The sequence below is a fragment of the Notamacropus eugenii genome, chromosome 7 (assembly GCF_028372415.1).
Source record: "Notamacropus eugenii isolate mMacEug1 chromosome 7, mMacEug1.pri_v2, whole genome shotgun sequence".
Lineage (NCBI taxonomy): Eukaryota > Metazoa > Chordata > Mammalia > Diprotodontia > Macropodidae > Notamacropus > Notamacropus eugenii.
This window is the reverse complement of record NC_092878.1, coordinates 51,217,547-51,289,635: the sequence shown is the minus strand read 5'-3', so window position 1 is coordinate 51,289,635 and position 72,089 is coordinate 51,217,547. Positions and strand designations below refer to the sequence as shown.

The window sequence follows — 72,089 nt, the reverse complement described above, 5'->3', positions numbered from 1 at the left end:
ATTAAAAATAAAAGAAAAAAATTAGGTATGAGTAAAAACCCTTGAAATTCATCCCTGTCATACAGCTCAAAATAGTTTCCTGTACTTTTACCCATACCCACGGCCCACATAGAGCTAAGACCTGCTGGCATCATAGCCCATCCTAGCTGTCAACCAGAAATCCAGAATACCCTGATTCCTATTTCAGATCCCAAACAGAAGCCTTCCCAGTCCAAGATCCATTCAGCTTTCCCTTACTTAACTGCCTACAGCCACCACAAAAGACAGCAAAGTGGCATGGTGGTGTGGGGAGAGGGAGCACAGGCTTTTATTTCCTTCTGATTCTTTCCTCTTAACTCTTCTCTCAGTGCAGTGATATAACACACACACACACACACACACACACACACACACACACAGATTCTATTAGAATATACAATGTGTGGCTAAGTTTACCTACAGATGATATTTCAAGTACATCATCCTCACCTTACTCAGTTTTCATAGAAAAACTTTAGGCATTAAACAGTCATTTCCAAGTAGTCGCTGTGTTCACTCTTCTTTTTTGACCATTTTCCTCCTACTTGTACTCCCAGAGCAGGGAGAGCAAACTCAGCTTGGTCTTGGGACCTGGGTTCTTTCTGCCTGGGGCCTCCCTGGCTCCAGGTCAAAACTGCATTCCTCACCTCCGCCCTCCTACCTCCTAACCCAGTGTCTCCTAAATTCTACCTCCAGAAATTCTTTTATTTCTCTGTCCCTTGACTCAGGGCACTGAGTGGCTTCCTCAGTTTCTTTGAGATGTGTCTCACTTTGATCAATATTTCCTGGGTTCACTCTTTGCTCTTAAAACTTCTCTAGCAAACTGATTGAATATAATTCTTTTGCTTCCAATGCACTCTTTTTGAGTTCTTTACTCTCTGACCCCATGTGACCACACACACACACACACACGCACACACTCCTCTATTTCTTCCCAGTTCTTTTGGTTTCCCCTATCTCTATTTCTCCAAGAGATAACTGGGGTTGAAGTTTGAAGCTTTGGGATTCAACATTTACTATCTGTGTGACTTTGATCAAGTCACTTATTCTCTCTTTCTTTTAGTTTACTTGTCTGTAAAATGGAGATTATACTGCTTATGTTGTGTCTGGGAAACTCAAACAAATTGGTAAGGTGATAGGATAGAATTTCTGAATAATCATTGTGGTGGAAAAATGTCCTGGGCTATATCTAGATGAGATGACCCCCAAGAGCTAGAAATTCAGCCTTGAGTTGCTGATAATTCCCAGCGTGGTCCTTCAATTCTAGACAAAGTTCTGATCAGCTAGACAGAGAGACTAATGTTAGAATCCAGACCACCTGTGGCCTTTGTGGGTCAGCAAGGACACCTGCCTCTAAAGGCCTGCAAACATGAAAACCTGATATACAATTCAACACAAGGTCACATTGAGTCTCCATGTTGCTTAACTATTGGAGGCCAGGAAACAAGACCAAGTAAAATACATCTTTGACTCAATGAGAAACAATACTGTGAACAAGTTGTGAGCATAGCACAACATCAATAGGAAGGCAGACAAAGAACTTTCCATAAAGGAGGAGGAGGAGGAAGAGACACGGTGACTTTGGAGGAGTTAAAGAAATGTACATTTTTAAAATGGTAGCTATCCAGGGTTCAGAGTGTCAGTTGTATTTACTGTTGATTTAGGATTGTGGTCTCTTTCAGAAACACTTAAATTCAAAAATTCCATTTTAGAAACATTTATGTTTAAGGTGCTATGCTAGATATTAGGACATACCACCCAATTCAACACACTCAATCTCTTCTGAAGCTAAGCAGGGTCAGATTTGACTAGTATTGGGATGGGAGACCCCCAGGAACACCAAGCATGGTAGTCTTTGAGTGACATTGTTGGGAGGGGATAGAATATTGGACTTCTAGTCAGAAAGACCTGGGTTTAAATCCTGCCTCAAATACCTCCTATCTATGGGCTATTATTATTCATTCATTTCAATTGTATCTGATCTTTTGTGACCCCATTTGGGGTTTTCTAGGCAAAGAGACTGGAGTGTTTTGCCATTTCCTTCTCTCCAGTTCATTTTACAGATAAGGAAACCGAGGTAAACAGGATGGAGTGATTTATCCAAGGTTGCAAAACTAGTAAGTATCAGAGGCCAGATTTAAAGTTGAGTCTTCCTATCCACTGTGCCACCTTGCTGCCTTCTTAGCTATGTAACTCTGGGCAAATTATTTAAACTCCCTGGATCTCAGTTTCCTCATCTTTAAAATGAGAGGGTAGTCTTGATGACTTTCTAATATCTCTTCCAGTTTTAAGTCTATGATCCTATGAAATGATTTTTAAAAGGAAAAAAGAAACAAGAAACTGTGCTGTTGGGGAGAGGTAGATTCAACATGTCTAGAGGTAAGTAGAATGAATACATGGTAACTTGAGGATGAACAAGTGAGAGCATAAGGAAAAGCTTCTGGGAGGAGATGACAGTAGAAGTGAATGTTGAAGGAAAAGAAATATTCTGAGAGGTAGAGTTGTGTATTCCACAGCTTATGCAAATTCAAGGGAGTGGAAAATGGACTGCAGAATTCCTGGACATCCAATTTGATTAGAATATAGAGTACATGAAGGGAATAATATGAAATAAGGCTAGAAAAGCAGACTGCCACTAGATTATGGAGGGCCTTCCAAGTTACACTGAAGAATTTGTATTTTATCCTAGTGACAACAGGGGGCTGTAACAGCAAGGACCCCGATATTCACAGGAGGGCCTGCTGCACAGCTTCTTAGAGCTGCTTTTCTAAAAGGAAAGCAACTTTTGAGGGGTCAATAATCTATTTTAATCAAGCACATATATCATTCACTTAGTTCGGGAGAAAAAATCAGCACCCTGAACTTCAGAGAAAACCCAGACAGAGAAATAAAGACCAACAGACAGGGCTTCCAACTGTCTGACCATAAGCAACAAATACATCACAGATCAACAGACAGATCCAACTGTCTGACCATTACATACATACATAATTACCAGAGAGAGGCATCAGCATCTGAGTTTTCAAAGCTGGGGGGCTCCTTAATGGTTTCCCAGATTCTCATCTGGCCAAACACTTCTAATGAGTAAGCCCCAAAGTAAAACCTCACCTCAGAGTATTTATACACTTTTCAGAGTTCTAACCTTTGAGAACCAGTGCCTCATTAGAAATTAACAAAAGGAATTGAGGTCTATTAATGGTCGGGAAAGATCTTTAACTCTTCCCCCCACACACCATTAACCTTCCATTAACATTACAGGGGCCACCATAGGTTCTCCAACGGAAGTGTCGAGCACTCAGACCTAATGCTTTAGGAAGATTATTTTGGTAATATATGAAGGATAGGTTGGAGAAGGCTAGAAACAAGGGGGTTTAATGAGGAACTTATTTCAATGGTCCAGTTGAGAGGAGAAAATAGTAAGGAACTGGGAGTCACAAAATCTGGGTTTTAATCCTGGCTCTGCCATTAACTTGATTTGTGACCTTGGGCAAGTCACATAACTGAATGCATCATGTCCCCTGACCTCGGTTTCCTCATCTGTAAAGAAGGGGGGGAGGGTGGTAGGACTAGGTGAAGTTTAAGGTCCTTCTCAACTATTATAACATCCCTCAATTTTTATAGATCAGACTGCCTCAGAAAGTAAGATTATTATTTATCACACACCATTTCATACTAGTTATTTTTATGAGTGTATCTGTACACAATTGTGTATTTTATATATAATATGCTTATGTGTATATATATACACAATTTTGTGTGTGTGTATATATAATATGTATTTTATATGTGTATGTATATGTGTGTATATGTATATTTGCATTGTATATATATTTACCTTCCCAATTAGCCCTCAAGTTGCTTGAAAACAAGAATGCGTAGGATATTTTTCTAAATTATCCTAGGGCCTAATATAGAACCAAGCAGCTAACTAGCCATAAATCAGTATCTGTTAGTCTTAACCAAAATCAATCATACAACAAACATTTATTAAGTGCCTACTATGTGCCAGACACTGTGCCTAGTGATTGGGATTCATGACAAAATCAATAAATAAAACATTCTTTGCTCTCATGAAGCTTACATACTACAATATGCAGTATATAACCTCTATATGTGTGTATATGTCTATGGTGTGTTTGTATATGTATGTATGTATGTGTATGTGTATCTATATCTATATCTATATCTATCTATCTATCTATCTACACAAAAAAACCCCACAATAAATATATGAATGATAGCCATATGATACTTATCACTATTTGTTTATTGCAGGGAGGAAACTAACAGTTGGGCAGGGAGATTGGGAAAAAGACTTTGTGCAGAAGCCTATGTTTAAGCTGAATCTTGAAGATGTGAAGGATTCTGAAAGGTAGAGGTAAATAGCAAGTGAATTTCAGGCATGAGGACTGGCTACTGCAAAGGCACACAGTAGGTGATGGAATAAAATGGAACATGTGAGGAACACTAAAAAGATGAATTTGACTGAATTGAAATATGTGGGAAGGGGATTAATGCATAATGAAGCTGGAAAGGTAGATTGAGACCAGGTTGAGCATGGTTTCAAAAGCTAAAAAGAAAAGTATATATTTTATCCCAGAGGAAACAGGGAGTCAGTGGAGTTTGTTGAATAAGGGAGTAATATGGTAAGATCTGAGCTTAAGGAAGATCACTTTGGTGGGAGTACAGTCAAGATGGTCAAGTAAAGGCAGGGTCTCACCTGAGCTTTTACAAATTCCTCCCCCCTAACAACTTTAAAATAACACCTCAAAATGAATTTTGGAGTTTGTAGAACTGACAAAATGATGGGGTGAAACAATTTTCCAGCCCACGACAACTTAGAGGGTCAGCAGGAAAGATTTGTCTCACTGGGATGAGAATGGAGTACAGTCCAGCATAGACAGCACCTTAGCAAGCCACCAGCAAGCCTTGGAAGCAACTTGAATTGGCAATAGTGGCTTCTGGAGCAGAGTTCTCAGCCCTCAGACCATAAGGAGATTGGGTAACTGATCAGAAGGAAATTACAGGGGACCCTTTGCTGGCACTGGGTGAAAGACTCTGTTGCATTGCCTGTACGTGATTCTAGGTAGAAGTCCCAGGGTGAGGTGGAGCACAAGCACACTACAGTGTTTGGCCACAGGGAAGTGGGGCTCTAGTCACAGTTCTAGGGCAGAAAAAAGTGTCTGTGGCCACTCATAGATCAAACTGTCACAGACCAGGAGAGCAGTGACCAAATCTCCTTAGATCATACCACCTTTGAAAAACTGAAAACTTAGAATCCCTAAGAGCTATCTCTGAAAGCAGCAGCACAAAAACCTTAAAGTTTGGAACTGTGCCCCCTTCACCTCAGTAGCAGAGCCAAACTTTAACATAAAATTAAAGGACAAGAAATAGTCTGGAAAAATGAACAAACAACAAAAAAAGAACATGACCTTTTATTATTATATTATTATGGTGACAGGGAAGATAAAAATACAAGCTGTGAAGACACCAAGTCAAAATAGATACATTATTCAAAGCCTCAAAAAAAAAAAAAATGTGAATTGGTCGCAGGCCCAAAAAGAATTCTTGAAAGAGCTCAAAAAGGAGCTTAAAAATCAAATAAGAGAGGTAGATGAAAAATTGGGAAAGTAATTGGGAGTAATGCAAGAAAATAATGAAAAATGAGTCAACAGCTTGGTTAAAGAGGCACAAAAACACACCAAAGAAAATAACACCTTAAAAACAGATAAGCTAAATGGTAAAAGAGGCACAAAAATCTATTTAAGAGAAGAACTCCTTAAAAAGTAAAATTGGCCAAATGAAAAAGGAGGTACAAAAACTCAGTGAAGAAAATAATTCCTTAAAATTTAGAATTGAGTAAGTAGAAGCGAATGACTTCATGAGACAAGATACAATAAAACAAAATCAAAAGAATGAAAAAATAGAAGAAAAGGTAAAATATCTCATTGAAAAATCAACTGACCTAGAAAATAGTTCAAGGAGAGATAATTTAAGAGTTATTGGACTACCTAAAAGTCTGGTCATCACATTTCAAGAAATTATCAAGGAAAACTGTCCTGATATCCTAGAGCCAGAAAGTAAAATAGAAATTGAAAAAAAAAGTCTACTGATCCTTTCCTGAAAGAGATCTCCAAAGGCAAAGTTCCAGGAATATTATAGCTAAATTTCAGAGTTCATAGGTCAAGGAGTAAATATTGGAAGCAGCTAGGAAGAAACAATTCAAATATCATGGAGGCACAGTCAAGATTACGCAGGATTTAGCAGCTTCTATAGAGCTTGGAATATGATATTCTTGAGGTCCAAGGAGCTAGAATAACAACCAAGAATCACTTACCCAGCAAAACTGAATATAATCCTTTTGGAGGAAAATGGATATTTAATGAAATAAAGAACTTTCAAGCACTCCTGATGGAAAGACCAGAGCTGAATAGAAAATTTGACTGCTAAATATAAGACTCAAGAGAAGCATAAAAATGTAAATAAGAAAGAGAAACCATAAGGGATTCAATAAAGATGAAACTGCTTACATTCCTAAATGGGAAAATGATATTTGTAACTCCTAAGAACTTTGTTATTATTATTATTATGGCAGTTAGAAGATGTATACATAGACAAAGCTCACAGAAGTAAGTTGACTATGAAGGGATGATTTCAAAAAAAATAAATAAATTAAGGGGTGAGAAAGAGCAATGCATTGGGAGAAAGGGGAAGTAAGAAGTAGAATAGGGGGAGGGTAAATTGTCTCACATAAAAGAGATGTGAAAGCATTTTTACAGTGTAGGAGATATTGAGGGGGTAGACAACACTTGAACCTTTCTCTCATCAGAATTGGCTCAAAGAGGGAAGAACATATGCATTCACTTGGCCATAGAAATCTATCTTACCATATAGGGAAATAGAAGGAGAAAAGAATGAGAAGGGGAGAGGGGGACTGTTAGAAGGAAAGACAGATTAGGGGAGGTGGTGGTCAAAAGCAAAACACTTTTGAGGAGGGACAGGGTGAAAGAAGAAAGAAGGATGAAGAGGTTGAAAATAAGATTGAGGGAAATACATAGTCAATAATCATAACTGAAAAAATTTATAATGAGTTTCTCAGACAAAGGCCTCATTTCTCAAATATGCAGATAACTGAGTCAAATTTATAAGAATACAAGTCATGTCACAATTAATAAATGGTCAAAGGATAAGAACAGGCAGTTTTCAGAGGAAGAAACCGAAATTATCTATATTCAAATGAAAAAATGTTCCAAATCACTATTGATTAGAGAAATGCAAAATAAAAAAATTCTGAGGTGCCACCTCACACCTGTCAGATTGGCTAACATGACAGAAAAGGCAAATAACAAACGTTGTAGGGGATGTGGGAAAATTGGGACACTAAAGCACTGTTGGTGGAGTTGTGAACTGACCCAACTGTACTGGAGAGCAATTTGGTACGATGCCCAAAGGGCATACGTAGTTCTAAAAAGATCCCAAAAATATTTTTAAAAGAAAAACTACAAGAAGAAAAGGATCTATATGTACAAAAACACTTATAGCAAGTGTGTGTGTATGTGTGTGTGTGTGTGTGTGTGTGTGTGTGTGTAAGCAAAGCATTTGAAATTGAGGAGATGTCCATCAGCTGGAAAATGACTGAACAAGCTGTGGTATATGATTGTAATGGAATAATTATTGTTCTATAAGAAATGACAAGCAGGATGTTTTCAGAAAAACCAGGTAAGACTTATACAAACAGAATGAGGTGAGCAGAACCAGGACAGTGTACACAGTAACAGTAATATGGAATGATGATCAACTGTGAACAGCTTAGCTACTCTTAGCAATACAATGGTCCGAGACAGTTCCAAATGACTTATAATGAAAAATGCTGTCCACAAGCAGAGAAAAAACTGATGGAGCATGAATGCCAATAGAAATATACTTTTTAAGAAAACTTCATTTTTCTTGGGACTTTTTTTGGTCTGTATTCTTTTACAACATGACTAGTACGGAAATACATTTTGCCTCTATCAAATTGCTTGCCTTCTCAATGAGGGAGAAGGAAGAGATGGAGAGAGAGAATTTGGAATTCAATTTTTAAAAAATTAAAATTAAAAATTGTTTTCACATGTAATTGAAAAATATATTAAATACCTCAAAAAAATCATTTCGACAATTGTGTGGAGAATGGATTAAGAAGAGAGAGACTTGAGGCAGGGAAATCAGTCAAGAGGAAATTGGAAACAATATTCTAGGAGAGAAATAAGAGAGCCTAAGCTAAGATGGTGGCTATATGAGTAGAGAGAAGGATTTAAGAGGCAATTGTTGGATATGTGTTGTAAGAAAGAGTGAGGAGTCAAGAATAACTCTGAGTTCATGAGCCTGTGTCTACCTGGTGGTACTTTTGCCAAAAAAAAAAAATTTGAAAGAGGTGTGGGTTTGCAGGAAAAGATAATGTTTTGGACACATACAGCTTGAAAAATCCAGGAGGTAGGTGGTGATGTTGGACTGCAGCCCAACAGAGAGAATAGGGATGCGTATGTAAGTCTGGTAATCATCTACAGAGATGACCTGATGACTGTGCTAAAAGAAGACCAGCAAAGAAAGCACACTAACCAATTTATTGCTGCTGTTGAGTTGTTTTAGTTGTATCTGACTCTCCGTGACCCCATTTGGGGTTTTCTTGGCAAAGATGCTGAAGTGGTTTACCATTTTCCTTCTTCATCTCATCTCACAGAGGAGGAAACTGAGGCAAGCAGGGTGAAGTAACTTGCCCAGGATCCTGTTTCTTTCTTCAAAATGTCAGTCAGTTGGTGAGACAATAGCATTTATTAAATACCCACTATGCATATGTCATTAATACATTATAACTGATCCCGAATATTCAAATAGTGTTATAGTCCAAATAGTCTCTTATTTTTAATCGAGAACTATAAAATGACAATATTCCTCCTTCCTTTACACATTTAATAACAGATGGTTGGTAGTTCATACTATTCCTCTACAACTCTTTACCTGAAACACAATGGAAGACTTTGCTCCTGAGCTGACCAGTAAGTAACCTGTTTTCTATCTCATCTTATCCTGCTCCTCCTCACTTTCTACCTTGATCCCATAGCCCTTGGGATCTTTAACAATGCTTACGTGACTTTTGCTACAATAGTGGTCCTAGAGGATAGGTTGTTTTCAAAAAAGGTGACTTCCTGGTCCAGCCTTTCCAAAAACTACTTGGAACTATGCCCCCATAGTCACTAGACTGTGTATGCTCTTTGACACAGATCTTCTATTGCTAAGCTTATACAAAGAAATCAAAGAAAGAGTAAAAGGGTTCAAATGCATAAAAATACTGATAACAACTCTTTTAATTTTGTCTATATGGTATCAAAGAGTTGGAAACTAAAGGGGTGCTCATTCATTTGGGGAATGTCTGAACAAATTATGGCATGTAAATGTGGTGGAAAATTATTGTGTAGTAAGACATGAAGAAGGTAGCAGTTTCGGAGAAACCTGGGAAAAATTGTATGAACTGATGCAAAGTGAAGCGATCAGAATCAGAATAATTTCTATCATAATAGCAACATTGTAAAGACAAATAATTTTGAAACTTTGAGAACTCTGATCAATGCTGTGATTCCAAAGGACTTATGATGAAATATCCTACGTTGGTAGCAACCTTGGTTAACCTTGGTGATAGGTTTAGAATGCAGATGTAAAAATACATATATAAATATCTACATTTATATATACATATATGTCACAAGATATTGTTATATCTTTCTATCTATAATCTATATGTCTATGTGTGATAGATATTTGTATAAATTTATATATCTATAGGTAGATCATATAGATGAAATATATAGTGGCATAGGGAGACAGGCAGATACAGATACATACACCTCACTTGTCCTGATTTATATCTTGCCACTGGACCCAGATGACTCTGGAAAAGAAAGTAAGGCTGATGACTTAGCACAGTCCTCCCTCACTTAAATCCAATTCACTTACATTTCATGGCATCACCTCCCTGATGTCCTGGTCCTTTTCAAGAAGGAAGTACAAGCAACAACCACATATGTAGATATAGCATATAGATATGGAGATATACAGTGTGATGTAAGATAGATATACATATAGAATGTGGGCAATGTGGTAATTCGTCTTGCTTAACTTTGCATATTTGTTACAAGGGTCTTTTTCCTTTTTTTCTCAGTATGGAGGTAGACTTTCATTCATTGAAAAATAAAATTTAATTTAAAAATAAATATTAGGATGTAGAGCTGAAAGATACCTTATCAATCTTTGTCCAACCTCCACGTATATGAATGTTACAGTTAAATACTGAATTCTGCTTAATGTGTTTTTAAAAAGTGACTTTCAAGCCTAGTTTTCATCTTTGTCCTCAAAATTTAAAACTTTCAGATTTAGTTAAAAAAATACAATGAAGATTTATATGAACTGATGCAGAGCCAAGAAGGCAGAACTAGGAGAAAAATTTATATTATAGCAAGAACGTTATAAAGTTAAGGAACTTTGAAAGACTTAAGAATTCTGATCAGTGCAATGAGCAGTCACAATTCCAGACTTGTGATTTGTCCCTCTTTTCTAAGAGGATCATGCCATGAGGAAGATGATGCCACGACTTACTTGCAAGTGAATTGGATTTAAGTAAGGCAGAGCTGTGCAGTCATCAGTCTCATTTTCTCTTCAGGAGCCATCTGGGGCCAGTGGCCAGATATAGATCAGGATGACTGCAGATGTCCTCTGCATACAGTGGGAGACCTTGGCCTTTTTAAGCTGAGGTCTTTCATAGTTCTCACTTTGACTGAGGCAACCCCCATTCACTGACGCAAACTCTTTTAAGAAGTGAGCTGGGGAATGTCCCCTTTTATCTAATCCAGAGGTTCCCAAACTTATTTGGTCTATCGTCCCCTTCTAAAAAAAAATTCTCAGTGCCCCCCCCAAAATCTACTTTCTTTAACCCTTTAGCTTTTTTAAAATTTGTATAATTTCAAAAAAATGTAATTTTTTAAATGATACATCTTAAATTTAATAATTGGTAAATTTGAGGATTTTTTCCTACTTTATCATTTTGATGATGTAATATTGTGTCATGTAACTGTATAGTATCTCTTTGTAAACAAGTCATTACAGGCACATATTCCTGCGATGGATGCTGGACCAACCCTAAATGCAGCACACTCACTCACCATTCCTTGCTTGTTAAGACTTATGGGGGCGCTTGACCACTGATACATTATAACTTGCATTTTGTGTGTTTATTTGGAAAATATTGTAATCACTATGACTTTAACTCTTACCCAACAGATGAAACATGTAGGAAATTTTTTTTTAAGATTTTCTCATCTTCTTTTCTTATGCTTCTACTGCCTGCTTATTTTTATTCAACACCCCGCAATTGCACCTGAGCATACTACTGAACCCCATCCCCCCACCATCATTCCAGCGTTCCCCAGGGGCTGTTTGTGCCCACTTTGGCAACTTATGAATCTAATGAAAAAAAATCAATCTGGGAGGGGAAGACCCTGAGGGTTTCTGACCAGAACAGAAACAATTACCATTTACATTCACTGTTAAAGCTGTAGGGACCCCAGAGGCCATCTTGTCCAAGGCCCTTGTTTGATAGATAAGGACATTGAGGACTAGGAAGTTTAAAGAACATGCTCAGGATCAGTCATTCATTGTACCTCTTAAATAATAATAAAAATTATTAAACTGAAATAACTTTCAACATACAAAGAATACTCTTTTTAAATTCAATATTTAATAACATATCCGTGTGTTTTCATAAGTTGTGATGTGTTTTCCTTGGAGGCAAAACAGGTAAACCTAATTTGTTGAATTGGAAATGACCAACTATATATGCCTGCTACTTACATGTACCAGCATTACCACACAGAATTCAGAAAGAGAAAATCTGAGGGAATTGAAATTATTTATTTTCTGGAACAAAAACAATTGGAACTGATTTTGAAAGTCTGGTTTTCTTTGCCCACCCTACTAGAAGTGGCAACAGGGAAGGTGGTTTTACTCCAAGAAGAAATATCACCAAATGCCATTCTCTCTCCCTCTTTTCCTTCCTTCCTTTCTTTCTTCTTTTTCTTTCTCTTCTGTCTCCTTCCCTTTCTTCTTTCCTTCCCCTGTTTTTTCGTCCTTCATTTCCTTCCTTTTCTCCTCCTTTTCTTCCTTCCCTCCTTCTTTCCTTACCTCCCTCCTTCCTTATTTCTTCTTTCCTTCCCCCTCGTCTCTTTTTCTTTCCCTCTCTTACTCACGCTAGTAAGCACCCACGCACAGATTCATTTTAGGCACTTTCTCGTCACCAGTTCCATATAATTAATGGCAGTCTCTGTTTCCTGAGGGAAGAGTTTTGCAACATAGTAGACTGAGGTTTGAACTCGTTACAAAGTTATTCTCTACAGACCTGTACATCATTGGTGGGGTAGTTAGGTGGTGCAGTGGATAAAGCATCAATGCTGGTGTCAGGAGGACCTGAGCTCAAATCTGTCCTCAGATACTTGACACTCACTAGCTGTGTGACCTTGGGCAAGTCACTTAACCCCAATTGCCTCATCCTGGGTCATCTCCAGTCATCCTGATGAATATCTGGTCACTGGATTCAGATGGCTCAGGAGGAGAAGTGAGGCTGGTGACCTGCACAGTCCTCCCGCACTCAAAGCAAAGTCAAGTGAAAGTCATGTCATCATTTCTCCAATGGCATGGTCTTCTTCAGCAACAAAGGACGAACACACACATCATTGGGATTTACTCTTGGATTCCTAGAAAGACTAGGAAATCCCTAGGGTAGGAAAGGCAGACATCCTTATTTGTAGTTTGAAAAGCCTCTTACTGTAGTCAAAATAATGATTTATGGTAAGTTTCCACTTATCTCTTTATTTTTAAATTTTTCTTTTTCAAAATAATGAGCATAACAGTCAGAAACAAACATTTCAATATGTGAAAACTGAAAAACAAAATTGTATATGAAACAGCAAATTGTATTTCTTTGATGCAGCAATACCTACTACACCTACTCCTCCCAGAAATCAAAGAAAGAAGAAAAGGTTTTGTATGGATAAAGAAAACTTATGACAGTTTTGCTTTGCTTGTGACAAAGAAGGAGAAGCAAAGGTATATCAATGTGCTAGGATACTATTGTGTTATAAGAAATGAAGAAAAAGACAGTTTCAGCAAAATCTGGAATTGTTTGTATGAATTAACACAGAGTGAAGTGAGGAGGATCAGAAAAACAATTTGTACTGTGACCTCAATGTTGAAAAAAAGAGTAATTCTGAAAGACTTAAGAATTCTAATCAATGTAATGATTATCCACAATTTCAGGAAGAATTAACCAATGATGAAGCTGCTTACCTACCTTAGGACAGACAGGTAATGAGCTAATATTCAGAATGAGACACATATTTTTGGATGTGACCCATGTAGTCATGTTTTAGCTAACAATGGTTATTTGTTACAAATGGGGTTTTTTGGAGTAGTATTCCTTTTTTGCTTTTTTTTTCTCCCAGAGGGGAGGTGGCAAGTCAGAGGAAGAAAACAAATACTTGACTAAAAAAATAAAGAGAGAGAGAGACTCAAAACCTTTAAATGGATGACTAAAAAAATAGGCACATAAAAAAGTTGCCTCCTTTTGCGCAAAGACATCACACAAAGGTTTCAGAGATTTTGCTTTGTTTGGTTTTATCAAAAAGATCAATGTATTTGTACAGAAAAGGGAAATAAGTTTTATGGCACTTGGTTTTGGCAAGCATACTTAGCACTCTGAGTCACTGGCATTCTCTTTGAAAGATGCCAAAAAAGAAAGAAAGAGCAAAAATTAAGAAAATTTAAATATAAATAAGAGAGCCAAAAAAAAAAAAATTCAGAAGGAGGCACAAGTGGTCGATTTTGTTACTATTCTTAAATTTAATATATGCTTATCTCCTTCAAAAAATTAAATAGTATGGAAGAAACCAACTATCTCAGTTATCTCTGTGACAAAATTAAGTCAAAAGAACTAAGAATGATGAGTCATTTACGCAATACTTTGCGGTTTATAATGTGCTTTCTCCCACAATTTCATGAGTTAGGTAGCACAAATGTTAGTATCCCCATTTTACAAACAAGGAAGCTGAGGTTTAGTAAAGTGATTTATTCATGGTCAGTGTTTGTTAAGTATACTCCCACATCCAATGAGTCACCAAACCTTGCTGATTGTCCTCCTACAACATCTTCAGTATCTATTCCCCTTCTTTCTGTTCATATGATCAACACTGTAGTTCAGAAATTTTTCTCCTATTAATGCAATAGCCGCCTTCAGCTCTTTCCCTTCTATAAACCATCCTCCACACAGCTTCCAGAGTGATATTTCTAATACACATGTCCCCTGATCAAAAATCTCCAGTGGTTTCCTACTAGCTCGGAGGTGTATGAGGTGTTCAGGGAGAGCTAGTGCTTCTGGTGTGAGCCCTTTTCAGGACTGTTCATCCACCTTTGGTGTCCATCTTTCACCCCACTCTCACCTGTGGCTTCAAGAAGCTGTATCATGCACAATGGCCACATCCCAGTAAAATTGTCTAGGCAGATGGGCTAAAACTAGGTTTGAGGGTAATCAATATGCTCGAATTTTATCATTCCTGCATGAAAGAATATATGGGGAAAGAATTGGGCATCACTCTTTTTGTTAGTTATTTACATATGGGAAAAGTATTACATGTTCAAAGACATAATTCTGTCACTTGTTATTAATCTGGGAAAGTCGGGTCAGGAGACTTGGGTCCAAATTCCCATGTGACACTTGGCAATTCACTTAACTTTGTCCCTCATCTATAAGAGAGGCCTAGTGGTACTCCTACTCTCTACTTTTCATCGTTGTTGTGAAGGAAGCATTTTGTAACCTTAAAATATTTTACAAATGGGAGCTGTTCTTATGATATTATTACAATAACTAAAATGAACAAGTTAATAACTAAAACGAATGTATTCTAAAAGTTAGTAGCTCCATTGCTGTGACCGTTGGAACCACTCAGAACAAGTACCAGGCTCCAGCCTGTCTGAGCTTTGTTGTAAACAGACTGATTTTTTGCCAGCCGTGGCATCCCTTGTCTCCTCTGCCAAATGAAGTACTGGCATCTCAGACTTGGTTTAGAATCATAGAATATCAACACTGGAAGGGACCTCAGATTTAATTTGGATAAGCTTGCCCAAGTCTCTCCTTTTGTCCTGTGAACTGGGGTGAATGGTATTGAATGAATAATCTTAAATGTCTTGAAGAACCACAGACAAATCATTTGGGGGGGGTGCATCTAACACAGTTTTCTGATATTAATGGTGGTGTCTGTTGTGTCCATGCATTTATGTCTGCCCCCCAAAGCTCTTTATTCTGGAAAGTTATTTTGGCTTCAAAACTCACAAACTCACACCTTGTAAATCCTCTCTGCTCTTGCAAAGTGATCAGAGACAAAAAAGCTGCCAAAACTTCCATTTAAGGAGGGTACCCAAGCCAGCCATCTCTTCATTTTGCATCAGACTTCATTCTTGTGTACTTTCCAATCCCAGTTCTGCAGTAGGTATCTTCTCCTACCCCTTTCAGTTTCTTTTTCATGCATAATCATCTCCATTAGAATGGCAGTTCCTTGAGGGCAGGGACTTTGGTTGGACTTGTACTCCTGGTTTTTAGAAGAGAATATTTAATTAATTCTTGTTACCTGAATGATTTCACTGTTAATAGACAGATATACAATCTTCTAGAGAAATATAAAATCTTCCAAATGCTGTCCCTGGAGTCAGAGGACCTGAGTTCAAATTCTGTCTCTGTCTCCTATTACTTGTGTCACTTTGAGAATTATCTCTCCGGGCCTCACTTTTCTCATCTGTAAGTTAAACAGGATAGATTAGATGTTCTTAGAGGTCCATTCCAGCTCTAAATCTTTGGTCTTATAAAGTACAGTAATTAGGCCCTTAGTGGTTTAAAAATAAAAACAAAGTTCTTATCTGAGGGAAGGGGAATGAATGAATGAATGAATGAAAAAAGAATGAAAAAGCATTAACTATGCACTGATTTTGTCCCAGGCATTGTACTGTGAGCTGGGGGTATAAATAGAAAGATCAAGACAGGTCTTTCCCTCAAGAAGCTTACATTCAAATAGGGGAAGATTTTATGTATATATGTATGTATATATGTATATATATAAACACATGCACACACATAAACATACATGTATACATATATACACATATCCATATACATACGGTATTGCTAATGAGATTAAAGATCTTCCCCATACATCAATGGGCCTGCACATTAAGGGAAGCTTGATTAGGGGAGGCCTATACCTTTTGTTAATTTCCAATACACTAGTTCTCAAAGGTTGTGATACCCTCTGGCCCTGAAAAGTGTAAAAATACTCTGAGGTGAGGTTTTACTTTGGGGCTTAGTTTTTGGAAGAAGGTTTGTTTGTCAGATGAGACTCTAGGAAGCCTTTGGCAGCAGCCCCAGCTTCGAAAACCCAGATATTGGTGCTTCTCTCTGGTAACTATGTATAGCCACACAGTTATCGGTCTGTTGATCTGTGATGTATGTATTGCTTACTTTCAGACAGTTGGAAGCCCTGTCTGTTGATTTTGATTTCTCTGTATTTTCTCTGAAGTTCAGGGTGTTGACTTTTCCCCCTGAACTAAGTGAATGATACATGTGTTTGATTAAAGTGATTGTTGACCCCTCAAAAGTTACTTTCCTTTTATAAAAGCAGATCTATGAACCTGTACAACAGGCTATCCTGAATGTGTCAGAGTGCTTGCTTTTAGTAATAGATTTCCTAGTCCTCACTGATCTTTTTATGGCAGTATCAAGTCACTATTCTAGGCAGGAAGTGTGTTTTCTAGGTATCTTGCTCTCTGGCAAACTTTGGAATCAATTGTGTGACATGGGAGACACTGGCAAAGTGCTGCCCAGCATGGAGTGCCCGAATCAAAGATGATGCTGTACTCTAGGAGAAAAGCAAAATTGGAGCAGCTCAGAAGAAACGTGAGATGAGCAAATTTCAAGACACCTCTATTCCAAATGTTCACATGAACTATTTTTGTCCAACCTGTGGTATAGACTTCTGAGGTCATATTGACCTGATCAGTCACAGGTGGACACACTGTACCTTGACTTCAATATGTCATTCTGGTCCTTCTTGAGTTAAAGGACGACAACCAACCAATTCTCTGGCCCTATTTATATTCTTCCTTAAGTTTTGTTTTCAGTGAATCTATTTAGAAATCATCTAATTCAAGGGTTCTTGACCTTTTCTGTTACCTAAACACACCCCAGGATGTGTTAGAGCCAACAGACCAACCACCACTGTGAAACTTTTAGTGTGAGCATTTATACTTCAAAAATCAGCAATGACTAAAAGTTAGGGCTCAATTTATTGTTTTGTTGATTAGGAAATGTTAATAATGCAGCTTATACAAAATTGTCAGATAGTTGCTAAACATGTACCAGCACATCACTATATAGACTCCTCTGACAGTCTGTGCCTGGGGACCCTTTCTTAGAAGAATGCTTATAAATACATAAAATACATAGGGTTGCAAAGGAAACCAAGTGCATTGAAATGCAGTTATTTATATCTATATAAAGAAACACAAGTCCACAGACTCTAGGTTAAAAACTCCCAATCTAGTCCCACCCCTTTGTTTTAAAAGATGAGGAAACCCAGGCTTAGAGAGATCACATGACTTACTTAAATCACACCATTAATTAATGGTTAAAAACAGGACTCAGTCCCACCGAATATCACAGTTGAAGGGGCCCTCAAAAGACATCTAACTCAACTCTTGCCGGAACAAGAGTTACAATTACAATACTATCTCACCTCCCCTACCCCACCCCCACTTCCACACAATTAATTCGGCAGCCCTAGGTCCCTGGAGCTCCCTATTCAGTAATTCTTCCATTGTAGAGGGCAAAAATAGGTAAGTAGTTGGTTCTTGAAAACTGATTCCCACCTCCCCTTCCAATCCCAGCTCAACTTATAAATCACAGAAGGGAGAGAGTAACAGAGATGAGTCTATGTTCTTCTATCCGTTTATAAAATGTGAAGTTGTCCTGATGGAATTGGAAGGTCATTTGACCACTGTCTAGCATGAGATTAGCCACACCTCTGACGACTTTTAAAAACCTAAACCTGCCAGCCCTGGAAGCTGGAAAGATACAGCTAAGGCTAAGAAGCAGTTTTGTGGAATGTGCCTTTATCAGAGGACACCAGTAGGGTGGGGGGCACTTTACCTCTTAATAAGTCAAAAGAGCTATTTTCCCTAAAGAAGGAGAAGGGGGGCAGGGAGAGAAAGAGAAAGAAAGAGAGAGAGAGAGAGAGAGATGGAAGAAATAGTTTTAGGGAGTGTGGCTTATGGCAGCAGAGAAGAGTCAAGTATAGATTCAAGAGACAACTATCTCTGGCAGTTTGACAGTTGAGACTTAGGAAGTGGTTCACCCAAAAGAGGCATTTCACCTAAGGGAGGGTAGCATGAGGACACCAAGAGAAGAGAAAGCATCTGAGGCATTGTACTGGAAGCATGAATTTCTTTGGCCATATTTCATTTCTTCATATATGCCCCAGTATTAGCATACTCTAATATGATGCTCACTTCTCCTGCTGTATACTGGTGGAAGTATATACCACAGGTTTATGGTGAAGGGTATGTTGTACAGATGTTGTTACTGTTGCCATCTTAGTAAATGCCTCTACTTTGGGCTAATTGTGTCTATCTATTCATTATTAAAGTAAGCACACTGGTTGGTGCTAGTGAGCTACGTTTTTAGGAGTCCAAACTCAAAGTATGTTAGAAGATATGAGAGTAGACTCCCTCAGGGGCCAGAATCTGTAAACTTTTAATGGCTGGGAGCTTTTCTATTAGAAACAATCTTGGCCAATCAGGGCTAATTCTTAAAACTGATTGATTTCCTTTGTAATCTACCAAATTCAGGAAGTGGAGGGAATAGGATTGTATATCTTAGATTTTAGAGTAGGAAGGGCATCCCCAAGTCCAACCATCTCATTTAATAAATGGGAAAACTGGGGCACTGAGAGATTAAATAATTTGTCCAAGGTCATATAGCTAGCATATGTTGGAGGTAAGATTCAGATTCAGAACTTCGTTACTGAAGTCCAGCACTCTGTCTTGGAAGAAGTATGCTTTGGACATTGATCTTGGATGTAAAAGGAATTCGAAGACGCCTCCTTTGTGTTAATACCTTACCTTTGTACCACCATTTTCTCTTTGTTCTCTCTCAGATGCAACATTTTGGGCGTATATTATCTTGCTCTTTAATCATTTATGAAACTAATCTCATAAACTAGAGCTGGGCAGGAAAAGCTAGGAAGATTACAAACAACTTGTTAGTTAACAAGTACAGAGCTCCCATGCAGAGTAATAACTAGGCAACTTAAAAGCTTTAAAATTGCACAATTCCATGTTGGAAAGACTGGCTTATGCTTCTGATGAGAAAGAAGAACTTTTGAGGTTAGCTCCCCCTTTGTACTTCAGAGTTTTGCTTGGAGCTTATTTCTTTAATTAGAGCAACATAGTCTAGGCTTTCTGAAATATTTTTAAAGTTTGGAACTAGGGACTTGCTGGGAAACCTTCGTTAGCTGTTTCAGTGAACTCATGGGTGACATCTAACACTCCCATGTAGGCTAGAAACAGATTAAAATGTAATTGGGAAATATTTAACAAGGTAAGTAACACTACAATAAAACATAGATAATGTTACACTTTAAAACTAATTCAATATGCAGCTTGCAGGAATCCTTATGTATGGATTAGTGGCTGCACTTTTGTTTGAGAATGACATAAGGGCCTAGACCACTAAGAATTTCAGCAACTTGCTCAAAGTCACGAGGCTGGTATATGACAGAGACAAGACTTGTACCCACATCTTCCTGACTCATGGGCCAGCTCTCTATCCCTGGATGCCTCCTCTAGGCTATTTATGTAATGTAAATTTAATATATTTTATTTTAATATAATTTTATTTTATATTTTGAATATTTTATTTTTATTTTAATATAAAATTTGATTCTTACAACTCTGAAAACAGTGATATAGATTTTTATCAACCCCAGTTTACAAATGAGGAAACTGAGGACTAGAGATTCAATGACATTATATTCTATATTCTGGGATCAATTCAAAGTCGGGTCTTCCCAACTCCATAGTATCCTTAATAGCTGGCATTTACGTAATGTTTTAAGGTTTGCAGAGCATTTTACAAGTATTTCCATCATAACCACCTCAGAGTTAGGTGCTATCATTATTATTATTTCCTTTTTACAAATAAATAAACTGAGACAGACAGAGGTTAAGTGACTTGCCCTGGGCCATATAGCTCCTAAGTATATGAGTCCTGATTTTAACTCAGGTCCTACAGACTCCACCGTCCAGCCTTCTATCTTCTCAGTGTACCTTTCAAGACAACATTTTTTCTTGTTAGATTCAAATAGGAAAGAAAACATCACCGATGCCTATTTTATATAGATATTATTGGAAAACAATTATGCAAGTTAGGTGTGTTTTCCCCCCTTTCAATTCTAGTCAGCAACGTAAAGAAGGAAAAAGAATGTACAATCCATTGAACTGAACTGTTTAATCTATAGATAACTGAAATTTTACTTGTTTGGTTAAGCCCATCCCTAGGGTATAGTTCACCTGGCTATTAAGATACAACCATAATAACAACAAAGCAGGAGCTGGGGCATAATTACACTGACACATATCATGCCAAGGCAAACATTTTTCTAGCTCAAACTCTCCTGCCTCGCAGCACGTCTTGCAAGTAATGGGCAGTCGATAAATATTTGCTGATTAACTCATTATGGAAGAGTTTTCTTTTCATTTTCTATCTCTCTTTCTGTCTTTCCTTTCTTCTTTGCCTTTCTTGCTTTATTTTTAAAATTTTATTTTTAAATTATCTAGCATTTATTTTGTCTCTTTTCCATCCCCCCCCCCCCCAACCAACGAAAGACAAAAAGTAACAAGTAAAACAAAAACCCTAACCAAATGCCCCAAAATATGTTTCCATCTGCACCCGGAGTACAACACCCCTGTCTGGGTAACTTGCCTGGGAAATCTTGGTTGGTCAATGAATTAATGAATCTGTGTTTTCTAAGAGAAAATATGATTTAATAATAGTTCCTATTTGTACGGTGCTCTAAGGTTTGCAAAGCACCTTCCACATATTATCTCATCTGATCCTTATAAAAACCCTGACAGGTGGGTGCTATTATTGTCCTCAACTGGACAGTTGTTGAGGACAGTTTAAGTGACTTGCCCAGGGCTACTAAGTATTTAAGGCTGATTTGGGAACAGGTCAAGCCCCTGGGTCCACCGGGTCATCTACTTGATTCGGTTTTTGAAATCCTGGTAGGCATTACGCCGGGATTTAATATAGATGGAGAACTTGGTAGAAGAGCTTTCAGATTAAACTGCTCAAGCTTATGAAAATTTATGGAAAAACAAACAAAAGAGCGAATCAGTAGCATGCAGACTTGACATCCCCCTGTCAAACAGTACAGACATGCAATCGGTCAGCCCTACTCCTAAACCTGAAAAAAAGAAAATAATAAAGGAACAAAAGAGAAAATGAAAACAACGCCAGCAAGTTCTAAGAGAACCCATCTGTCCCGCCCGTTTATAAAGGCGCGAGGGGGGCGGTGTCCTCTAGCACGCTGACCTCTGGGCATTTGCAGCCAGGGGCGGGCCTCCTGATGTCCGGGGGTGTGAGTGTTGCCCAGTTAGGGGCGGGACCTGGTGACGTCCTGCGGAGTTTGGGTGGCCCGGTAAGGGGCGGGGCGGGGCGGGGACGGATACTCTGCCCCGGAGTCCTTGTCTAGTCCGCAGTCACTTTGGCTGGCGCTCCAAAAAGGGGTTCCCTCTAAGTCTCCACGCTGGGCCAGTCCAGTCCTGGGTCGATGAGCCCCGCGCAAACTCCTGCGGAGCTCGGACGGTGCTTTTGTTAAGTGGACTCCACTCAAAGAGTGGTGCGCTGGGTGCCCCCCGGAGCTGCCGGTGCGGCGCCGTCTCCCCCACCCCCGATCTCGAGGGGCAGGAGCCCTGGCACCCCGGGGGCCTCAAGCTGGGTGTCTGTCTCCCAAAGTCGCTCACACGCCTCCTCCAGTCACCCAGGCTGGGGCCCCCTCGGCTCCCCTCCGCTCGGAAGTCACGATGCCCCTGGGACACATCATGCACCTGGATCTGGAGAAGATCGCCCTAGAATACATCGTGCCCTGCCTGCATGACATCGGCTTCTGCTACCTGGACAATTTCCTGGGCGAAGTGGTAGGTGACTGCGTCCTGGAGCGCGTGAAGCAGCTGCACTGTAACGGGGACCTGCAGGACGGCCAGCTGGCTGGACCCCGCTCCGGGATCTCCAAGAGGCACTTGCGGGGAGACCAGATAACCTGGATCGGGGGCAACGAAGAAGGCTGCGAAGCCATCAGCTTCCTCCTGTCCCTGATCGACCGGCTGGTTTTGTACTGTGGAAGCCGCCTGGGCAAATACTATGTCAAAGAAAGGTCCAAGGTAAGGGCGCTGTTACTTTCAATTGGGGACTGGGAAGAGCGGCGCCCTGACCGATCGCTAAGTTAAGCACACCACTCACGTTGGCAAGAAACTTTCCCCCAAAATGTTTATACAGAGAAGACTAGTTTGGGTTAAAACAAAAATAATACAAAAAAAATAGTGGTTTGGGTTAAAGACTTGGACCGAGGCTACTTTAGCGGACACTTAATTTTAAATGAATTAGCCCCACGGATAGTGTGGTACAGTGGAGTGAACGTTGGATTTAGGAACCTAATTCCGGCTTCTGCCACTTAGCATTTGTGCGTTCTTGGACAAGTCATTTTCCCTCCTCCGAGCCTCAATTTCCTTAACGTGTAAAATGAAGGTGTTTTTCCTAGATGTCCTCTGAGGTCTTTTCCTGTTCTAAAGTTGTGATCAGCAGCACTGTCTTTGAAGGAACTTCTTTCATTGCTGGTAAAAAACTAATCAACCTTGGTTTCTGTATAGTTTGGTGATAATTTGATACTGAGAACCAGTGGACTAGACAGATGAAGTTAGCATTGGACACGTCTTAAAGATTTCGGAATAGGTGTAGCTTTGTTCTTGTTTAGTCATCCCGTAGTCCCCCCCATACCTGTTGCTCTGGTGTGTCTCCAAATACACTGTCTTTGGGGACCCATAGTTGTGGACGGCAGCTTGTGCAAGGTGTAAGCTCTTTCCCTCTCTCTGTTTCGGTCGGTGCGTTTGGCCCTTTGGCCCCAGGTAGGGTTGATCTAATTTGTTGCTTGTGAAGATCTTTCCTTGCTACCTTCAGCCAGGCCCTTCTGTAGCAGTAAATAGTTGGTGAGAGAGTAGTCTAGGACTTTTGGAAGGAAAAGAGGTTTCAGTTCACCTATCCCTCAAGAGACTCTTCTTGAGGGTAATTTCTTAGATGTGCTTACGTTGTATATTGGCAGCATCTCTGCAAAGGTGGGAAAGTTACCTTAACTGTAGTATCTGTGCTATTTGTCTACAGACTTGGAGGGACTTGCAGACAATCTGTCTTCAGGTGTTTATTGGTTCAGCCCAGGTTGTTTCCGGTAACAGCTCCAAGTGACTCTACATTTTCTTTTATCCTAAGGGAGGCTGAGGGGTAGATGAGCATAAGTACCTTTTAAAAACCTGAGGGGCACAGAGGAAAGCAAGCTGGCCATCAGGTACCAGAAGAGTCATCTATGTATTATTTGAGGGGGAAATAAAGTATTTTTCACAGTTCAAGACTGATTCTGTGATAAAACAAACCACTGCCATCCCTTGGCCCATGATCTGAGATGAGTTCTGTTAAGACAAAAAATAAAGGACAAATAGCTAAGATGTAGAATTGAGTCCTCGGAGAAGTGAAGGAGGGAGGAAGAAAGAGACAAGTATTAATTAATTAATGAAGTGTCCTGTGCTTTATAAATATTTGGTTGTGAGGAGGTTTGGAATAGAAAATTTGGAGGAAATTAGAAGATTTCTCTAAGAGGAGTTCAAATTATTTAAAGACAAAACCAAACCCCTAAACATCTGCTTTTAACTTGGGGAAAATTGCATTACCTTCACAGAATTCTTGAAGTCTGCCAAGAGGCATTTATTAAACGCTCAGGAAGTCATTTTAATTAATTAAGATACTAGACTTTCTGGTCCAATTTTGAAGGACACTCAAGATGCCTAAAGTTCTTTCAAAGCAAGATTATACAAAGTTTGAAATAAATGCTTCTTGTGGACACTGAAAAAAATAGCTTTGAGGTAGTAAAGAGTAAGTAATCACTAAGGAGATCCATCATTCCATTTAAACCTCTCCAAGTTTTAGCTTCTTTATGAGCAGCAGCCTGACCCACCTATAGGGGATTGTGGATCATCCCTACTCAGTCCTTCCTTTTACAGAGAGGATAAAGTGACTTGCCTGAGTTCTCATAGTTACCATTTAAGTCAACAAGCATTAATTGTGTCTGCTATGTACCAGGCGCTATGCTAAGGGAGGAGGGGGTGGTGTATGTATACTAATCCCCCCCACCCCCCACCTCCCTCAAAAAAGGAACCCAACCCAGGTCCTGAATCAAATCAAGTATCCTTTCCACTGGACCACTCTGTTTTTGCAAGGCCTGTCTTTCAACCCTAAAAGTTTAAGGGTAAAATTTTAATGGAAAGAATCTGAAACCCATCCAGGGCAAGAAAATTTGGTCCCATCAGGATTTGATGGTTTTATCCCATATTGGTGTGATATCCTTCCACGATCGGAATAACTTAATTAAATGTAACTCATCCAAAATGTAAGTGGATTTTAAAGTTTTTACTGGGTGGATCCCTCAAATACTTGTCTTATTTGTCTTTTCACCCTCTCCTAGGGCCCTCCCTCCATGCTTTCACACTCACCCACTCCACCCCACTCAATGTTTCACAACTTAGTGTTGGTAGATTTTTGTTGAATGAATGCTTTTTGAAATTGAAGCAAGGAAATTTGATACTGATGTCCATTCTAACAAGTGGAATTTAGGAGGTTTCTCACAAGGCAGCCTACCTTTGTCCAGAATATAGATTCTCATCTGCTGTCCTAATATGTAGCTCTTCATTCTCCAAATGTATGATTAATAGAAAAAGTAAGGCAAAATATTCTCGAACCAATTAGAATGTGTGTATATTCACATCTCTAGTGAAAAAAGCTCTATCAGAAGAAGAGAAGACATAGGGTCATATAAAGAAACCTCTTTAGCGCTCTTGGATTAGAGAGACAGAGGTGGTATCCAGTTCCTCATTTAGTAAATTTTGGTAGAAAGGAAACCATTTTCTTTCGAGGAATTTTCTTAACTTTGCCTGTTTGTCTTCCTTTCCTGTCCTTTACTTATTTCCCTCCATCTCCAGTATGGAGAGTACTCTATCCTAGGCATGGAAACCTAATCAAACATAAGGCAGAATCTGCTAAATCTATTTTAGGTTTCCTACTGTTCTTAAAGCTGAGGTATGTATTTATTTGTTTGAACATATGAATAATACTTTTCTTACTTTTAATGAGTCTTGCGAAGGAGCAAAAGCCATCAAATTGTAAGTTTGTCTAAACGCCAGGCTGAAAAGGAGAAATATTGGTCAGAGTTCAGTTGCTGAAGAAATGAGGGGCTGCTGAGATTTTAAGAGAACCCTTCATTAAGTTACCTGGGCTGAATTGACCTTGGCAGTTGAACTTGTTGGAAACATATCTTCAGGTTCTTAATTAAGGAGTCTTTGGGGAAGTCTCTTGGTTGTAATTTCTTTGCCATGTGCAGCAGCATGGCGCCCCCTAACTTCAAGTGTGGTCCTTGCTTAGAGACCCTCCCTGTATTCGTTTACAAGACTGCTCCCTCCTTTTTCAGGAATGTAGGAAATCTCCAAGACAAATATTGGTCACTACTTTCTCCTTTTACTTGACTGCATAAATCTTACGGAACAGGGATTTATTTTCCACTGGGATTGTAATTTATAGAACCAGGAGTTCTCTTGCTCAGCAATAGTCAACAGCTAGTTAGATTTTTTACAGTAACTCACCAGGTAAAAATGTCACTAACTCACAAGAATGGATATATACATATACATATACATATATATTTATACACACAGACACACACGTATACATACATGTGTGTATACATACAAACATTCATATATATGTTCTTATGTATATGTGTTATGTATTTTCATATATATTTTTGAACCGTAAGCCCAATTCTAATTCACATTTCACTGATTGCCAAGCCTTTCCCTTAAATGACTGTAGAAGCTGATTCTGAGTTCTTGGAAAACTCAAAGGCTTTAGTGTTTCCCATTACTATTTTTAGAAAATCCACTTATTAACTGAGTTGATCACAAATAGCCTTAACTGGAGTAGCCTCAGACCGTCATGTGTTTGAGGACATCAAGGAAGTAGCTTCCCTACCCCAAAGGGATTCTTGTGTGACCCAGCCAAACAATCCATGGGCAAACCTCACCATTTAGCCTTGAATTATTCTTGGAGAACAATTAAATGGATAAGAAGTTTATATAAAATTAAAAAATAACACCACCACCCACCAACCCGGGTGTAGATTTTTGTGGGTTTTGTTTCTGTGCTGATGGATGGTTTTTCCTATCTAGCCTTGACTTCTTACTTCTTCACTGGCCACAGAGAAATAGATGAAATAGAGAAATAGAAATAGATAGAATGGGATAGGGGCAAGGGAGATAGCTGCTTGCTTTCATTCTTTGGATCTGTAAATGTAAGCTCTCCTCGATGTTGATAAGACCATCTTGTCACCTAAACCTCTGTTTCTTAACCTGGATAAACAATCCAGTTCACACATAAAATGCCATTAATATAGAGGCTTTAAAGAAAAAGGTTTTGGTTAAAAACTTTTGTACTTTTTTCAGATAGTATGTGTTACATTCTTATGCAAATACATCTGTGGGGCTTCCAGTTCATATTAAATTTTCTCAAGAAAGTGCTTTGATCCATCCGAACTCTGAAAAAGTCATGGGATTGGCTTCATATTTGGGACCTCTCAGTTCCAGTTGTAATGGACAGAGTAGCTGGGACAGAAGTAATTTTGAAAAAACACTTCCTTTAGAGAAAACCTAGAGGTTATTTTATTATTTTTTACTTATGCGAACTTGATCAAGTCTCTGTTTTCTGTAAATTGGGTTGAACTGTACTAGATGAATAATCTTAGATTACCTTAAATGCCATAGATAAAAGACTTTTATAAGGTAATGCTCTGATATTAATGGCTACATCTTGTGGTTAAATATTGAGATCTTTTAATTAATAGATATAAACCTTCCACGGTTAGCATCTTGATAGCTTAAAACAAAACAAAACAAATTCTTGGCTTTTGGTTGGAACACACCCAATTTGGAAGTTTCCAGATTTTCTAGGGAAGCAAAGCACTCCAGAAAACAATTTCACAATCCTCTTTGCTTTATCCATTTGCAGTAGTGAATTGCCTTCCTAGGCTAGAAGTGCACGTATATTACTTATTTCACTCTCTTGCCTAGTTTATACCCATTTCCCTACATTCTGTGTTCAGTGAAGCTGGACCAGACGGCAGCAGTTTGTTTATAGCTGCCAACCCTTGTCTTTTCCCTAGACTTAAAGAAATCTAATTTTATTAATTTTTCATATAGTCTTTAATCTTCTTTCCCCTCTGGACCTGCTGAAGTTTTAGGAAGAGAAAACCTGTAGGCTTAGAAAAAGGATCTTAGAAATCTTGCGTTCTACCCATCTAGACTTAACTAAGCTTCTTTTGTTTAGAGAAAAAATAAATTTTAAGCAAGGTATTTGAGTAGCTGAAGGACATGAGGTTGATAAGAGGTCATTCCTTTTGGAAGTAAGCTGTATTCAGAGAAATCTTAGAAATGGGGAGGAACCCAAAATTGTCCAAATAGGTCAAAAAGGATATAGAAAATGAATTAGCTGGGGTGGAGTAGTCTGTTTGGAATGTTTGAGTACTGTTTTAAAATTGTATTTATGTATATTCATTTATAAATTAATTTATTTTGAGTGAATGAAACTTTTGTTATTCACTTTATTTTTTATTAAGCACAGTGTTGAGTGTCACAAATAGAAAAATAAGACAGTTCTTGATTTAAAAAGGAGTTCATATTCTAATGGAAGAGACAATACAAATGGAAGGTTTTAGCTACAACTCCCTCGGGAAAGTCCCTTATGGTACAGTGTCAAAACAGATGGCTAATGCCTCTTCTTTAATATCATTTTTGTTTGAAATATTTGAAATAAAATTCTCATCCTTTAGTTCATATGCATCCTAAAAATGGGCTCATAGATTTAGAGATCTTAAAGGCTATTCTATTGAGTCCAACTCCCTCATTTTGCAGATGAGGAAACTGAGGCAGAGAGGTTGTGACTTGCTAGAGCCAAACAGAGTCAGTAAAGTCTCTAAGAGAGGACTCTTTCTGGCTCTAAGGCCAGCCTTTTAACCCTTTCATTACCTAGGTACTTTTAGCTATCTGGTCCCTCTAATCACCTATACATTGAACTTATCTTATTTTTCACTCCTCCCATCTTCTTCACCTTTCTTCTGGTGAAGCAAAGTTTTTCAACTCTGAGTTAGAATTTTTTAGAATTTGCAGTGGCCATTTCAAATCTGCTCCGCACCCTTCTGTATTTTCCTCAGTTGAAGACTATATCTTACACTGTCGACACAGAATGGTATTTGTATAAATATGAATCCGTAAGTATCTTTTAGTCAGTCAACAAGTCTTTATTTAGGATACCAACAACATGGCACCCTTTAATCTTTTAACTTTTAAAAGTTTACTCAAGTCTCTGTCCTATGGTGGATTGGGGTGAATGGTACTGTGTGATAATCTTAAATTGTACACTTTTAAAGTGGGGGTGTCTGTGGGTGGGCTAGGGAGTTGGTGGGGGTTAGGGGTGGGCTAGGGCTTGATACTGACTACTGGGAAAACAATTATGAGACCACTGCTGAATTCAAGAAGCCTACTTTTTAATAATGGGGGAAGAGTACATGCACATGCCTTAAAACTTTTGGGATGTCCTGGACTTTGAGAAGTGCATTTCAGTATATTTGGTTTCCTTTGTATTCTGTATTTTGTTTTGTGTATTTAAAAACATTCAGAGAGAAGAGGTCTAACTGATGGTCAAAAGGGTCCATGACAAAAAAAAAAAGACAAGAATCCCTGATGTTGTTAGAAGGTGGAACTTGAGGTGCCTGGAAAGCAGTCTGGGTTTCCAAGGGATACCAAGCCCTGGAGGATTGAACCCTTTTCCTTGAGAAACTCCTGCTTTGGGGCCCCACATCTGATTATGGAATTGCCTCCTCCGTTTGGCTGCTACACCTAGACTGGTCCCAAGCATTTATTACCCAACTATCTACTCACCATTGACCTCGTACTTGTACCCCTCTCCAGTTCTGGAGCCATAATCAAATCAATACTATGTTCAATCCTAGAAAGGTTTGCTAATCTCCTCTATGGGCCACCATCTCCATAAGTTTCCAACCAAAAGACCTCTCTGTCCTTGACATCTATTCCCACTTAAGTGATGTATGTGTTTTCTTCCCATATAGCTCTTGAGGAAAAAGGATTTTTTTTTTCCCTTTTGCTTTTGTTTCTCTAGTACTTGGCTTCTGTGCTTGGCTCGCTTCTTGTTTACTGTTCATTCATGTCTGACTTCGTTGACCCCCCAAACCATAGCAGGCCAGGCCCTTCTACTATCTCTAAGTCTTTCCAAATTCTTGTTCTATTTCACTATTTCATCCAAGTACTAACCAAATGCTTTTTCATTTGTTCAAAGTAAGAGTGAGTGGAGGAATTACCTGTAAATAGGCAGTGATTTGGAAGAGAGGTAGAGTATCTCCTTAGCCTCCATCTACATATAAATAGATCTCAGAGTCAAAGGAAGGGAATAATATAGGAAGATTTGAGGACATTTAAGTGCCAAAGAGTTTATATTTCATTCTAGTGGTAACAGGGGGCCACTGAAGTTTATTGGGGGAGGGAGGTAATATCTTAGAAACTTGTAGTAAAAATAGTATTTTAGAAGTGATGGGTTGGTTTGGAGGCCACTTAGCTATGCTGCTCAGTACTAACTTTGCCTCTGACTCACCTTTGTGGCTCTAGGTAAATCAATTAACTTTCTGATTTCAGCTACTGAAGATTAAAAAGTAACTTGTACAGGTAAATTGTCTGCAAAGGTGGCTTTTGTTTCAATAGGCTTATGAATTCTTCCACAGCAGCATGCCTTGCAATTAGCTGACAATGAGATCTGTTACATATTTCATTTTTTCTTCTCTAAGTCTAATCACGTGGTATATTCTGGCATAATAGGGAATTCAGATCTGTTCCCCTGGGCAACTGCCAGGGTGCCCAGTGTGGAGTTGAGTCTACAGCCACTGGAACTGTAAATACTGAAGACAAGTCATTTTTATGATATCCAGCTAAGGAATTCAGTTTTGGCGGAGATCCAAAGAGCCAGTGATTTGGCATAGATTCAGAGTTGATGTTTTATATCTGCGTTAGTCAAGCAAGATTAGTTAGCTTGGTTAATTATACATAGAATTTGTTGGATTTTTTTTTTTACCTTGTCTTATCTTGTTATTTACATGGTTGAGAGTTTTTGGTTGTTATTTTTGTAAATGTATGATCTCATATAAATGTGTACTCACACTTTTCTCCCCAACTTTTTTTTGCAAGGTATAGACTATAATAAGCTATGCTTTTCTTGAATAAATATTCATCGAATATATATTGAGCATACTTTAGGTGTGAAGGAATGTGAATACAACTTTAATATCTTGTCCTGGAATGGAACTATTTAAAAACTGCGATGTTTTATTATTATTTTGGTCATGACGTATGATTTTATCTATATGGAGACCTTCCAGGGTGGAACTTAACAGTTGTAGTGACTTTCCTGTTATGCGTCAGAAATTGGACTTGGACCCTGGTGCTTCTAGCCCTCTATCTGAAGTGCTTTTTGGAATGTTATAGATTATAAAAAATTCAAATTTAGCAATTAATATATTTCAAGATCTAGATAGGTGTTTCATCTGCACAACCTTTCATACTTAATCAGAATGAGATTAAATAGCATCCTGAACATGATTATAATGCAATAAATATGGCCATTTGCTATAAGTTTATTATGCATAAAATTCAATATAAGCAATTTTGAAAGTCCCTAGAATTAAAGGAACTTATCTTTTACCTCCCATGGAGGATTTAGAGCTTGATATCTATCTATCATCTATCTATCTATCTATCTATCTATCTATCTATCTATCTATCCATCTATCTATCTATCTATCTATCTATCTATCTATCTATCTATCTATCTATCTATATCTATCCATCTATCTACCTATTTATCATCTATCTATCTATCTATCCATCTATCTATCCATCTATCCATCTATCCATCCATCTATCTATCTATCTATCATCTATCTATCTATCTATCATCTATTTATATCTATCATCTATCTATCTATCTATCTATCTATCTATCTATCTATCTATCTATCTATCTATCTATCTATCTATCTATCTAAAAGAATATAAATTCCTTGAGGGAAAGAACTGTTTTTACTGCTTTTCAAATGAGGTAATATTTCTAAAGTGCTTAGCACTGTGTTTGGCAAATAGTAGGTGCTTAATAAATGCTTGTTCCCTTTCCTTCTTTGTGTACACAGCCTTTGGGTGAAACATCCATTCTAATAGTAATCCTGTTTGTCTCAGTTTCCTCATCTGTAAAATGAGCTGGAGAAGGAAATGGCAAACTGCTCCAGTATCTTTTGCCAAAAAAAACCCAGATGGGATCACACAGAGTTGGACACAACTGAACAATAACAAATTGCAAAAGAAAGGAAGAAAACAAGCATTTATTGAGCAGGTATGTGTGTGCCAGGACAGGGGCCAGGTACTTACTATGCACTAGGCGCAGTACTAAGCTTTGGGGATATAAATACAAATAGTACCTTCCTGTCTAGGTGTTTACATTTTAAAGGTGGGGAGACATCATATGAAAAGGAGCCGGATACTTGTGGAAAGGAAGTGGGGGTGTGCATCCAGGGTGGAGATTCACCATGGTAGCCGATGAACAGTTGGAGAAGTGATCTGGAGTGGAGAATTCTTGGTAATACATTGGTATTAGGTGCTATTTTGAATGAACCTTTTTCTGAATTACCATGCAGAGAATAACCATGTAGAGAATTTTAATGTCCTGATGAACAGTCTACAGGAGAATCTGGTGTTTTAATTGAATAAACAAAGATTATGATGCTGGGACTCTCAATTTCCTCTTCCTGTGACAAACATGATGTACCTAATTGTACCTAGTATGATCAATATCTAGAAAATTGAATAATCATATGATTAAATTCCAGTTCATCTGTATTTTGATAGCTGTCTTCCCTTTTTTTTTTTTTTTTTGACAATTGTACTAACATTCTTCCTTTGCAATTCTTTAGGAAATAGGGATTCGTTGTAGGAATAGGGGTGGGAAAAGACTGCATATTATCTACTCATCAAATTGTCAATCAATGAAAAGCCTTTACTGAGTAAGAATAAATAGCATTTATATAATAGTGTTTTAAAGTTTGCAAAGCACTTTACAACTATTATTTCATTTTGACCTCAATAACCCTGATAGGTAAGTGCTGTTTTGCACTAAGTCCCCATTTTGCACATAATGAAACTGAGGTAACAGAGTTAAATTCTTCCCCAATGTCACACTGCTAGTAAGTATCTAAAACAGAATTTAGATTTAAATCTTCCTGATTCAAGATCCACTGGCTCAATCTACTTTATCCCCCACCTCCCAATACCGTTTAACTCTATATGGGGAACTTTGGGGAGGGATGTACAGAAAAATAGCTAAAGGTTTGAGATATTCAGGAAGCTTAGAATTTTGGTAATAATTGTCTCTGTGGCAGATAAAACTAGCACTTTAATCATTTTATGTGTATATGTTTTAATCATAAAATGGTCCTTGGTGTATGTTGAGTGAAAGAGACCTTTTCACAAGCCTCTTTCGTAACAAATAATCTCAAGTACATTTTTTTAATGTGTAAAGGTATCAGAGATCCCTCTGTTTGGGATTACAGTTGCCATCGTTGTTTTAGCATGTAACTGACAGTTCTCTAAGGTTGATGGAGTTTTACAGGATCTGATTGGAGTCTCCCAACAACCTTGTGGATTGAAGGCATGTAGGTATTATCTCCATTTTATAGATAGGAAAACTGAAACTCAGAGTAAGTGAAGTGACGTGTTTATGGTCTCCGAGCTAGTGTGGGGATTCAAACTCAAGTTTCTCCTATCTTCAGATCCAGAGGTCTTTTTGTTACCTGTATCCAAACAGGTACCTAGTAGAGAGCTGTGGTATTAGAGGGCCTTAGAGACCTTGGTGAGTCAGCCAAGGGTAAGATAGTGGAGATAGGTTATATATAATTAATAAATTATATATCAGCCTCAGGATCTGGAAGAACTGGGCTCAAGTCCTGCCTATCAAATATATTGACTGTGTGACCCCGGGCACAACACAACCATTCTGTGAGCTCAGGGCCACTCTGTAAAGACTCAATATCGCAGAGCGCTTGCTAGTTTGCATTGGTGGAGGAAGTGTCCTCCTAGGAAATTCCTCACATCTGTAAAATCACAGGTCTGGTTTAAAAAACAAAGAAGAACAAAACTCAGTTACTTTAGATTTGTATTTTTAAAAAAAATTAAATGTGCCAATTAAGTGACTAAAATGTCCGTGCCCTTTTGAAATAGAGATTTTATTACTCAACTTATACCCTAAGGGAAGCCATTTAGAACCAAGTCCCCAGAAACTCCACAATTTTGCAGCAGCACTTTTTGTGGTAGCAAAGAATTGGAAACAAAGCAGATGCCCATCAATTGGGGAATGGCTATACAAATTGTGGTACATGAATGTAATAGAATATCATTTTGTTATAAGAAATGATGTGTGATGAATAGAGAAGCATGGAAAAATCTATATGAACTGATGCAAAGTGAAGTAAGCAGAGCCAAGAAAATAATCTGTGCAATAGCTACAACGATATAAATGGAAAGAAAAATCACTCCAAAAAAAAACACCCCAAAAAATCAAAAGTGAATAATAAAATTATAAAGGATTTGAATGAAGACATGCGAGAAGACACCCCCTTCTTTCATGGAGGTGGGAAGTCCAAGGTGTTATACATTGCATGTTTTCAGACTTTTTCAATATATCCATCAGTTGTGCTGACTTTTTTTTTCTCTCTAATAAAAAATGCTGTTTTTCATATGGGATGGCTCTCTGGAAGGGATAGAAGAAAAGGAACTTTATACTATGATAATGTAAGAAACAGAAGATCAATCTCTATTTTTCAAGTTGGCAAATTTTAGATTATCTTCTAAATCAAAGATTACAGAATTCTCTCCTGTTTTAAGTATGTAAGTTAATCCTTTTGACTCCAGCTCATGCAGATCTGTTAAGGACAATCAATACAGCTGGAGTACTAACAAGTTAAATTCAGTTAGATTGTTCAGTTAGAACAAATGTCTTCCAGAGTTTCAGACTACATTAACCTAGACATACATGACAGTAATCCTCAGAGGTAAAACCCAAGATTTAAAACAATACTAGAAAAGTTACACTTGAAAAGTTGCTGCCAGGTTTATGAGGAAAACAAAGAAGCTATTTTATTATAGTAATTCTCTAACTTTTTGCTCTTAGAACCCCTTTATACTTTTAAAAATAATTGAGTACCCCAAAGAACTATAGCCTATTAATATTTACCGGATCTGGAATTAAAAGTCTTAGTATTATTATGAAAGTAATTTTGACTTCACAGAGCCCACTTTGAGAACCTGCTACATTCAGAACCCTCTTTAATTACACCCCCCCCCCCATATTTAACTAACTCATTTGGATAATCATCCTTTCTCCTTAGTGTTGTGAGATGACATATTTAGACGAATGAATGCTTTTGTAATTAAAATTGACGCATTTGTTTAATGGTGAAAAAGATGCTGAGAAATCGGAGTCTGAAGAACAATTTTGGTCAATTCTAAGAGTCCATTAGCTAGCAGGACAAACCGTTCAAACCTCGTTAATCTCCTTGATCATACCCTGTTTAAAAATCTGTCATGATTAAGGTGTTAATATTCTTTTGAGTGGAAATTGTCAGCATTAAACATACAGCTGGTCCTTGAACTTAATATTAGCTGTACTGATAAAACTGAATTAATCAGAAGAATGATGCTACCAAGGCCAGAAGGCTAGGATTGATTTCTCCATGTTTTTCCGTAGAAAAAACCAGTTTTACTACACAGCCTTAGCTAACCCTGACCAACAACCTTGATCCGAGCCTCACTCCGGACTACTGTTGATACCGCTACTGTTCAGTCATATCAATCATGTCCAACCCTTTGTGACCCCATTTTGGAGTTTTCTTGGCAGAGATACTGGAGTGGTTTGTCATTTCCTTCTCCAACTTATTTTTACAGATATAAGGAACTGAGGTAAACAGGGCTAAGTGGCTTGCCCAGGGTCAGACAGCTAGTAAGTGTTTGACACCAGATTTGAACCCAGGAAGATGAGTCTTCCTGATGATTCCAAGCCCAGTGCGCTACCCACTGTGCCCTATAATCCTGGCTAACAACTTTGCAATTATATATTGATAGTCACAAGGGAGAATGGTTGAAAGGGAAGGCTTAGTTCAGTTCCTGTCAGCAGATATTTATTTTGTGCCAATATGTTCAAAACATTGTGTTATGCACTTTGGATATGACATACATGGTGAGAAAACAACATTGCTCCTGCCTTACTAAACCATTTATGGTCTACTAAGGTGTTACCTTTAATACACTGGTCAGTATAATTCCAAGCTAGAGACTATGATGGGACTAATGAGAGATCCTGACATAAATGTTCTTGGAAAGTTTTGGAGAGAACCTTAAGTTAAGAGGAGGGATGGCAGGTGGAAAAGAGATCAAGAAAGCCCTTGTGGAACAGGAGGCACTTGGACTGACACTAGAGAAAAGTCAAATAGTTTATTAGGTAAAGAGAAATGAGTGCATTCCAGGCATGGGGTTGTTGGTCCAGAACAAATATGAAACCTTAAAAATGTTTTCAGAAAGAATTTCTTTAAGTTGGTTTGGCAGGGGAGAGAATCAGAATAAGTTATGGCTGACTTCCTTGCCCCTCCTCCTCCCCCAAATCTTTGTAAGTTTTATATTATATAGAGCTCAAACAAAGGGTGTACGGAATGACCTTTATGTGGGTAGTGTCTGAAAAGGGGTAAGAGCACATAAATTGCTACACAAGATAGGGACTTTCCAGATAAGTCACTATTTGAAATGTATACCAACAGGTAAGTATTAACCTTCAATAAAATCTGGCCTACCTCAAAACACAAGCTTTGGGTGGGGTTGTAACCATTCTTTGTAGTAATCTTATGTTTCCCCTGGAATGTCTCTGGTGTCAGCATAATCCTCATGTCCTGGGTTAAATAATATCTCACTACATTAGACTAGATTCAAACAATATAATAAATACTGTTTCCCAAACAATATTATAAAGGTTTTTATAATATTATGAACACTTATAATATTATAAACACTTAATAAAGTTTTTTTATTATATTAGAATTATTTGTTATAATAAAAACTTAATATAACACATTAATAACTTAATAGATTATATATGTATATATAATACTGTGCTAATAATATAATTTATTATAATAAAGACTTAAAATTTTATTGTTGTATTATAATTATTTGTTAAAGTTTTATTTATTATAAATATTGTAAAGTTTTCCCCACAGGGTACAGCCTGTGCAAATGTGGAGAGGTGGGAGATGGCATTTTTGAGTTCAAGGAACAGTTAAACTACATTTGGTTGCAATACAGAGTAGAGGAAGGGAAACGATGTACAATAAAGCTAATAAGGCAGATTGGAGCTGACTTAAGGAGGATGCTGAACGCCAGGCTAAGGAATTTGGATCTTTTCAGGCTTTAGGATAAAATACACTGAAAGTTCTTAAGCAGGGGGTTATCATGGCTAGATTTTTATATTAGGAAGATTATTCTTGCTCATTATGTGAAAACTGGACTGTAGAGAGAAGGGAGTGAAGGCTGAGAGACTAAAACATTCTTAACAGCAATATTCTTACTTGCAATTATACTTAAAATATTAATATTATACTTAAAATAAAAAAAAAAAGAGTTGTTTGAGGACCTGTACAGGGGTGCTGGTGTTATAAAAAACTGGTTATGGAAATGGAATGCATAGAACTGGTCCTTGGGACATATGTGTGTGTAATGGGGAAAAGGACAGGGAGGAAAGGTAAGAGAAAAGTTAAGCTCTCTGTACATAAATAATTCACTTAACAATCATTTGAGTAGCTAATATTATATATGTACTAAGGTCTGAAGAGTTTTCTGGTGTAGAGGAAAGTACTTTTGCTTTTATTTGCAAACTGTATGGCTTTAGGAACCTCTCTAATGAGGACATTATGTTATCTACCACTTCCTTTGGTATCAACTCACACTTGAATACCTGTGCTGATAGCTTTCTTTTTTTAAATATCCTTATCATTCCCTAAGTTCTTTAAAAAGTTCTTCACTCATGGTACAATGGATGTACTTGCTGGAAAGAAGCCTCAGGTTCATACTCTGCTTTTCTTAGTTGCTGTGAAACCTTAGGCAAGCTACCTAACCTATCTGTGTCTCAGTTTCCTCATCTACAAAATGATGACTTGATAAGGTCCTTTCCAGCTCTATAACTGTGACACTTTGATCTCCTATTTCCTCCGTCTCCACTCTAAGGCAACTGGCTGGTGGTTCGACGTTAGCTGTCAACATTGTCACTATCGATGAAAACTGTCCTATTTTAAAGATCCTAAACTTTGGTCCTACTGGTTCTACCTTAGTTCTCCCACATGCCTGTCTTTTACTGTCAGCAGTTTGTCAACTCACTTTTGGTCTTATTTCCTTCTCAGCTATAAGTAAGGTCAGTGCTTTCCTATAATCTCTGTCTTTGAAACCTTGGCTGCCCTGTCCTTCTTCTACCCTCTAGCTTCAGGACATACTAAAGGTGATTTGGATGCCAGGTGTCTAATCTCAACTGTACTTTCATGAAAGGTTTTTTATTCATGTTCTTAGAACTCGTCACATTCTATGTTCCAAAAATTCTTTTCTCTAATTGCTAAGTCTCTCTTCCTTTGCACTCTGACATATAACCTTCTTGTAACCTGATTTTACATATATACACATGTATATACACACATACATGTATGCACACGTATGTATATATATGCACATACATATATACGTTTATACACACATATATCCTCTTCTACATTATTGAGGGGGCAGTTGGTTTGGACACAGTGGGCTTGGAATAAGGAAGACTCATCATTCAAATCTGACCTCAGACACTTACTAGCTCTGTGACCCTGGGCAAATCACATCACCCCTGCTTGCCTCAGTTTCCCTATCTATAAAATGAGCTGGAGAAGGAAATGGCAAAGCATTCCAGTATCTCTGCCAAGAAGACCCCATTTGGAGTCATCAAGAAAAGTAAAGCCAACCACAAAAGAGGCCTTGAAGATCATCTAGTACAACCTAAGCATTTTACAGATAAGAAAAATTGAGGTCTAGGAAGTAGTAACTTGTCCCAGGTCATATAGTAGCCAGGATTTGAACCTATTTTCTCTAAATCTAAGGCTCTTTCTATATCCATACTGTTTCCTTTCTGTCTTCCTGCTCCTTAAACAGTTCCTGTCCCCCAACAATTCTGTCCTTAGGTCTTTTCTCTCCCTTTTTTTGATCCCCAATTCTCATGCCTTCTGGTGCCATTCCTATGGAGATTGAGGACTCCCAAATCAATAGTTCTGCTCTGAATCTTTCCCCAGGGCTTCCAGTATCTTATTTTCAATTGCCTTCTTTTCCACATTTGCAAACCAAAGCCATTATCATCTCCCCAAACCGTCTCAGCCTCCCATCTTCTTTACCATGATGGCGTCACTTTCCCAGCTCCTAAACTCATAGTTTCAATGTTGTGACTCATCGGTTGCTGATTTTCACCGTAAGCAAAAGTACTTAATGAAATAGAATATTGGGGAAAACAGATCATTGGTTTTGAAGGCTGAGTACCTAGATTCATATCCTTCCTTTGATGCTTGGTACTACTTCTGTCACCTTAGACAAGTAACATCTCTGGACCTCAGTTCCCTTATCTTCAGTGAAAGGGTTGGACTAGGATCCTTCCTGCTCCGCATCAATAATCTCAACATTCAGACACTTTGTGCATGCCCTCTCATAAATACACGGCGCACCAATGGAGGGAGCCAGGACACACAGAAAGGCAACAACACCGATGCACCTTTGCGGCTGGTCTCTATTGGCTCGACTTTGACTTTCGGTCTAATTGAGTTTCCTTTCTCTTCTCTCAAATCCAATGAATTGCCAAGATCTGCCTATTCTAATGTGGTAATATTTCATCCACTGAGTCCCTTCTACTTAAAATACCCTCTTTGGGTTTTTCCTGTTTGGTTTCACTTAGGTTTTCATTTCAACTATTGTAATAAATAGCTGCCTAATCTTCCTATCTTTTGGCCTAATCTTTGTTTCCCTTTCTGCATACTACTTTCCAGTCAAAGTTATCCTATATTCCTGCCTCGCCTCACCACCTCCCAGGCTTGGAATGTCTCTTTCCTGCCTTGTTCCCCCTCCCTGACATCTTTTTCTGTTAAAATCCCTCATTGTAAGACCCATTTCAGCTACTGTTTCCTCCATGAATCCTCAGACTTCAGGGTTTCAGTTTAAATTGTCTTTTATTCCAGGTAATTCAGGTACATGTCCTTCCCCCTTGCCTCTCAACATAATACCTTATTTTGATACATATCCAACAGGTAGAGCTTGAACTCTCTATATAAGTCACAAGTGTCTTTTCCTTGAAGTACTACATCAGCCCAGGAAAAAGTGAAATTACTAGGAAGATTTTTCTTTTCAAGCTGTTTTTATGTTTCATCCTTAGACTGGTTTAAGTGTTATGTATGTCCTGTCTCAAATTAGACATGTACCATACTAGGTGTCTAATTTCTTACCCTAAATGCTCTAAGGGAAAGAATACTAACTTTTCTTTTTGAATTCATGAATGAGACTAGTTTATTAGATGTTTCTATCAGTGGCCCCTTATTTTAAATTCCCAGAGTAATTTATCTTTGATCCAAAATTTTACTGACCTTGCCCCAAAATCAGAATCAGTTTTTTACCCGGGTCAACAGGAGAAGTCATTGAGGGGTTGAAAGTTTTATAGACTTCTTTCCCACTGGACAAGGAATATGAAAGAGCTGAATATAGCAACCAGCTCTCCTGAGGAGAGTCAGCAGAACCAGAGAAAAGAGCCCTAGGTTTGCAGGGAAAGGAGCTGGGTTTAAGTCCCATTTCTTCCAATTTACCACCTGTATGACCTTAGGCACATCCCTTAACAATTGCTCTAGCTTCAGTTTTCTTCTCTATTGTTATTTTTCATCCTTCATTCTCAAAGAGGACCCCGGACATTTGTAAATGAGGACATGGACCAGTTGATCTCCAAATTTGTGAAATCAATCAATTAGGCAGCTTCAGTTTACTTTCAGGACTTGGTCACTGTGCACACACAGGTACAAGGTCAATTTTAAGAAAATTGGATAGTGGAAATGCCAGGAAGTTGGTTGTAATAATAACAATAATTCATACTTGAAGGTTTGCAAAGGGCTTTCCTCACCACCACACTGAGAAATACAACCATTCTTTCCACTTTACAAATGATGAAAATTAAGACTCCGAGAGTCACTTACAGTGTTGACACAGTTACTTAGAGAAAGCTATTTTCCCAAATGACAAAGTCACTATTTATTCTAAAATGCCATTTTGAGAATTTTACTCTGTCGTTTAGGAAGATGATATTAGTGAAAGGCCTAGATCAGATCATTTATGCCTTGTAACAAGAGTTAAACTGCTTAATGTTAGGTTCTTTTGGTGTAGTAAAGAGACTGAGAAACCCAGATACTGGACTTGATAAAACTAATTAGAAACTACTCCTTCATGGGTTAAGAATTAGAGTTACAGTTCTTTCTCTGCTCTAGACTTGGCATATGTCATCAAGAAATATCCTTTTTAATCTCAGTTTTTTAAATATGTACAGTGAAATGAGACACTTTTGGACAGGAAAAGGGACAACTGGGAGAGGGATGATAGGCATTTAACACTGGGGACACAATGTAAACATAGCATTTTTTAAAATATTCAAGGTCCCTGTTTGACTTAAATTTATTTTATGGTGATAAATTTGGATAGAAGCCACCAATTAGTGAACATTATTTTGAAGCATTTACTATCTAGTCTCAGTTATCCCATTTGAAAAGTAAGGTGGATTTCGAAACCTATTCCATTTTTAAATCTGAGAAGCTATGAAAGTGATAAGAAGTTGTAATTAATTAGCAAGACCTGGGAATCACCAATAAATGGAGCTATCTATCCATTAATTGGTGATTCCCAAGACTTGTTAATTACATTGCTGTCCAAGTACACTTCCAGAAGTTAAAGGATTAATTTCAGAGGGAAATTCAGCATGCACTAGTCCTATTTTTAAAAAAAACCTTTAGTTTCAAAAAAAAAGTGCCTTTTTGGTTTCGTTTTGTTCTTTGGTATCTGAGATCGACAATAATATGCATTAGTTTATTATTTTTAAGGTATTTTTCACTCTTTCTTTCAGTAACAAATTTGGTATTGGCTTAAGTTTCACTTGTGAAATTGTTTTAAATAAGTTGACCTGAAGAAAGGCAGAGTGGCATAAGGAGAGAGACATCCTCAGAGTTCCAAAGACTATGGGTTCAAGTCGAATCTGTGACCACGTGGTGGCTTCATTTCTCAGTACCCTGACATAATTCTCTGGAATGGCAAGTTTCTGAACGGTTGTTGATCTGCATTAGCAAAGTCAACTAAGAATCAGCTACGTCCAGACCAAAAAAATGGTAACTTGAAAGGCAGCCTGAGAGGGAATGAGAAAATAGTCTTGTGCTGGGTCAATTTCTTGGTTTTTCTGTTTTTTTTTTTTTTGGTAACTAAGGAAGTTATTCAGAAGGATATGGTGAAATCCCTAATTTCAGTGTAACTCAAAGCTGGGGAACTCCAGAGTTGACAGACCTTCAAGAATATAAGGAATCCTAGATCAAGTGAATGACAGTGTTAATGGACTGTTGACTGTGGGAGAGGGGCAGGTGAAAACCGAACCGAGGATATGTGGAGGCTGCCTCAGTCCTCCCCATCCCCCATCAGTTTCTCTCTGCTGTGTTCTCTGGAACGAAGTTGGGTGTTTGATTGCTGATACCCTCACGCACTGCACGTAGCCCTGTCATTAAGCCATCATCCAGCTGGCGGGGAGCCAGGCCTCCGCGGCGAAGGGGCTGACTTCCTAAACCAAAACAGCTTTTATTGATAAATCGATATTACAGTGGCTGTTTACAGTTGCTAATTGGTGGGCTGTAGCTGAAACTCCTCCTAGGAAAGTAATTAACCAGAATCTGAAAGTAATGACAATGGTCTCTTAAATTCCTGGTCTCCCGGGGTTTCTTTGAAGAGGTTTGGGGGTGGGGTAGAGTGAGGAAGAGTTAAGGGGTGGGGGGGGAGTTGGAGGTCAAAAGGAAAGGAATCCCCCAGAGCCTCATCTTAAACTTGGAAAAACTCAATGCAAAGTTCTGTAGCCCTGAGGCTTGCCATGCTACTGAACCCCAGACCAAAGTTCATCGCAGAGTCAAGGTCCTGAAAAATGTCAGCTCCCAGACTTGAGTGTTAGAATAAATTGGGTGGAGGTCACGGGAGCAGTGGTGGCTTAGCCAAAACATTCCTCTGCCTTCCCAACACATTCGACTCTAAATGCCAAGAAGAGGCAGGCATACCTTCAGAGCACTTGGAAGTCCCAGTTGTCTAGTGACTGGCTGATTTTCAGTTTGATTTTTTCACTTTCCTTTATACTTTTACTGAAACTCCAATTATTTCTCTTACTGCTTTTTAAGGGGGATATTGTTGATCTGGTTTAGGGAGGGAAGAGCAGGGACCCCTCCCTCATTTTGCCATCTGGGTATACTGGAAGAAAATGAATGAACTTTTTTGGGAGGGAGTGTCTGGATAAGGACAAATAAAAGAGGGAGGTGGAAATGGAGTTGGATTTGGTTCAATGTCTATTTATCAGAAATTTTCATGGACTCGCTCGTAGAAAGTTTTACCTTAGAGATTTGAAAGAAAAATTTAAAGTTGATTTGAATGCTCAGTTGAGGAGTGGAGAAAGAAGGGTGACGTGGGAGTATCACTGGGAGATTACAGTGAACATGACTCACCTGGAAGATGTTTGGGAGTGGATCTGCCCATATACTGGACTTGAATAATAATATTAGGGTAACTTTTTTCTTTTAGTGTTCACGAAAAGAGTAATTTACTTAGAAAAAACACAAAAATTAAAAGAGGGTAGTGGTGGGGTTCAAGGAGTAGGTTTTTTTTTTCTCATTTGTTATATCACTTCAGTAGGAGCAATAATGAAAGTTTAAGCATCATATATGCTTTTCTTCTGAGCTTATATACTTTCTAAGAAACACTGGCATGTGGCTCTTTTGGTTTTCCTAAACTAGATGGGATCAAGGATGTAGTGGGAAGAAAAATATTGCATTTATGCAAGGCTTCAACGGAGTTAATATTTACCACCCTCTTAGCTGAGGAATACTTAAACACCACTAGAGTAGTAATAAAAACCACATATCTAAACGCATTTTAAAGGTTTAAAGTACTTTTTTAAAACCACCATTTGGAGTGTTAGAGACCCTTGAGCATACCTTATCTTAACAGTAAGGAGATTGTTCCCCAGAGGGGTAGAGAGATACCAAGGTGACATTACAAACGGTTGTTGTTCAGTCATTTCAGTTGTGTCCAACTCTTTGTAACTCTGGGGTTTTCCTGGCAAAGATACTGGACTGGTTGGTCATTTCCTTCTCCAGCTCATTTTACAGATGAGGAAACGGAGGCAAACAGGGTTACGTGACTTGCTCAGGGTCACACAGCTAGGAAGTATCTACGGACAGATTTGAACTTAGGAAGATGAGTCTTCCTGACTCCAAGCCTGGCCCTCAATCCCCTGTACCACCAAAGCTGCCTTGACGTTGCTAATTAGTGGTACCCTTTTATATTTGTCTTGTGGATACCTCTATCCTTATTTAAATACCCAGAATTTACTAACAAGAGTAGTGGGTTTTTATAAGCCCATACTCATTGATTCTTCACTTTTCTTCCATGGCCCCCATCTAGCAGAATGATAGACTTACGTAAACACCATCTTGTTCACTCAGTAAACATTTATCAGATTGTCTACCACACCCAGTGCTGGGCACTAATGATACAAAGGCCATAACAATCTCTAATCTGTAGGATCTCCAGGAATTTTTTTCTTGGGAGAAAGGAGGGGAGGAAAGGAAGGTAGGGAGATAGAATGGGGAGGGTAGATGATCTTGGTATTCAGGAAAGGTAAATACTAAATAATTAGTAAATGCTAAGAGAGAGAACTAACAGGGGTAGTATATGGGAGAGGAAGGGAAAGGAGAATGAGAGTCAGAGATGCAGTCACATACAGACAGAGAGAAAAGACACAGAAAGAAAAAGACGAGACACAGAGAGACATATACCATCATGGAGAAAGAGCTCGAGCCCCTGAACTGAGTCCTTGAAGGAAATTTCAAGGAACCAAAGATGAGGAGGAAGATCTACTCTTAGTTAAGCCTCACTCTTTTCAAAAGTGAGCATTAAAATGTCTGACCTAAAGCAGCTGTTTAGAGTTATGAGTCCTCTTCGTTAATCATCCTGTTTATATTGTGGTTTTTCATTTCACTATGTATTGATTATGTATGGGAAGGAATGATCAGGTGCCAGACAATTTTTGTGCCAGTTGCCTGCTATGTGAAACCTAAGAAACAATAATACCCTCAAATACTTGTATGAGTTACTAGCTTCTCTTAGTGTCTGTTTTGAAGACATTCAAGAGAAAACATTGAATTCATAAAGAGGTTCTTGAAGATAAACTTCCACCCTTTCAATGGGAACCTAGAGAGAAGAAAAAGAGGGCAAGAAGAAACTTACAAATATATCTTATTTCCTTTCATTTTTCCTCTAGATCTAAGTTACTTTCCCTTGCAAAGGATTTCCAGATCTTATTTGTCATCCTTTTCCTCTCCCTGACATTAGTCAAATGGAAAATAACTGACATTAATATTTTGGTCTTATTTGCCATTGAAAGACCTTGCCTCTTTCAGGTCTTCTCATATTACACAGGGCAGTTTGGTCACTTAATTAAAATTTTCTTTTAAAAGAGCCTCAGTATCTGGGCTAGTTAAAAATCAAACTATATGGGAAAAGAGGCATTGTAAACCTTTTAAGCATAGTGATAGAGAGGCTTAATTTGCTTTTCTTCCAAAATTGTCATGCCCCATGCCTCCCTTTCTATTCTAGAATCATTCCAGGTATTCCCAAACACCTTGGAATCACTACATTTCCAACACAGAAGTTTTGTGTCCATTCACATGTCCTTGACTTTGCACTGACTGTAGCCCTACATGCCTGAAATGCTCCCTCCTCTCACTTCACCTTGAAAATCCCTAGTTTTCTTCAAGTGTCACTTTCTTTTGAGTCTTTTCCTGCTTCTCCCCAGCAGCTAATGCCTTTCTCCCTAAGGTTATCTTCTATCTGTTTTGTATGACCCTTAGAGCTGGAGATGGGGTAAGGAGCTCCTTGAAGTTCCACAAACTACACGTTCCATCTCTCAGCTCCAGGCATTGTCTCTAGCTGTCCCACATGCCTGGAATACTCTTCCTCCAACCCTCAGAATACTGACTGTGACTGACCTCCCTGGCTTTCTTTAAGTCCCAGCTAAAATTCCCACCTTCTACAGGAAGCCTTCCCCAATCTTTCTTAATTCTAATACCTTCCCCTCTGTTATGTTTTTATTCATCTTGTGTATAGCTTTACTTTGTCTATATTTGTTCATGTGTTGTTTCCCCTATTCATTTGTAAACTCCTTGAGAGCTCTTTCTTCTGCCCTCTCTTAGCAGAGTACCTGGCACATAGTAGGCACTTAATAAATGTTTATTGATTGATGAATTGATTGATTCAAGATGAGGCCACTAGTAGACAGTACTTCCAGGGATCTGGTATCTTCATATAAAAGGTTAAAATCAGGAGGTAGAAGAAATGTTGGCTGACAGGTTTGGGGGTAGTTCGATAAAAGAGCATTGGTTTCAAAGGGCACAGATAAATGAGCTAAGTGTTGGGTGAATTGGTTTAAACTTGGGGCTAGGAGGAGTAGGATTCAGGAGATAATATGGTCTTATGGTTTATACCTATAACATTATGATCCAATGGAGAGCTTAACAAAATTAATGTGTTTGTGTTTTGGTGCCTCACCTCAGGTTTCTTCCTTTCAATTGTCCTTTATTCTTTGATTAAAGGAACTTGGTTTCTAGGTTGGGAATTTAGAAGGTAGCCTCCAAGACATTTCTTCCTCAGCCATACAAGAAAATGTTATCTCCATTCTGTAATGTCAGTCCCTTCCTACATTGGGAACCTGAGTCAAGGCTCTGGTCCAGCCCTGACACTGACTCTGAATTGGATAGCCTCTGTTTTCTTATCTAGAAAATGAAGCTGTTGGACCAGGGGTCTCTGAAGCCCCTTCCAACTCTATGCCTATGGTCCTATGGTATTTTGCCCTCTTTAGGGTTCCTAGAACTTGTTGTTGGTGTCTTGGTTCAGCAGGCCATGGAGAAGAGGAGCCCATGACAATGGATCAGATGTGAAGCTGCATTCCAAGAGGCTTGGTCAAAGGCCCTGAGCAGTTATAGTATGGAAGCACATTATATCACAAGCAAGTAGTCCCACCTTTTACAGTCATGACTGTGGTTACCATCTCCTAATTAAGTTATTTATTAGAAAGATCATCTGGCATAGTCTGGAAGTAAGGAAGACCTTACCTCTGAGTAAGAAATTCTCACCTCTGACACATAAATGGATAGATAAAGCATTTATTAAGTACTTACTGAAGATAAAATAAAAGCAAGCATGACAATCCTTGCATTAAAGAGATTTCCTTCTAATGGGGGAAGAAAAGACACATATAGGTGATCTGGGGTGGGGGAAAGGGGGGTGGAGTTGGCCAGTAAGAGACTGGGAGATCTGGTTCCGGGCAAGATGAGGCAAAAAACTTAACTATTATAGCCAACTTTCCCACAGTTGGTATTTGCGGTTCCAGTAGGAAGGAGATGAGGATGATGGGCATAGTATAGATGATATGATGTAAAGATATCTAGGAAGTATGGGGGAGGTCCATTTGGAATAAGATGTAAATGAAAGCTTATCTATCACACCCCGATGTCCCAGGGTGTGAGTCCAAGGTTCCAGTTGAGGGGCAGGTGGTAATGATGCTCAGAGTTGAGAAAATATGGTAGAGAGATGGCTAAGAGACACACTAACTGAACTCTAGGCAAGTCATTTACCTCTCAGTACCCCAGGAAACTTGCTGAAACTGTAAGTTTCAGGGAGGAGTTTCCTTATTGAGAGTCCCCTTTGCCAATAAAATCAGAGCTATGATTAAAATCAACGTGGAAATTTTATAATTTAAGGCCATGTCAAGAGGCGTAGTCTGGAATTTGGGGAAATTAAAAAGTCAGTGGCATCCTTTCTTCAAGTATTGCTTTGCATGTTTGTCTCACTGTAATCCAGACACTTTGGCAAGGCTCCTATTGTCTTGAATCTGTCTTTTCCCCTCCTTCCTCTGATCCAGTACCCCCACACCCAGCTCAGGGAGGTGGAGATAGTAACCCAGTTGACCGGCTCAGCTTCCGGTGTTTGTAGTAAGCCCCGTGCAGCATATTGGCACCCACCACGGCCAGTTATAAAAATAACGTTCAGGCTGCTTGTTTAGGTTTCTTAGGTTACTTTAGAATATGTTGGGAATTCCAGGCAAATAGCTGAGAATACAGACCTCTATCTCCTATGGCACTAAGCCAGGCAACACTGATAAAAATGGATATAGTTTCAACAGGCTCTAGGAGACTCACAATGATTTCCTTTCATTGTTTCAAGCTTTAGTCAAATGATATCAGGTGCAAGTCAGAAAGAATGAATATTTTACCTTTGCAATTACTAGTCCTAGGAACTTCCTCTCTCTTCCCATAATACCCATGGAAATTTAAGCCAACATGTTAAGTTCTGTAGCATGCTCGTTCTTTGTAGTCTGAAAAAGCCAGTACTTATGTAAAGAGTCTCCCATTTGAATTGCACATGTATAACCTGTATAAGATTGCTTGCTGTCTTGGGGAAGGGGGAGGGGAAAAGAGAGGGAGGAAAAAAAAATTTGGAACTCAAAATCTTATAAAAAATGAATGCTGAAAACTATCTTTACATGTAATTGGAAAAAAATAAAATACTGTTTATAAAAAAAAAAAAGAAAAGAAAGAGAAATAACTTATATTTCTGCTTCCCCACACATTGGTACTGGCAACTGCAAACTCTTGGGTGGTGGTAGTATGTTCCCGTCTCCACACAGAGTTCTCAAATATTTGTAAACAAGGCAAAACTTCATTAAAACTAGGGTTTGGGGCTCTATTCTAATTTACCAATAGCAAGTAAAACATTTAAATTTTTTTTTAAAAAAAGAGCTTCCCATTTGGTGGTAGGGTTCCTGGAAGATGCGATATTCTGTTTTTCAGCCTAGATGATTAGATCTGTAATATAATATATGATATACTAAGTGATGTCCTGAAAATGTTGGCTCATTTATACAGAAAACAAAATGTTATAACTGGAAGGGACCTTAGGATCCCCTCATCTAACCCTGTTGTTTTCCTAGAGAGAAGACTAGTGCAAGTTCATGCAGCCAAACTGGTGGTAGAGTTAAGACTGGAATCTATTTCCTGACCCTTTCATTCAGTGTTTGTTTCTCTACATAATCATACCTCAAGAATTCTGAGTTTATTTCCCTTTCTTTTATCCTGTCCCAACTACATATAATTATGATGGGTGATTATGATTTGTGGTCATTATTTGGCCAAAGGAACTTCTGAAATAAATGACTTAGGTTTTTTTTAACCTTTTTTTTTTGGTGTTATGATTTGTTTGGCCGAAGCCTAGGGATCAGAGGTGGGGAACCTTCCACTTCGAGGCCACATGTGACCCTGTAGGTCATCAGTTGCGGCCCTTTGACTGCAAATCACTTGAAGATCTAGAGGGTCACATGTGGCCTTGAGGCTGCATGTTCTCCACCGCTGCTATGGACCCTTTCTCAGAATAATGTTTTTAATTGCATAAAATGAGACACATAGAAACTATCCAATCGTATAAAATATAGTTACTAAAAAAAAAAGTCACAGAACCTCAGCTTAAGAATCTCTACAGTTAAGGGGTGAGGGGGTTGAAGAACTAGTGCCTACAGCAGGGAAATGTAAGAGCTCTTAAAATTTTGAAATCTTATCACCAATATGGTCAAAAGAAAAGTCCTTAAAATAATGACCATTTTCCAGAGATAAGTAGTAACTCTTCTGTATTGTTTATCTCTTTCCCTTATTAGGCGTATTAAGTAGGATTGCCCCTCCCCATTCCCCCAACACACAGAAAAGCAGGTCATTGAGGCATTTTTAAAAAAATGTAAACAGAAAGAAACAAAGATAATACTTTTTGGCCTTTTATAAATCTCAAGTCATCTCGCCAAGCATTCATTCACATAGATTCTAAATTCTTATCTATTGAAAGAGGTATCGAATTCCCATGAGGCTCACTGCTCCACAGGTGACTCCAGATCCATTACTTTTTTGCGTTCAAAGATACTGATAGAAGCTCCAAGAAAGCAGAGACTCCCCTCTTAATTATTCATCGAGTGACCCCTAAGATTTAGAACTGATCTATGGTCCTTTGGAATCACCTGGTCTAATTGTTTCCCTAAACACTAAAGCCCAGAGGTCACACAGCTAGTTATTAGAGCCTGGGATCTCTCCTTCCGCAAAGCTTGATAAGCGACTATTGAACACATGAATTGCAATCGCTATCTGTGCGTATGTGACTCAAAACATATGTGTGTTCTATGTAGAGAGTGGATGAAAGATCAAAGAGTTCTCTGGGTTGTGGGCCATTCCTAGAATTTATAGGGGGTTGCTGTTGGACAGTAGGTGATTCTTCTAACACTACTAATTAAGGCTAGGAGCCTTCATGGGAGATGCGGACTTTATTCTTTATTGAGGCAAGGAGGGGGCTCCTACTCTGAGACCTGCACAAGGATTTTCTGAAGGAGTTGGTAGTTTAAACACCTTCTGTTACTGGGGATTTTGTTTTTGCTTTGAGAAGATCTCCCTCCCATACGATGCAAAGAGCTCTGAATTTGGAGTCAGAGGGCCTGAGTTCAAATCCTGACTGTTACTTCTCGTCTTGTTTTTGACTCGTTTTTTCAGTCGTGTCTGATTCTTTGTGACTCCATTGGGGGTTTTCTCGCCAAAGATACTTCAGTGCTTTACTATTTCCTATGAGGAACTGAAGTAAACAATGTTAAGTGACTTGCCTGGGGTCACACAGCTAGGAAGTGCCTGAGGCCAGATTTGAACTGAGGAAGATGAGTCTTCCTAACTTCAGTCTTGAAGCAACTATCCATTGCACACCCTAGCTGCCCATGTTATTTTACAACCTTGCACAGATCGTTTTACATTGAGGTGGGACCAGGTGGTATCTAAGATCACGTACCAGCCCCAAATCTATGATGATGTGGATGAGATCTGAACCCCTAAAAGGAAAAGATCATATCTTTTGGATCTGAACCCCCAAAAGGAAAAGCCCTGGACTTTCTCATATGGCCCAGAAACTTTTTTATGACTTGTAGCATCCTTCAAAGCCTATAAGCTCAAGCAAGTACTACCTACCACCTACTTAAAGCCTTTCTTATCCTTCCTAGGTGTTAGTGCTTCATCTTGCTTCCAAATATGTTGTATTTCTCTAAGTGCAGGTTATCACTCTCCTATCCCTGCCTCCTACCCCCACCCCAATAGAATGCAAGCTCTTTGAACACATGGTTTGTTTCATTTTTTACTTTCTATACCCATTGCCTAGCACAGTGCCTTGTACACACTTTGGCAGAGAGTAGAAGGAAAACAAAATCCTACTCAAGCCATACCTGTTCTTTATAATAAATACTTCAGTTTAAAATTAATTTTCAAAGAAGTGCTAGGTTCATATCAAACCTCAGACACGTGATTAGCTCTGTGAACCTGGGCAAGTCACTTACCCTCTGTTTGCCTCAGTTTCCAAATCTGTAAAATGGGGATAATAATTAGCCTTTACCTCCCAAGGTTGTTATGAAGATCAAGCTAAATACTAATTATAAAGCACTTAATAGGAGTTATAGGAATGTTAGCTATTATTAGATCCCCTTACTCTTTCTAAAATGAGGTGATACTAAGGAATAATGCATTTAATTTCTTGTATTGTAGTTTACATCCAAGCCAAAATTACCATTATTTACTTTTACTCTAGTAGTAACAAAGTAGCAGGAAGTTGAGAGCATCCTAAAGGGCCAGCCCATGCTTTCCAAGTACTCTTAGTAGCAACAATTGGGCTTCTCTGCCTTGAGCTTAATCTTGGCCGTTGGCCCAATGATGGTGAGATTTCATTTGTCAGGAAATGTGACCTGAAGATCCCACTAGATGTGTATGCTCCAGATTTTAAAATGGTTCAGAGAATTACCCATCTAGCTGGATGGGAACTGAATTAGGAGGAAAAGGACTCCAGCCTGTGTTTCTAATCTATTTCCCTGACTTAGGATGTACAGTTTCTTAATGAGATATGCTTTAGGAAAAAGGAAAAAAAAGGACCTTTAACATTTTCAGAAATAGCTAATGTGGGAAAGTTTTGCTTGACTATGCCAATTTGTTACAAGGGTTTTCTTTTCTTTTTCAACGGGGGGAGGGGCAGTCTTGATAGGTTGGCAGAAAGAAAGCGAGGAAGGAGAGAACGAAAAAGAAAAAGGAAGGAAGGAGAAATAGAAAAAGAAAGAGAAGGCGGGAAAGAAAAGAGAGTCATGGAAACATTTTTCAAACATATAGAAGAGAGCAGAGGAAAATGACCAAGAATAAAGGTTTGAAAGTTACAGGTTGAATTTATACTAATACATGTATATATATACCATTTATGCTAATGTGTATTTATATTATATTTATTATATTAATATATACTATTTATGCTAATATATATTGAATTTACATATGCTTAAAAGGAAATTTATTAAGCTGTGCATAAAAGATTCACAGTTTCATGTATGATCCCCCTTCTTCCTATTCTCTATATTTGGAAATGTTTCTTTTGGTTGGTGTTTGTTATGTTCAGAATAAAAAATTAAATTCAAAATACTATAAGAAACAGGTATGATCATAGCAGGATCTTTTTGCCCCCATCCTCTACAAAAATATTCTCAACATCATGAAGTTTGTGTTGCCTAGTAATTCCCATTGGATTTGGTGCTTGGCTTCTGGTTGGTTCTCTTTCAGCTGAACCTTAAGCCTCTTTACTCTCTGAAAATGATTAGCAAGGAAAGTAAGGAGGTTTCAGAAATGTTTGATTGTTCCTGTGGCTAGTCCTATGACCTATGTATAGCTAGGAGTAAGTGGAGTATTTGGGAGGTATTGTGGAAAGAATGAGAGAGGAGTGAAGAACATGGAATCACAAAATCTGAGTTGAGTCCCCACTCGGCCTACCACTTAATCTTCCTGGTCTCAGTTTCCCTTAAAATTAAGGAGGAGTTGACTAGATGACCTCCAAGATCCCTTCCAGGTCTCAATTGGTGAGCCTGTGATATATTTGTGTGTCTTTGCTGCCAACTTAAGGCATTGCTACCAAATGACTTTCTTACCCTCCTTCTCCTATCTTGGTCATTATTCAGAGATTTTTTAATTATTAGTTCAGTCACATCTGACTTTTCATGACCCCATTTGGGGTTTTTGTGGCAAAGATACTGGAGTGGTTTTCTGTTTCCTTCTCCAGCTCATTTTACAAATGAGGAAACTGAGGCAAACAGAGTTAAGTGACTTGCCCAGGGTCATATAGGTAGTGAGTGTCTGAGGCCATATTTGAACTCAAGAATGAGTCTTTCTACTCCATCCACTGTACCACCTAGCTGCCCTAAAGGCTTTTAGCTATTTGCATAATGCTTTTAGAAAAAAAAAAGTTAAAAAATCCTAACAATTAACAAGGATTTATTTTTCTCTCTCTCCTAGCTCCTCTTCCCCCTCCTTTCAGGTGTTTTATGTGTATTTATCTTAGTTGATTTTCAAAGCCAATAAATAGTACCACTATTATTCTCTTCCACTTTACCGATGAGGACACTGAAGTTCAGCCCTTGCCCTTCAGACTAGGAAACCCCACCAAAAACACCAGAATGATTTGAGTTGCATAAAACAGTTTCCAGAAGCACGCTTTCTGATGATGCACAGCAGGTTCCTATGACTTTACAATGATGCATGCTCCTTGTTGTGTCCTGCCTGTGACTGTATCTCAAACATAATATTCTTACCACCCAAACTTCTTAGGATGCCAAAGACCTTGCAGGCTCACCTGGATACTTCAGGCTTTGACTTTTTTCCAAGATTGCCAAGATACTACTGTTGGTTATGAGTTTAAGAAACAGAATTCAGCAAAGTGGGTACAAGAATGAGTTGGATTTTTTTAAGGTGAAAATTCTAGATCAAAGGAGAATTAATTTTGAAGAACAGTAAGCCACCACATGCCTAAGATTGCATATAAACAGAAGTTTAAGTGGTGACATAAAGGGCGTCGCCAAAGTCTCATTTGCAACATTCTATATTAATAGGATTCTGTTTGGAGAACAATTAGCTGTGTCAACAGCTCTCTGTTTATGTCTGGGTTTCTCAGTGTCACTGTGTGAACTCTGTCACCACTGCACCCCAACAACTCCCCACCTGCCCTTTACATCTTATCTTTCCCCCATTTGAATGTAAGTTCCTTGAGGTCAGGGACTGTCTTGTTGATTTTTATTTACATCCTTAGTGATTAGATCAGCACGGGGTGGACAGCAAACCTTTGATAAAAGCTCTATCTATCTAATCTATCTATTAGGCAATGGTGGCTTGCTATCCAGGGAATGGGACCGGATATGTTCGGCACGTAGACAATCCCAATGGAGACGGGCGATGTATCACCTGTATCTACTATCTGAACAAGAACTGGGATTCCAAGGTACTTTGGGGACTTTTTGGACTATGTATAAATGTACATTGAGCACATGGCACAGAGAGAGGATTATGCTAAGAATTAGCTTTAGGGGGACAATTCATAGAATTTAGAAATAGAGAAAACTGAAAATACTAAAATGTTCATTATCTTCCAAGGAGCCTTTTCATAGTATTCTGGAGAAAATTGTCCTCCCATCCTTGAATATCTAGACTAAAGGATCTAAGATGAAAATAATGGTTGTAAAGATGAATTAGTCTTTCCCCTCCACCAAAAAAAAAAAAGGCCCCTCTCTGATTACTTGTCTTTCAAAGCAGAGGGATCAGACTTTGAGCCCGGCCAGAGCTGACATGACTTAGACTGCTGAAACCTAATGAGTAGCAACAAAATACACTTTTCCTCCCAGCAGCAATATTGAGAGATTTTTCACAAAACTAGTGCTCTAAGATATAAAAGCATCCCCAAGAGAGAATTTCCCACACAGCCTCTCTCACACGGAATAAAATATCTCATCAGTGGCCACTTACCTTGGTTTACTAGGTGGGTATTAACTCCAAGGGAGACTAGGCTCATTTTATATATTCTCCACTGTGTGTAACTTGTGTTTATGCTTATCCAGATTTACAAACTGATACATATGGATTGAAGTATTTTTGAAAATTCAAGAATGATTTAGTAGTTTGGGAAGTGAGGGAGTTATTCCAGCTTACTTGGCTTCTGAATCTTCACATCCCTATTTCCTCTCAGTTAGGGTCAGACACAGGCTGCCTCAGAGAAGTTCTAAGGTTTTTGTTTGGGGGCCAGAGAAACTATTAAACCAGCTAGAAAAACAGGGAGTGGATGAAAACACTAGGGGAAAGTTCATCTTTTCCCTCTCCACTTTCCTTCCCCCAACATGATGAAGCTAAAATGTGTCCCTTAACATACATCACATTTTGAAAGAATAATAATTAAAAAAAAAATTTAATTGTACAATATGTTGCAGTGGATAGCAAACTGGCCATGAATATAGCTACTGATCTTGTTTCCCCCTAAAAGTCACTTAAGCCTTGAGTGTTTCTAGTCTACTCACAAAGACTCATTTGCAGAGAAGGTGCCAACCTGCGTTGGTAGTAAGTTTCACCACACAGCCATTGTCCTATGCTAATAAAACCACAAGTTTTTTCCCTCTCCCTATCAAATCTATTACTTTTATGTACCCCAAATTGTCTTGTGATTGTCCTAGAGATTTTCAAATAGCACTACATTTTGAGGTCAAAGAACCTCAAAATATTTTACCTCCATTTACTCATCTATAATGTTGCCACTCAGTGTCTGATACAGTAAAATGAAAAGATTTTTAGCTGAGGTCACAAATAGGCAAATGATGTGGCATTCTGATGGAGAATGTGTGCACATGCACATATTGGGGCTCCAGCTTGGAAGACAGAGTAGGGGAATCAGATTCCCCTTTCCTCACCAGCAGTAGAGTACAGTAATATGTTTATCCCAGCTGGGGAATTATATCTGTGCTCAGGAAATAACCTTTATTGTGTTTTTCAGCTACATGGTGGGATACTTCGGATATTCCCAGAAGGAAAGTCCTTTATAGCAGATGTGGAACCTATTTTTGATAGGCTACTCTTCTTCTGGTCAGATCGTAGGAACCCACATGAAGTACAGCCTTCCTATGCTACAAGGTAAAGCACTGAGAATGACAGATACCCCCAAAGACAGATTTTCTTCTGGAATAACCAAATCATCATTTCCAAATAGAATCACAGGTTTTGTTTTTTTAAAGGGCAGGAAAGAACCTTAGGTAAAGTAATCCTATCTTCTCCCCCAAACCCCACCCCCAACTCTCATTTTATAGATGAAGAAAGAGAGACTCTGACTTGGCTTCCTGTGTGAACTTGAACAGTTGCTCACATTAGCATCCCTTTCTCTGAATGTGTTTAAAGGGGAAGTCTTGGATATATAGGTTTGAGGAAACCAGAGCTTTCCATTTGAAATATTCATTAACTCGACCACTTTAGGTTAGCTGCAATTAGTTTCCCTCTAATTTCTCACCTCCCTCCACTTTTTTTGGGGGAAGGAGAAGCAAATTAACCTGTGAGGAGTATCACATGTAAACTTCAAAAAGATTATTTTATTTCAGTTTTAATTTTTATTTTATATATTTTAATACATTTTCATTTATTTAAGCAACACAACTCCCCAAACTTGACTTGTACCGAATCCATATATTTAAGCCAAAGACGTGCTGTGTTAGTGTTATTCTCATGTAATCTAATCCCCTCCTTAAGAAATAGAGACCCAAGAAAGCCAAATGATGATGGTGTCCTTGGGCTTTAGCTTGGAGTAGAATAGAAAACAGGAGAATTAGACTCCCTCTACCTTGTCAGTGATAGGTTGATATGTTTGTGGTCTATACAGTGCATTATGGCAGAGCCAGGGGTGAAATTCAAGATGTCCTAGCTTCTAGTTGTCTAATATGCTTTTTTTTTTTTGCCGAGGCAGTTGGGGTTAAGTGCCTTACCCAGGATTACCCAGCTAGTAAAAGCGTCTGAAGCCAGATTTGAAATCAAGTCGTCCTGAGTCCAGGGCTACCTATTTGCCCTTCTTAGTATGTACTTTCTACAGATAGCTAGTAAATACCTCAGACCACTACTTCCCTGATAATTAATCAAGAAAAATAATTTGTAAGTCCTTTTGGAAAAATGATGATGTAGAAATGATAGGAAAAAGGTTCTTAAACCATTGTCTCAGAAGTTGGAAGCACTTTTGGTCATGATAGGCTCTTCCATTATGGGCTGAGAGAATTGACTGAGCAGATTTGCCTTTTGTCAGTCCTAAGGCAGAAAGCAGGGTTGAGAATTTTAAATCTGTGATAGGAAATAAAAATAAGTAAACCTAAAAAAGTCTTTCTAAAGTAACATTAAAACAGTCCTTTGATACTGGAGGGAAACATTTTTGTGTTTGGTTTTCAATACATGCCAATATTCTTACCTTATTTCCCCCAACTTTTCATCTAAACCTCCTTTCCCTTGTCTTTCACAGATACGCTATGACTGTTTGGTACTTTGATGCAGAGGAAAGAGCAGAAGCCAAAAAGAAATTCAGGAATTTAACTGGTAGGTCTTCTTCCAAATTTTTCCAAGGAAAAGTTGTCTTGGGTCTTTTTAGTTTAAAAAAAATCATTATTTTTGCTTACACAATATAAGAGGCAATCGTCACTCTCCTCCTACTCAACATAGTTTGTAGTGACATTTTAATAATAATTTCATATATTCTTATCTTGTTTTATGAATTATAAAGCCATTCATTAGATCCTCAGAATAGACTTGTAGAAAACAGCTCTAACAAGGAGTCATGACAACACTTGTCTTTTCTACCATCAGTCAAGGCAGAGCTAAGCTTGTGATTTATTTTTCTAGCAATCTAATGTCTCTACCTAAAGAAAATGGAATTATTTCCCATTTTCCTTCTTTAATGTATGCATAGGAAAATGAGAGAGAATTCTAAGTATGATACAAATGGGAGTAGGGATGGTGACCCAGAGAAGGGTAAAGAAAGGCCCCAGGAATATGGGAAATGGAGGCTTCAGAAGAGGGAAAGTGTTCCCTTCTGTAGTCACCGTTGTTGGTCTTTTGTTCTCCAAAGAGGACGAGACATCAGAAAGATGATGCCATGACTTGCAAGTGAATTGGATTTAAGTGAGGGAGGGCTGTGCAAGGTCACCAGCCTCACTTTCACCTCCGGAACCATCTGGGTTCAGTGGTGAGATATAGATCAGGATGACTAGAGATGGGCCCCCTGAGCAGTCGTAAAGAACATTTCACAATTAAAGCTGAGGGTAAACATATGACCTCTGTAACATAGGTGACAGGAGCGAGACTGAGGTAGCAAGGTCTGACCAAAATGCTGGTTGTAGGAATGAACGGGGAGGTGATAATTCACATTTATTATGTAGTCATCTGAGCTTGGCCTTATCCCCTAAACTCCTTTACAGTAGAGCTTGTTTTTGATCTCTATATTTATTTCCCCAGCATCTAGCACAGTGCCAAGCATATAAGTGCTTAATAAATGCTGTTGATTAAGATGTCATAAAAACAAGTCAAAGTACCTTCATGGTTAAAAATTGGCTGAAAACATTTAACTTCATATTTACTTTAGTGGTCACTATGAAAATTTAATAAGAATGACCTTGTCACAAGTACTTGTGGTATTTTGTGTTGTTTGGGTTTTAAGATGAGACAGTTTGTAACACAGGTTACATAGGTTAATCTGTATACTTCCAGGTCCCTCCCTCCCATATAACTGTGTTAGAATCCAGTTTCCTAACCTCCAGTTCTTGTTTCTGTCACCAACACAGGGAAGACAGAAACCTCCCGAAATGAGGACTGACCTGGAGATCGGTTGGCACTGTTCTTTTCAGAAACACCGTTTCTGAATTCTCTGCAAGCAACAAGATCCAAAGATGACCTCTTCATTGACTCGGGGGAAGGATAATCTTTCCCACATGCTAGAAATGCGCCATTCGTGTCTCTTATCTTGCCTGTGGTACTCAGCATTCTTCTGTCAGGACTCTTTTCATCTCCAGACACTCTCTGTGACTTTGGAAGAACTTGAAGACTTGCCTACTCCAGAAATACCATTGGGCAATGACCCTGTTCAGCAAGTTTAGCAGATGACTTTTTGGCTACATCAGGTGTAAAGATGATGAACAAGGAAACATAGGGGAGGAAACAAATCTTATTTGCACTTTATGTAAACTTTTTGAATTGAAAGAAAGCTTTGCCAAGAAATGCTGCCTCTGGAAGCAACTTGAGAGGTTGGCCTAGGGAAAGAGTTTAATGTTCCTAGTGCACCACTCAGCTAGACATCATTGGACGGGCTTTCTGTAACATTAGCTCAAGTCTATGTTTTCGCTGTTTCTACAAAGGGCTGTTCTTGTCGTTGTGATACTTTCACACATGCCTCATTGACCGAAGACATTTTATTTTGTTCCTTCTTCCTGAGATAGAGCTTCTACATGGTAAAGAAAAATGTCAAATTGGTCATAGAAGAAAGGCTTTTTGCCTCTGCTCAAGAATGGTGAAAATATTAACCTTGTATGATATGGAAGTACCATTTACTTCCCTTATTTTCTTCCCCCAAGAGGTGGGTTCCCCAGGAGTCTAGCCAAGGCTGGAAGTTCAACATTGTCATACTGCTTCTCTAATAAAGTAGAGTTGTGAATCTAAGAGTAAAAGTATGATCTAGACCTTAGAACCAATCTATAATTATGTTAAAACAAAACAAAACTAGATCTTTGGTTAACTGTATTTTTTTAATTAACAAAAATTTTCACTCTCCATCTTTCCCTATATTCATTAAAAAAAAAAAAGAAAGAAAAATAAATACTTGTATAACATATGCTTTGTCAAAGAGAACAAATTGCTGCTTTGGTTACTTCCAAAATTATACTTCTCATCCTTGAGCCATCTTTTCTCTGTCAAGAGGTTAGACAGTAAGTAGTCCGTTGGACCTCAGACTTTATATGTGTCTCCACTGATTCTGATGGGAAGCAGGGCTCAGGAAAATTAGTAATGTTTTTTTCCTTTAAAAAAAATGAGAACACCCTCCTTTGAGAAAGTGAGGTAAAAAATAAAGTCTACATTTTTAAATAAGAAAAGAGAAATAAAAAATTTGTGGAAGAAAAAACCTATGTTGAGTCACTCAACTCTCTATCTCTACCAGCTTTCATTCCCACAACCAGCATTTTGGTTAGACTTCGCTACTTCAGTTTCACTCCTATTGTCAGTGTTACAGAGGTCATATGTTTACCGAGGTATAATTGTGACATTGTGAAAAAAAAATTGTGTTCCTTCCTCCTAATAATCCATTTCCCATACTAATGTGGCCTTTCTTCAACTTTCTTCTATTCCCTTTTGTATCTTACTTGAAATTGTTTCGTTTTCCTTCCGAAACAGTGAAGAAGGAACATGGGAAACACTTTCATTTTCTTGAGGTAGAGATATTGGATTTCTTGGGGAAAATCACAAGTTTAAGTTGCCTTAACTGATGGCTGAAAAGCCTCAGACAAGTGTTACCATCTCCACCTGGCCCCACATCAAGCTTTTTTCTACGTAAATCTTTGGATATGTACAAAATGTGCCCCTTCCTTTGTTCCCCCTTTGTGTGTGTGTGTGTATGTGTGTGTACACAGCTTTCTACCATCATACATTTGTGAACCCTGGAGATAAACTCTCAAATCCTTTTGGTGTCATAATTGGTTCGGTGAGTGAAACTGAGCTGACTCAAATGGCAGTGCTGTAGAACATGCTGTGAATCACCATTAGTTGGGAGACTGACAGGATTTCTCTTTACTCTGCCTTGGACTGTTAGGAATATAAACTTAGCCCTGATGAATGTAGCTTCAGTTGCCCTAAGAATCCTTGGCAATAAACTAAAAGATCATAGTGAGAGAAAAGAGGGTTTACTAGCTACTCTGGTGACAAGCAGTATCTACATATTTTGAAGTTAGCTATTTTGCTTTGGTCTTTTTTTCCTTCCTTTTCTTTTTTGTGGGCTCATCCTGTGATTTCATCAGCATAGAGAACTCTTGGTAAGTGATTTCCTTTACCAATTGTAACAGCAACCACACAGGTATACTGGGGATAAATGCTAGCACAGGTTCTTGGATCTACTTTACTGGGAAAGATAGCTGGTTCAGGGGTCAACAATCCTTTTTAATGACATTCAGAAAATACAAAGAGAGGAAATATAAGCAGAGAAATAAAGACCCACAGATAGGGCTCTACTGCCTGAATCGAAGCAATATTGCTATATGCTTTATATATACCTCTGGATCAAGAAAACCTTTATATCTGAGCGGTTGGGGGGGGTCTGAATGTATGGTCACTCAGACTCTCAACCAGGGAATCACGAGATCCTTCTCATAAACAACCCCCCCCCCCCCAAAGTAAAATAGCAAACTCCCAGTATATATAACAAAGACTCAGCTCCTGATTGGCTCAGAGTCAGTAGGCACAAAACTTACATGACTCAGCACAGTTATGAACTGTCAGGGTTCAAAGGAGATTGAGCCTTCAGATGCTCACAATTTAGCCTGAGCCTGGGAAACAACTCCAAAAAGAAAACAAAAAAACCCCCCTACTTTGCTTGCTGTTACACCAATACCTCACAAATTTTTCTTGCAGCTTATAACCTTGGTTGCCTGGGCACTAACAGGTTAAGCTGCTTTTCAGTGGTCGCAAACTCCTCCATTGTCTATTCCAGAGACAGCAGATAAGCCTCCAAAACTCACTTAAAGCTTTTCACCAGTCTTCCTCATGTGTACTAATGGGGCATCTGATTACTGGGAGTAAATGCAGATTAATTGATTGAGGAGCAGGCTATTAAAACAATATGACTCTGGTACAGTGAGTTGACTTCCCTTTTTTTTTTTTTTAGAAAGTTTTTTTTTTTAACTTGTCCAAAATCTGCCTTTTCTTATATCTTACCTAAACCCTTGGGAGAAAGGTACTATACAATAAATGTTTAAAATAATCTATTTTATCTGTGGCTGATTTGTTTGGCTGAATTATCCTGCTGGAAATCAAGCCCAGAACAGGTTGAAGATGAAACCATATACCCAGGGACTGTTTATGATATTCCCTTAGACCCCGCTGTTTGGGAAGGACTGCAAACTGCCAAGGGAAAGTCATTTGGTGAATAATCAGATCAATTTCATTTGTATTCCTGGCAATGGAAATGTTAAGAGCCTTCCTAACCATTACATCATCTAAATAGAGCATCCTCCTTAGCAGTAGATTGAATTTTGATCCAGAGATCCAATTTCATGAGAGTAAAAAGTCTTACCTCAGTTCAGTAAATAGATCTACAGTAGAGTAGTTAATACCAATTAAATGCAGAGCTGTCTAAATTATGGATCATCTGTTTGAACCTGATATCTTTGCCTTTTTAAATTACTCTGGCTTCTTAGTAGCAGAGTTGTCCTTATTATGTCTGATCATTTAGTCCTAATATTTCCTTTAAAAGAAGTAGTGATGGGAAATGCCATCCTAGGGTGAGTAGTCCTCACATAGTAGCTTGCAAAATATAGTGGTTTAAGGTGTTTTCTTTGTAAAGACTTGCTTGACCACTAAAATGGTTGGCTGTGGTGAGGAGACCCCTTTTTTTAGTGTTAGACTCTTGGAGCTGACAGAATGATCAGCTGTGTGGCTCTAGAGAATCTCAATTAAAGAAAGATGAGTCTTAAATAATTACTTTAAAGATGGTAATTGCCTATCCCATGTCCTCCCCAATTTAAAAAGCAGCTGACATATTTAAAGAATTCATAAAAAGAATCTTTTAAACTCATCCTGCCATCTCCAGATGTGCTATTACTCAAATGTGAAGGTCTGCAAGCTAGTGTGAGCAGGGTAAATGATTCATTTTTCCAATAGTGGGAACAGGTTTAGGGTTATCCATCCATCAATTCTTACCTGATAAATGGCCAGGATTAGTTTAGGGGAGTGCAGTATTTTGCCATAGGCCCAGTTCTAGTGGAGAGAAGATGAAAGTGTCTCCCAAATCCTCAAATCTTAAAGCTGGAAAGGGAGTACTCAAGATAATATAGCTCCACACGCTCATCTTCAAGACGAGAAAGTGAATACCTACGGGAAGTTTCAAAGGGTCCTTCTGACCCTTTGCTCTATCTCTAGACAACTTTAAAATAACCATTTTCAGTCATTATGAAATAGCAACAAACATGATTGATTTAAAATGCATTTGAGCTGTCGTTTCCTTGAAATTATCTTTTTTTAAAATTAACTTTGGAACATGGATCTTGACCTGAGGTCCACCAATTTTTAAAAAGTCTTTTGATAACTATTTCAATAGAATTGGTTTCCCTGGTAATCCTATGTATTTCTATTTTATGCATACATTCTGAGACAAGTCCAGATAGGCATTGCCAGTCTGCCAAAGGCGTCCAAGGTCATATGCATCTATGTATTAAATATTTCTACATTTTGTATGAATAACAAAAAAAGCCCCCTGCAAAATCTTTTTTGTTTGTTTCCTGAGAATCCCTGGTGTTGCTGTGGAATCAGAGAAAATCTCATCTGAAAAAAATCATAGTTTAAAGAGTCTGGAAGAAAATTTAGAAGTTATCTAGGTCACCCTTGCCATTTGACCTATAAGGAAACTGAGCCTCCAAGAGGTTAAGTGACTTCGCCACAGTCACACAGGCAGAGTGAGAATTTTAAATCCAGGTCCAGCGACTCCAAACCCAGAAGGTTTTTTGTTTTTTTTTATTTTTTATTCAGCATTCCAGAGTACTTTCCTCATGACAGCCTTTGGAGGGAAGTAGATGTGTTATATTCTACATTGTTATAAGTCTAAGAAGAACTGTGATTTTTTTGCTCAAGCTCACACACTCACAAATAAGTAACCTCCATGCTTAGCACAGTATCTGACACATATTAGGCACTAAATCTCTGTTGACTGATGCCAGTCCAGTGAGCTTTTAACATGCTCCATGGCATCCTGTTTCCTAATTTAATTTGTGAAGCTGTAGGAGGCAATGGATAGAGTGCTATGCCCTGGAATCAGGAAAGCTCATTTTCCTGAAGTTCCTTAGTTCAAATCTGGCCTCAAACACTTACTAGCAGTATGCTTCTGGTCAAGTCACTTTACTCTGCCTCAATTTCCTCATCTGAAAAATGAACTAGAGAAGGAAATGGCAAACAATGCCAATATCTTTGCCAAGAAAACTTCAAATTGGATCCCAAAGGGTCAGACACATGACTGAAACACAATAAAACTACCATTAAGGGACTAATGAATGGACTGACTTAAGACTGGGGGAGAGGGAGTGGGAAAAGGAAATGTTCAGTTGAAAAGAGATGATCCTCCAAGAGATAGAGCATCTCTTGGCTAGAGCTGAACATGATTAGCCCTGCTCTCTGTTGGGTTCTGAGTATTAGCTGTTAGGTGTGAACGTACACGCGTCGTAGCTAAGTAGCACTTGCCATCTGGAGTGAAAACATTTGTGGTTTCCCTACTGTACTGAATTTAGAACCCTCCCTTAGGCACTGCAATGAGTTTAAACATTGGTTCTGGTATATCACTACTCTTTGTTAAGAGTGTGCCTGATATGAGAAAAGGATTTATTTGTCCCCTCCCCCCATTTTAAACACATGCCTTTCCAGCTAGGATTTACCTACACATTAAGTTAGGGCGAGAGATCTATAGAGTTTAGTTGCCCTGAGGCATTATTTCCCCTTCAGATGGATCCTACAAGTGGGCAGCCTCAGTCTTTCTGACCCTTTGTTTTCATCACTCCAGGGACCATTTTGGAATGACTGAGTTCAAGTGAGGATGGAAAGCTGAAAACACTTGTTTTTCAAAAGCTGCTTTTTCCTTGCAAATTTGTAAGGTTGACTTTAGAGTAAAGGTTGTTAACTTGGGACCCACGCATCCCCAAATGGTTCCTGGATAGATTTCAGTGCATCTATGACTTGTATGGGAAAAATTGACGTCTTTATTTTCATTAACCACTAAACTTCAGCATTTCCTTCAATTATAAATTTTAGTAATTCTGAGGATGGGTCTATAGCCTTCTTCACCAGACTACCATTGGTATACATGATACAACAAAGGTTAAGAAGCTCTGAATTAGAAAAATATTTAAACAACCAAATCAGTTATTTGAGGGTTTTTTTGAGACCATCTGTACATTCTGAAAGTTGAAATATGGTCTCCAGTCACTTTTTTTTTTCCTTATAGCAATTTTCCTGACCCTGCTGTAGTAGAATGCTTTGGAAAATAGCTGTTTTTTTGTATCACTCACAGGTAAATAATCTTCCATTCATTTCAGTGCTTGGGTATTTTCAGAAAAATCTATAAAGACCACTTTGTGATTTCAAAAGGGACAAAGCCTGCCTGAGGCTGTGTGTGCTGGTCACCACCACCTTTGGATTGTGGCTGATTAAATGTGTGTATGTTGTCCTTACCAACCCTACAGGTCGACTTAAATTGTGAAATGAAATCACTTTAGTAGTGCGAGAATCAATAAACACTGGGTTATGTTCAAATCTGTGTTTAAGCCCTTTATTTTTAATGCTTATTTCTTGAGGGAGACATTGGACCTCTTTTTTTTTTCTAGCTCCAAATTCTTTCCCTCTCTCCATCCCCTTCCCTACCTACTGAAAAGTCCAGCAATGATACCCATTATAAATATGAAGTTATGCAAAACATTTTCACATTAGCCATGTTGCCAAAAAAAAAAAAAAGGAAAAAAATTAAAGAAAAAGGAAGAAAGTGAAAAAATATGCTTCAGTCTGTGCTTAGAGTTCATCAGTTCTCTCCTTGGCAACGAGCAGCATTTTTCATCATGAGTGCTTTGGAATTGTCTTCAGTCATCTTGATGAGGGTACCTAAATCTTTCACAGGTGATGATTGTTACAACGTTGCTGTTACTATGTACAATGTTGTCTTGGTTCTGCTCACTTCACTTTGCATTAGTTCATATAAGACTTATCAAGGTTTTTCTGAAATTGTTGTCTTTGTCATTTCTTACAATATAATAGCATTCCATCACAATCCTACACCACAGCTTCTTCAGTCATTCCCCAATTGACAGGTGTCTTTCAGTTTCCAGTTCTTTGCCTTCACAAAAAGAGCTGCTATAAATATTTTTGTATATTTGGGACCTTTTCTTTTTTCTTTTATCTTTTTGGGATACAGACCTAGTAGGAGTACTGCTGGGTCGAAATGTTTAATGACCTTTTAGATCTAAGTCACGTACCCATTTAGAGCTTATCTTGTGGGGCTTCCATTTTAAAGGTGGACACTAGGTGGCAGAAACAGGGAGAGGGAAGTCTATCAGTTAATAGAACTGATGGAGTGTGGATTGTCAGCTAGTGCTTACCAAGTGCCAGGCACTGTGCTAAACATTGGGAATACAAGTAGAAAGACAGTCCCTGTCCTCAAGGAGTTCCCCTTCATAACAAGGGAGGACAATACAAGAAAGAAAGCTGAAAAGGAATTGCAGAGGGGCCTAGTTTCCAGCATGAGAGTATGATAGGGTCCAGAGTGCAGCCTGAAGAACTATTAACCAAGGCTAGCCTGCAAAATTTCTTTAAATGGAGATTCTGGGAGGAGTCATTTAATCAGAGGGAGAGGTTGTAGGGACAGAAGTTACTTCCAATGTGTGAATTCCAAGGCTCAAGTGAAACTTCTGGAGAAACAGCTGAGTCATGGTGAGGTTTCAAGACTGTAGAGGAAGTCTAGTAGGCAGCTTGGAGAAGATGGACTACCTCCTTAAAATGGAAAGGAAAAGATTTATTGAATTGTCAAGACCAAAGATAAAAACTGGGACTTTAGAGGTCATCTAGTTTGGAGATATTAAACATGGGGCCCAACACTCCAGAGTACCGTCCAAGCTAGATTAAAATGTAATTTGAAAATGTATAACAAAATAAAAAAACATGATAAAAATGTGTTTTTTATGGTTTTCTAAGTCTATACATTACTGGGATACATTTCTATTTGAATCTGATGCCACTCATCTAGTTCAGTGTCTCCTCCCCCCCATTTTACAGATGAGGAAACTGAGGCCCAAAGAAGTTAGTTAAGTGACTCATTTCCAAGGTCACATAGGTAGAAGTGGCAACATTAAGACTGGAACCTGGGTTATCTGACTCTGTGTCTTATAAATATTTTCCTTTTGAGTTTTCCTGGGAAATGTGGGCCGAATGAGCATAGATTCTGCTGGGTGTGATACATGTACATAACCTGGCATATAGTAAGCACTTATAAATGTGTATTTGGTGCAAAAGGTCAGTAGTACTATAGGGGAGAGTGTACCTGGAAGTGGGAAGGCCTGGGGTCCATTCCAAGCTCTGCCACTAACAGCTATGTACCACAGGTAAGACACTTCGTCAACTACAAAGAGATCATGCCTGTTCTGAACTAGATGATCTCTTAACCTCCTTCCTGCTCTTGCTGTCTGGGTTTGAGAAATCCTTGCCATAGCCAGAACACTGAGATGGGAATCTTAGAGGAATCTTTCCCACAATTCACATTTCAGTTTCAATATCTAAATTGTTTACTCAATTATCAAGATCAAAGGATCAGAGATTTGAGCTGAAAGTGACCATACATTATCCTTTCTCTCTTCCCCCATTTTTCAGATGAGAAAAGAAGACCATAGAGGTTATTCTATTTGCCCTAGGCAAAAGTGGTGGTTGTTGTCATTTTTCAGTTGTGTCTGATTCTTTGTGACCCCATCTGGGGTTTTCTTGGCAAAGAAAGAGTGGTTCGCCATTTTCTTCTCCAGTTCATTTTATAGGTGAGGAAAGTAAGGCAAATAGGGTAAAGTGACTTGCCCAGGGTCACACTACTAGTAAGTGTCAGAGGCCAGATCTGAATTTGTGAAGATAAGTCTTCCTGACTCCAGGCCAAGCACTCTGTCCACTGTGCCACCAAGAAGTCAGAGAGTCAGGAGTTGTACCTAAGTCTTCTGACTCCCCAAGCCATCAAGAACCTTGGCTGGAGCAATCCTGGAAAGGTAACACCTTGAGAAAAACAATCATGACTACATTTTGCAGGTTTGGCACCTACTTTTGGGCATTTCCTCCTATTTTTACAGTTATTCATCCTGTGGACTAGGTTCTCCTTGAAGTGCCTATTTTTTTTCCACTCTCCTGTTGGGCGAGATAACATTTTCAGAATTTAATCCTCATCCGATAAGTTTATTTTTAACCAACCCCACATCCTTTCCTCCTCGCTTTTTATTTTCTTTAACCCCTCATCTCGTCCCTTACTGACTTTCTCAGGAGGTGTGAGTGCTAAGAGGCTTCTCTATGGTTACAATAGCACGGAAGAAATTGAATGGGAGCCAAGCTTTTCCTATACAGTAGCAGCTCTCCAAGAATTCTGGGAAAATCCAACGAAGGTTCATAGCAGCTTTCTCCTCTGCAAGTGTTCCTGTTTTCAACTGAGAGGCTATAGTCATCCTCTACCCCTCCTCTGGGTGGGTATGGGGAGTCCAGAGTTTGGTCATCAGAAAGTTTGTGTCATCCCCAGAGAGGAAGCTTGGATTGAAAAAAACAAAACAAAACAAAACTGTGTGAAACAAAGGTTTATTACCTCCAACAAAGTCACGCAGCTAGTTAATGACTTTACAAGGCAACCACATTTTGACTATGGCTACACGACAGAGATAACACATCTATTAAGCTCTTATAGTGTGCTGGACCCTCTGCGTAAAAACTGAGCCACCTCCTTAGGCTATAAATGTTTCTTGGTTCCAGGCTAATGAAACTGGCTGCTTTCCATTTAAATGTAGGGAAGGTTTGTGTTTTTCATGTGACCTCTGACCAAAGTTTTCCCCAGATAAGCTTGTCAGGAGTAAATGATTATCTTGTAGCTTTGGGGTCTAATTTTTTTTCTCCCATATTTTTTACCCTTTCCCTTATTTCCCTCTTCCCTAAAGGTTTACAAATAAATAGGGTTGTGAGAATTCCTAGGACTGAATAAACTTTTCCAGTTACCACTAGGATGAAGTGAAAATTGAAAACCTGCTCAAAGAAATGATTTTTGAGTGAAGAGATCAATTCCCCAGAGTTTGTTGTACATGAGAATAATTCTTTGAGACTTGCTTCCGACTAAACTATATATACATTTTGATATTTCCTCAATGGGTCAAGAGTCCTAAAGTATGCCTCATCCTTCTATGATATATGGAATCATAAATTTGGAATTAGAAGGGATTTTAAAGCTCATCTAGTCCGATCCCTTGTTTATATCTGAGGAAATTGAGGCTTAAAGAGGTTGTGACTTACCTTTGGTCCCAGAGGTCACAGATGCTAAAGCTGGGATTTGAAAAAGCACACAAATAAATAAATACAATTTTAAAATAAGAAAAAAAATTAAAAATCAAGTTGGGATTTGAATCTAAGTCCTCTGATGCCATATCCATAATTCTTTCCATGGCATTAAGTTGGTCCGCCAGCACTTATTAAGCACCTACTTACTGTATGCCAGGCACTATGCTAAGCACTTTGCATGTATTGTTTCATTTGAACCTCAAGGAGCTCACCGCCTGATGGGGGGATACACCATGGAAACAGCTATGTACAAATGAGTTATATACAGGATAAATTGGGAAGGGTCTCAGAGAGAAGACCCAAGGATGAAAGGTAACTGGGAAAGTCTTTCTGCAGAAGGTAGGACTCTCACTAAGACTTGAAGATCATCAGGGAAGCTAGGAGGCAGAGATGAGGAGGGAGAGAGTTCCAGGCATGGGGTTCAGTTCATAAAAAGTTCCAGAGCTGGAAGATGGAGCATCTTGTTTGAGGAAAATCTAAGGGACCTGTGTCACTAGATCACAAAATATGTAGGAGGGTTGTTGTTTAGCCATGTCAGACTCTTTGTGGCCCCTTTTTGGGGTCTTCTTGGCAAAGATACTAGAGTGGTTTGCCATTTCCTTCTCATTCCAGCTCATTTTACAGATAAGGAAACTGAGGCAAATAGGGTGAAGAGACTTGTCCAGGGTCACACAGCTTATGTTTGAGGCTGGATTTGAACCTCTTGACTCCAGACCCAGTCCTGTATCTACTGCACAACCTACTGCCCATGTAAATAGACTATGGCCCTCATAGATGGCTTTGTCCAGGATGTATGCTTGTACCTGCTATGCCTATTCCATGATTCCTTTGCTAGTTAAAAGACCCTCACTCCCAGTCACATAACCTCCTTATTTCTCTACTCCTTCTCTTGCCCACCTGTAAGAAGTCAAGTGAAATGTTCTGCCTACAAAATTCCATCACCTTCTGTGCAATTTTTAACAACACCTCTAACTGCTCTCAGAAGCTCCTTGGGAATTTAAATCATAAAATCATGCTGACTTCATTTTCTATAAATGTAGAGTGCATAACCTCAGTGGTCTCTGCTAGACAATCCTTCTATTCTGCTATGACTAACTTGCTTTATCATTCTCCACAGTAACTGTTCCAAATAATTTTCTTTGTCCTTTAGACCCTAGCTTTTTTCTGAAATCTAAAACATATTCCTTCTCCATTAGGCATCTTTGCCTTCCGCTAGCTCCTTTCCCATCTGCTTTGAACTCCTCGGTTCTAAAAAAAAAAAGCTTTCCTTTGACCTACATACCCCATCCAGTTACCATTCCAACTCTTTCTTCTACTTTACCTCTAAATTTCTATTAAAAATATTTATTTTTAGCATTCTTTTCCCTTTAAATTTTAAACTCCAGATTGTCTCTCTCCCTGCTACCCTTCCCCCAACCACTGAGAAGGCAAAAAATATATCGATATACATATGATGTCATGCAAAACATTTCCATATTAACCATATCACCCCCCAAAAAAAAGCAAAAAGGGAAAGAAAGCAAGAAAATTATGCTTCTATTTTCACTCAGAGTTCATCCTTTGGTTCTCTGGAGGTAGATTGTATTGTCTCATCATCAGTCCTTTGGGATTATCTTGGATCACTTGTCTTGATCAGAGTAGCCAAATCTTTTACAGTTGGTCATCATTATAACACTGTTGTTACTGTGTGAAATGATCTCTCGGTTCTCACTTCTCTTTGCATCAGTTCATACACATCTTGCCATGTTTTTTTCCCTGAAACCACATACCCTTTGCCATTTCTTAGAGCACAACAGTTTTTATCACAGTCATATAGCACAACTTGTTCAGTCATTCCCCAATTGATGACTATCCCCTCAATTTCCAAATCTTAGCTGCCACAAAAATAACAGTTATAAATATTTTTGATCAAAGATGTTCTTTTCCTTTTTCTTTGATCTAGTGGTAATATTGCTGGATAAAAGGGTATGCAGTTTTACACCCCTTTGGGCATAGTTTCAGAGAATTCTCCAGGATGGTTGGACCAGTTCACTACTCCACCAAAAGTTTATTAATATACCTATTTCCCCTTATCTTCTCCAGAATTTGTTATTTCTGATAGGTGTGAGGTGGCACCATAGAGTTATTTTAATTTTCCTCTCTAATCAATAGTGATTTAGGACATTTTTTTCATATAGCTTTGATTTCTTTTGAGAATTGCCTGTTCATATTCTTTGACCATTGATCAATTGTGGAATGACTTTATTTTTATAAATTTGACTCAGTTTCCAATATATTTGAGGAATGGTGCCTTTAGGAGAAACTTACTATAAAATTTTTATATTATTTCATTGTACATTACTTCATTTTAATATTACTTCATTGTCTTTTCAAAAATTGTAATTTCCCTGATTAGCTCTTTCAATTAAGTCTAATTTTGTTTTTACTGTCATGACTGCCACTCCTGTACTGTTCACTTCTAGTGAAACATAATAACTTCTACTCCTGCCCTTCCTTTCAACTCTGCGTCTTTCTGTTCCAGTTGTGTCTCTTATACACAGTATGTTTTGTTCTCATGACTTTCTTGTGTCACTCTCATTTCTTTTCCCAGTTTTATCTCTACCACTCATCTCTTTTTTAACTTTTCCAGGAATTCTTGCTGGCCTTAGCTGGCTTAGCATTTGTCTTTGAGGCTTTACCTATAGTTGCTTTCCACAGAGTTGTCTTTTTCTAAGATTATGTCTTGGACTTGGACTTCAGTTTTCTGGAACCTGTCAGGAAGACAGGTTAAAATTCAGTCTCAGACACTTAGTAGCTGTGTGACTATGGGCAAGTCACTTAACCTCTCCGTGCCTCAGTTTTCTCATCTATGAAGTAGAGATAATAACA

The 72,089-nt window shown here is 38.5% G+C and overlaps 1 protein-coding gene across 1 annotated transcript; it reads left to right on the top strand.

Annotated features, from left to right (window-relative positions):
• The first annotated feature begins 21,872 nt into the window (after positions 1-21,872).
• EGLN3 (egl-9 family hypoxia inducible factor 3) lies at positions 21,873-60,042 on the top strand. Its single transcript, XM_072624349.1, has 5 exons — positions 21,873-22,584; positions 54,244-54,363; positions 55,900-56,036; positions 57,397-57,470; positions 58,712-60,042. Exons 1-5 carry the CDS (start codon positions 22,228-22,230, stop codon positions 58,741-58,743), a joined length of 720 nt encoding a protein of 239 aa, XP_072480450.1. The 5' UTR covers positions 21,873-22,227; the 3' UTR covers positions 58,744-60,042.
• The last annotated feature ends 12,047 nt before the right edge of the window (positions 60,043-72,089 follow it).

What these genes read in the sequence shown, in the direction of transcription:
- EGLN3 (XM_072624349.1), top strand. Translation starts at nt 22,228, where the DNA reads ATGCCCCTGGGACACATCATGCACCTGGATCTGGAGAAGATCGCCCTA. An exon ending in ATGTCAAAGAAAGGTCCAAG is followed by an intron (nt 22,585 to 54,243) that starts GTAAGGGCGCTG and finishes TCTATCTATTAG; the next exon opens with GCAATGGTGGCTTGCTATCC. An exon ending in GAAATTCAGGAATTTAACTG is followed by an intron (nt 57,471 to 58,711) that starts GTAGGTCTTCTT and finishes TCACCAACACAG; the next exon opens with GGAAGACAGAAACCTCCCGA.